Source organism: Prunus persica, chromosome G4 (assembly GCF_000346465.2).
Source record: "Prunus persica cultivar Lovell chromosome G4, Prunus_persica_NCBIv2, whole genome shotgun sequence".
Lineage (NCBI taxonomy): Eukaryota > Viridiplantae > Streptophyta > Magnoliopsida > Rosales > Rosaceae > Prunus > Prunus persica.
Window position 1 is genome coordinate 12,394,427 of NC_034012.1, and position 61,819 is coordinate 12,456,245.

General features: G+C 35.2%; 5 protein-coding genes and 1 pseudogene across 7 annotated transcripts; 4 read left to right on the plus strand and 2 right to left on the minus strand.

The window, feature by feature from the left end:
- LOC109948417 overlaps window positions 1–2,438 on the minus strand; it is a 4,093-nt pseudogene extending 1,655 nt beyond the window's left edge.
- On the plus strand, window positions 21,954–25,546 carry LOC109948960 ((-)-alpha-pinene synthase-like). Of its 2 annotated transcripts, none has more exons than XM_020562966.1 (7): window positions 21,954–22,127; window positions 22,228–22,507; window positions 22,605–22,980; window positions 23,061–23,294; window positions 24,121–24,259; window positions 24,351–24,599; window positions 25,063–25,546. In XM_020562966.1, the coding sequence occupies exons 1-7, from the start codon at window positions 21,999–22,001 to the stop codon at window positions 25,357–25,359; spliced, it is 1,704 nt and encodes a 567-aa protein (XP_020418555.1). In that variant the 5' UTR covers window positions 21,954–21,998; the 3' UTR covers window positions 25,360–25,546. The 2 variants fall into 2 exon arrangements, with proteins under 2 accessions (XP_020418555.1, XP_020418556.1); XM_020562967.1 differs by having other exon boundaries at window positions 23,061–23,279.
- Window positions 34,391–37,040, plus strand: LOC18779209 ((-)-alpha-pinene synthase). Its single transcript, XM_020562543.1, has 7 exons — window positions 34,391–34,547; window positions 34,650–34,929; window positions 35,027–35,402; window positions 35,489–35,710; window positions 35,786–35,924; window positions 36,012–36,260; window positions 36,583–37,040. The coding sequence occupies exons 1-7, from the start codon at window positions 34,419–34,421 to the stop codon at window positions 36,877–36,879; spliced, it is 1,692 nt and encodes a 563-aa protein (XP_020418132.1). The 5' UTR covers window positions 34,391–34,418; the 3' UTR covers window positions 36,880–37,040.
- LOC18779966 (scarecrow-like protein 21) lies at window positions 37,658–41,553 on the minus strand. 2 transcript variants are annotated; one of them, XM_007214609.2, is made up of 2 exons: window positions 41,069–41,553; window positions 37,658–39,957 (listed from the first exon to the last, which is right to left on the minus strand). In XM_007214609.2, exon 2 carries the CDS (start codon window positions 39,790–39,792, stop codon window positions 38,035–38,037), a length of 1,758 nt encoding a protein of 585 aa, XP_007214671.1. In that variant the 5' UTR covers window positions 39,793–39,957; window positions 41,069–41,553; the 3' UTR covers window positions 37,658–38,034. The 2 variants fall into 2 exon arrangements, with proteins under 2 accessions (XP_007214671.1, XP_020417510.1); XM_020561921.1 differs by lacking the exon at window positions 41,069–41,553 and adding an exon at window positions 40,707–41,058.
- LOC18781398 (calcium/calmodulin-regulated receptor-like kinase 1) lies at window positions 51,954–56,753 on the plus strand. Its single transcript, XM_007213759.2, has 8 exons — window positions 51,954–52,215; window positions 53,087–53,451; window positions 54,147–54,300; window positions 54,537–54,663; window positions 54,968–55,053; window positions 55,197–55,268; window positions 55,500–55,703; window positions 56,153–56,753. The coding sequence occupies exons 2-8, from the start codon at window positions 53,138–53,140 to the stop codon at window positions 56,483–56,485; spliced, it is 1,290 nt and encodes a 429-aa protein (XP_007213821.1). The 5' UTR covers window positions 51,954–52,215; window positions 53,087–53,137; the 3' UTR covers window positions 56,486–56,753.
- Window positions 57,198–60,078, plus strand: LOC18780557 (50S ribosomal protein L24, chloroplastic). Its single transcript, XM_007213782.2, has 4 exons — window positions 57,198–57,451; window positions 58,735–58,773; window positions 59,354–59,584; window positions 59,691–60,078. The coding sequence occupies exons 1-4, from the start codon at window positions 57,347–57,349 to the stop codon at window positions 59,892–59,894; spliced, it is 579 nt and encodes a 192-aa protein (XP_007213844.1). The 5' UTR covers window positions 57,198–57,346; the 3' UTR covers window positions 59,895–60,078.

Genomic DNA, 61,819 nt, shown 5'->3' on the forward strand with positions numbered 1-61,819 from the left:
AAATTAGTTACGTTATGGCAAATTTTTTTTTTAGTATTTTTATATTAGATTATGTGAGGGCTTAAGTTTCGCACAGGGCTCTCAAAATCTCAAGACCACCCCTGGATATAGTGATGACTTAATCAGTATTTAGAGGAGGATAAATGACTAATCTAAGAGCATACACAATGGGCTCCCTAAACCACCTCCTTAGACAAATTTTAGGGAGGAATTGTAAAAATACAACTCTAACCATGCTCCTTATTCACCTCCTAAAATAGGAAGACCTCTAGGAGCTCCTCTATCTGAAAAGAGAGAAATGACTCATAGTGGCTCCCTATAATTTAATGCTGCTTTATTTAATGAGTATTTCAAACCTTTATTTAGTACAAATTTTTTTTATTTTATTTTATAATAGAGATGGACCAATAAGAAAAAAGTTATAGCATTTATGACTCCCTAAACTAGAGAGCATGATTGAAGTTTAAATTTTATAGAGAGCTCCTAAAATAACTTTTATATGTTTTTAGCTAAAATTTAACTAAAAAATAGAGAGCATGATTGTGGATGCTCTAAACAACTTATAAATTAATTGGGTTTCTATTTCAATAAACCTTTCAACAGCTTCAGTAAAGAGCTCTAGCTCCTCTTGTGTGCCATACACATCATAAATGTCATCAATAGCGGTTATCACAGCAATGACTTTGCTTAATGATGTCCTAGCAAAGCAATATTGGGGCTCAAAGTAGGTTCCCAGAGCCCAAAAGTAGCACTCAACTACTCTGTCTCTTGCAAAAGGAAGCTTGTTTACAAAGTCCAAATCCTTCCACCACCTGAATTTATCATTTAATTACATAATAATAACGTAATTAGTATATTGATGAACACTTAATTAGTATATATATATATATATATGTATGTATGTATATTAATTAACCTTGAAATTTCACTTAGTTCTTTCTGATGGACTTGCTGCACTAGGTTGAAATCCAACTTTGCCAAAGTTAGGAGAGTTTCGTTTGCCGGATGAGGTTCCTCCTCAAAGATAGCCAAGTAACGCCTTGCTTCTGGCCTTTGGCAGCCCTTCCAGAATGGTTGATACAAGGCATGGGTTACTTGTTTTGCAAGCAAGGGGCTTAAACGGTGCGCTTCCACTGACTCAAGATGAGTTGTGGTGAAGGTGAGGGCCTCATCCAGTAAATCCTCTCCATGCATCCTAAGATGCGTGGATTCGTACAAGCTCAACTGTCCTACTACATCATCCACAAGTTTCCTTAAATTTCCCGTCCTTGTCCTTGAACTTGTTGAACATGTCTGCTAGCCGCATGAAACAAAACATATAAGAGAGAGAGAGAGAGAGAGAGAGAGAGAGAGAGAGAGAGAGAGAGGACTGACCGCATGAAACCTTGTAACCTTGCTGTCTAAGCAACCGGAAACGGAGAGCAGTTGTGAAAAGGTCAAAATCATTTTCTTCATCACCGCCGTAAGAGTTCTTGTGAATTTGCTGCAAAACTTCCTCAACTTCATTTTCGAAATGGCGGGAAACACCAAACCGCTGAATCTCATCGATTAACTCCAATTTTTTTGATGGATTTTTAAGCATTGGAGCCATTATCATCCCCTTCACTTTTTCCTTCAGTTCTTGGACATCTTGCTCTGCTTTGATATCTGTTTCCTACACGAACAAATTGAAAAGGATATTAAGAAAAGTATGACCTTCATTCATTGTGCATGGAAGTTAGAACTATTAATCAAAATTAATTTATAATAATAAAATATTCAAAATACGCGACGCAGCTATAGACATGATAAGTATTATTAGCCCATAAATAATTGTTAGGATTAATTCATTTCCTACCACAGAAGCATATGATAGAAAATAATCGCTCCAAATGCTGGAAGAGAAATTAACTGAACGTCGCTTAACATGATCAGGAGTCGCATTCGGGCTTTGAGCTTGGAATGCAGCTAAAACTTGAGCAGACATTTTATTCCTAAGTGCGAGGAAATGATCAATGTGCTCTCAATTGAATGTATCAAGGGCTGCTATGAGTTGAAGAGGTGTTGTATTGTGCTATTTCTAGTGGAACATCTCTATAATGAATTGACCAAAAAAAAAAGGTTCTGTTTTTTTTATTTTTTATTTTTCTTTTGATTTTCTCGCAAATTTCCTTCATCTCCATAAATTATTGCATTAAATAATGCGTCGGGCAAGTATTTTCAGCAATTATTGACTGAGAGGGGGGAGAGGGAGGGTTATGAGGTGGAAATGTCGTTGGTGGTTTTGGAAGTTTTCTACTGCATATAGGGGACATATGTAAATTAATTTAAAAAAGTGAAATTTAAATTAAGCTGTACATGTGTTAATTAATTAATCATAGTTGGGTGCAATGATGCTCTTCCTTCATCATCTCCTCCTCAATTTCATTGAAAACATTCAAAACCGCATGGTAGAATATTTGCATGTAGTCACTGGCGGACTCAGAAATTTTTTAGCGGAGGTGCAATATTGATTAAGTATGAAAAATGATTTTTCGGAATAATCATTTTCTCAAAATAATTTTTGGTGGCTTTTATTCCTTACACATCAAATAAGAAAACTTGATTTTATGGGATTTTAGTATGAAGTATATATTGACTTAATGAGCCATCATTTTTAGCCTAAATCGTATTTTGCACTAAAACCGATTTTTCATATTTTGATTTGGTGGGAATTTGATTTTCTAGTATTTTTATTTTAATCCAAATGGAGGGTACTTCCTTATTTACATTGTAAACTTAAGTAAATAGAGTAATATAAAAATAAATGAAAGTAAAAGGACAAAGACATTTACTTAAATGTTGAAAATGGAAATAAGGCAATCTGTACACCAGTTGAGCAAAGGGGTAGTTTGAAGCACCTACAATGGTTTTTCCGGCGAAGAGAGGTGCAGCTGCACCTTCTTGCGCCTTAATAGGTCCGCCACTGCTCGCAGGTGATATTGAATCGTGGTTCGAATTAACAACCGGCACCAATGCCAAATGGGTATGGAATTGTGACATTACCACATTTGGGTTTGCAGCCAGGCCGGGCCATAGCTGTTTCATCTTCTTCTCCTCCTTGTCTTGCGCTTGCTCTTGTTGTTGCTACAACACTTGTAGCTGCTGGTACAAGTACTGCTAGCAACATTATTGAAAGTCGCAGAAGCATTCCATATTGAAAGGCCATATGTGTATACGCATGCACTGTATGTTATGTGTTAATTGTTTCCCTAAGGAAACTGAGGCAAAGCCTGGCCTATTATATAGATGGGAAATGCCTTTACTAACCTATAATTATTATTTTTTGTCTGTTAACACTCATCTGTCCGTTTTATTTATTTTAATTAACGAGTGAGAAAAGATTCCAACTTGAAACCCTTTTTCGATAATATGAAAGTACGTGAAAATATTTGGTTGGCCTCAGTGGCGGACCTAGAAATTTTTTAGCGGAGGTGCAAAATTGATTAAGTATGAAAAATGGTTTTTCGGAATAATCATTTTCTCAAGATAATTTTTGGCTGCTTTTATTCCTTACACATCAAATAAGAAAACTTGATTTTATGGGATTTTAGTATGAAGTATATATTGACTTAATGAGCCATCATTTTTAGCCTAAATCGTATTTTGCACTAAAACCGATTTTTCATATTTTGATTTGGTAGGATTTGATTTTCTAGTATTTTTATTTGAATCCAAATGGGGGGTACTTCCTTATTTACATTGTAAACTTAAGTAAATGGAGTAATATAAAAATAAATTAAAGTAAAAGGACAAAGACATTTAACATACATTGAATTTGGAAATATCTTCAAATGATTATAATGGATGTAGGAATTAATTTAGAAACTTATTTGAAATTAAATATTAAATTCAACATTAATGTGTTAGTAACATTTTAGTTTATTTAATAAATTTTTGCTGTTGTTTTCCTTCTCTAAATTATACTACTAGTAATCTATTTTATTATAGTTTTAATGAATAACAGTGTACATTCTAATTATGTTGTAAAATATTTTGATAATCTATTTATTTTTTGTTTTATAAAAAGCATTTTTTTAAAATGAACCTATTTTTTCTCTAAATAATGTACCTATTTTTTTCTCTAAATAATGTTCCTATTGTTATAAAATGACCTGGAATATGTGCGAATATTGAGCTGCACGTAAAGTAGATGAGACACAGTATTTAACGAGGTTCGGCTATGCCTACGTCCCCGAAGAGCAGCAGTAGTAACTTTTCCACTATGTAAAATAATAGGGCTACAACTTTAGTGTTTACAATATATGTGGCTCACTGAATTTTCTCTCTAGGAGAATTTCTCTCTGCTCTCTCTTTCCTCTTTCTTCCTTCTCTTCCTCTTGTCTCTTTCCTTTTCTCTCTTTCCTCTTTTCTCTTTCCCCTTCTTTCTTTCCTCTTCTCTTTCCTCTTCTCTCTTCTCTCTTTCTTTCCTCTTCTTTGTTTCTTTCCTCTTCTTTTTCCGTTTCTCCCTTTCTCTTCTTTTTTTCTCATTCTTTTCACTTTGTAGGTTGCCTATTTATAGGCATTGATAAATGGCACCCGTGATTCATCTTCACTATTCACTATTCACCCGTGAATAAACTCATGCACCAAAGTCTACAAACAAATAGTAAGTGGGCTCCACTACTTTATATTTTACAACACTCCCCCTTGGAGACCACAAATAATATGTCAGTTGCTTCATCAGACTTTGCTTGGAGAAAACCTAGTAAGGTAGAGAACTGATGGAAGGAAGAAAGAAGAGTACAACAATCTGTATATCATACTTCTGGATGCTCCCCCTGATTAATATCTCCCCCTGATGTCTTCATAACTATCTTTTGGAGTGAGAATCTTTCGGAGTGAGTGAATGATGTAGCCATTAACAATTCTCATAGTTGAGTAAGTAAATATATTTCCAGTGAGCTATCTCTATGTAAATCATAGAAATTTTCAGAGTCCGCATATCTAATAACGCTTGGGCTATTTATAAGTTCACTTGAAAGAATATGCCCATACATGGTGTTATGCGGAAATAGCATCAAATATACCTCACATCATCCCAAAATGATGGTGATGGAGTTGAGCCTTATCTGGAAAATATGATGTCCGGTCCAATATACTTCCGGAAAATCCTTAAAGTGCCCAACGGATAATCCTAATAAAAATGCTTCAATACTTTCTTAGTATAAGCAAGAATCTCGTTGGCATAATGCTCGATCTTTAAGTCGAGACAAATATTTCGTGAATTCTGCAGAAGTTTTAATGTGTTGCAATCACATTATAATCAATGTACTCACTGAGGTAATTTATGCATATTAATATTGAGTACAAATTTTGTGCTTCAGGCACATGTCATTCAGGGACTTGCTTCATGCAATTTTAATCCTTTCAAGGATTTTGTTTAAAGGGATTAAACTTTATGACACATTATATAACTTTAACCCAACTATTTATACATCTTTAGGGAATCACTTCAGGTGATATGCTCTGTGCATTTAATAACCCTTAAAGATAACATGTTGGTCTCCGTAAATGTGCAATAAAGGGGCACAATTGAATCTATAAATATGGAGAAAACCCAACATTCCTTGTTTCTGCCAGAAAACAGTGTGTCATACAAAGTAGGTATATTCCCTTTTATTCCGAACACCCAAGTATAAATTTCAGTATTAACAAATTTTGGGGTTCGTATTGCGGGTTTGTTCTTTCACGTTCATTCTCATTTATAATGGAATTACCTCGTTCCATTTTGGCCAATAATATTGTCGACATTTAATAATTGAACGTGGTTCCAATCAACACAGCCCATTGATGATTTGAGTAGCTACTCCAAAACCAAAAATTGTCATTCATCAATTCATGATCTCACCATTCTCATTTGCATGCTCATACATCAATTATAAGCATTTCTTTACTTTTGGGTACCCAAGCCACTTCAGAGGGCTTTTATTATGTGAGAATGTGGATTATAACCTCCAATGGAGCGTTATTTTATAGTAGGGCGTGGATAATCTCCATTTAGGAAGTTGGAACATTTAGAACCCATATATCTGTCATGCTGCAGGTATGCCACAGATTAATACATACATGTCAATTAATTTATGGGACTTTAACCCATATTATGGGACTTTAACCCATATAATTTGCTACGCATTAGGCGTGCATAATATCAATATTGACATGTCAAAGGATTGTCCTTTCGGGACTTCAATCCATATCATTTGCTACGCAACAGGCGTGCACCCATATTGATCACTGCTATACCCATATTCTGTTCTTATGGTACATTAATCTGTGCAGTGTATTATCAATGTATCCAACTTGCAATCTGTAAAATTTGCATTAATAATTCATGGATACATACAAGCCATTCTTTTGGAACGGACTTATCTTCCCATTTGGTTACCTTTCAAGATAAAATATCAAATAGGTATATAAGCATAAAATAACACAAGTATTGCTTACATCCTTAGGTGGGAGAAACTTTTCTCAAGTATCATTCAAGCTCGTATCGGCCCAGTAAATATAAAGTATCGCTTGATGATCTTGTTATATCCTGCAAGAGCAAAAATCACAATTCTTTTCTCTGTCAAAAACAAATAACTCTCAGAGTTAGGATCACTGCATGGATTCATTCTTCAGATGTTCATTCTAAAGAAATAAAATCTCTTATGAACAGAGAGTTATAAAAAGAGAAAAAATGCAAAAAGATTGTGATATTGATTGCAAGGTAAGGTAAGCAATCAAGGAAGGAAGCTGGTGGGAGCAAACAACAAGCTCTCATTTCTCCTAGTCTAGAAGGACCTCAGGAGATTGGAGCATAAGGTCACCTTCACAGTTCCCTAATGCAGCGGAAACGTGATCAGGGATAGTCTCGCTTCCTGAATGGATGATCAGAGATAGTCTTGCTTCTCGGGCATATTTAGTGCTCACTGATGAGAAAAACAAGTAGATATCGCATCACTAGGTATGGAGAAAACTAGATGTCTTCTGCAAAGAAAATTTCGTTAGTAACACATTTATACACAAATACAATGAATAGGTAGAACCGGTGAATTTCAAATTAACCATAGGAAAATTGCGAGATCCTCGGGATGCTTTTGAAAAAGTAGCTCCGTGAAATCCGTAAAGCAAGATCTGCTTTGAAAATAATACTTGAAAACGCCGAAAGTGCCGACAGGCATTATTAGAGGCCACGTGAAATTTTGGACTCTAGGAAAGAAAAAGATAATATGGGGATTCGAGAAGATATTGGGGTCCTGAAAAACAGTAGCCATATTTCCTCCTATAGATATGGCCTTTGCAAAACTTGATTGGAGCAACTGCGTTTCAACTCAAATTTCTTCATTTTCTGAAACTTTAGTTTTCCTAAGACTTTCTTCGAAACCTTCTTAAAAATGGCTTCCTCTTCTTCCTGCCCAAATTATTTCAATTTAAATGATGCTCCCACAACTACCAATGATGCCCAAGTTTGGCGTCCATCCTTTGTATCCCAAAATCGTCATCTCACAGTTAATGATTCTGTGATGATGAATGATGCTACTGCTGTCATAGTAGCTAGGAATTTCATTACTCCAATGGATGAAATGCTGTTAACAGGGAGGTCTGAGGAAGAGGCTATTGATGACTCAATGGCTTTTAGCATTCAGAGTGCTACTTCTGTTTCTAACATGGCTGATCGTTTGCGTGCTAGAGCAAACGAGGTTGAGAAGCTGACAACTGAAAATTCGTCTCTTCAAAGAATGCTTCATGAGTCTCAACAGGAGGTTGAGAAACTTAAAGGAGAGAATAATTCCTTGTTAAAACTGGTGAGTTCGTACTCCGTTGATACACTGAGAAGGCTAGACATGCTGCAGGTCTCCAATGAAAGAATTTTGGGAGACCACGAGAAGCTCATGGCCAAGCTTAAGAGGCGCCGTACTCTTCCTTCAGAGGCTTCCAGAACATAATGTAATTTTATAGATTTTACAGGGCCTGCACCTTCATTGCAGGTGGAAAAAATCTATCTGTTGTATGTTCCTGTAATAATAATTGCGCACATTCTTAAACTTGCACCTGTGGTTTTTACGTCTTTTCAAAATGACGGTTTGGAACCTTGTGCCTTATAGGTTCAAATAACCACATTGTCTCTCCCAAATTGCATGGTAGCCCGGAACTTTTGGCCTGGGCACAAACTCATAATTTATTTGCCTTTTCAAATGGACATGAAATGTGAATTGAGTAAAAGCCATGATAATATCGCAATATAGTAGTGAAGAGCATTAACTACTATATACCCACAACTTCAAGTTCAGGATCTCTCATATATTTGGATCCATGGGCTTCCGGCCCAGATATAACAAAATATGTGGGGAGCCTCAATTCATTATTTGAGGTTTATATTGATATTATCCATTTCGTGGTGTATTCTTAACAACCGGAATTCACAAAATATATTTCTTCCTTGAGGTGTCGATTATAACAAAATCGAACTTTAAATTCATCATCTTCTTATGCCAAAGAAATATGTGGCATACCACAATTTGCAATAATACCTCAAGGGTTGTCCATTTAATTGTTGGAACTTCAGGTTCTCAACACTGTTAAATTTTGAACTTCAGGCCAAAGCCACATATTCTCATGGTATGGACATTTTTACAATTTTCTGTACATATTTCGGGACTTCAAGCCCTTACATAATTGTCCATATTTTGAGGAACTTCTGGCATCTCATTTAATTGCTCATCCATGAGTTTAAGGAACTGCAGGTTCCCTTTTGTATATAGTGACGGTCTACCCAAAATAGTTCATATTTATGCATACGTCACTATTCATGTGAATAGTACTATTCATCAAGTCATGAATACGTATCTATTCATCTGCCAGTACAGTTATCATCAATGTGTACGGCACCATGAAACTGCAGGTTCCCTTTTGTATATAGTGACGGTTTACCCAAAATGGTTCATATTTATGCATACGTCACTATTCATGTGAATAGTACTATTCATCAAGTCATGAATACGTATCTATTCATCTGCCAGTACAGTTATTATCAATGTGTACGGCACTATGAACCAATACGGTACTGTTACATCATTAAGGAACTCTAGGTCCTTATTTACATGTCAGGGATCAAGGACCCTTAATTTCGATCACATGTTTACAAATACAGTACCGGAGAGACTGCCAACTCTCATATTAATATCATCATCAAGGATCTTCAAGTCCTGATGTAATTGTATGATGAGGATCAAGGAACTTCTGGTCCTGATCTGCATACTATAAAAAACTCATCATACAGCACAATTAATCCATAAAATAAATTGCTGGTAAATAAATTACTAGTATGGACGATAAACCCGCACCATACATTTAAATAAAAGTAAAGGCGTGGACGATAAACCCGCACCACCCTTTTAAATAAATGTAAATGTGCAGTAAATTAAATTCATAAATTAAATTGCTTGCTGTATGGACGTTAATCCCGCACCATACCTTAAATAAATTAAATAGCTTGCTGTATAGACGTTAATCCCACACCATACCTTAAATAAAATTAAATGTGCGGTAAAGTAAACGTGCTTGTATGGGCACTAATTTTGCTCCATACATTTAAATAAAAGCAAAGGCATGGGCGATAAACCCGCACCACCCTTTTAAATAAATACTGTTGTATAGGTAATAAACCTACACCATACAGTAAATAAAATAAATATGGGGTTAAAACCACCACCGAATAAAATAAGAAAAATGTTAGTATTAGTAACGGTCTCCCACTGATAATATGTTTAGTATTACCAAGGGTCCATTTTTGTTAGTGGTTAGGAATAGGAAAGCAGTTAAATATAGTATATTATATTACCATCAACTTTTCATATATAATATATATATATATATATATTATACTGATATATTAGTGGAAAGCTAGATGCGTTGGCTTTTCTTCTTTACATCAACATAATGGTTAGTAGTATAAATAATAGTGCAGCACAAAAATTATACCTGAGAGCTTCTCGTGCTGATAACGTGTTATAAAATGACCTGGAATATGTGCGAATATTGAGCTGCACGTAAAGTAGATGAGACACAGTATTTAACGAGGTTCGGCTATGCCTACGTCCCCGGAGAGCAGCAGTAGTAACTTTTCCACTATGTAAAATAATAGGGCTACAACTTTAGTGTTTACAATATGTGTGGCTCACTGAATTTTCTCTCTAGGAGAATTTCTCTCTGCTCTCTCTTTCCTCTTTCTTCCTTCTCTTCCTCTTCTCTCTTTCCTCTTTTCTCTTTCCCCTTCTTTCTTTCCTCTTCTCTCTTTCCTCTTCTCTTTCCTCTTCTCTCTTCTCTCTTTCTTTCCTCTTCTTTTTCCGTTTCTCCCTTTCTCTTCTTTTTTTCTCATTCTTTTCACTTTGCAGGTTGCCTATTTATAGGCATTGATAAATGGCACCCGTGATTCATCTTCACTATTCACTATTCACCCGTGAATAAACTCATGCACCAAAGTCTACAAACAAATAGTAAGTGGGCTCCACTACTTTATATTTTACAACACCTATTTTTTTCTCTAAATAATGTACCCTTTTTTCTCTGAATAAAGTATCTATTATTTGTTTTATGTAAACCTAATTTCTCTCTCCAAATAATGTACCTATTTTTTGCCCCTAATAATGTACCTAGTAAAACAATGTACATATTTTTTTAAACGAACCTATTTTTCCTCTCCAAATATTGTACCTATACACATTTATAGGTATATTGTAAAATAATTTACTTATGGGTAAATAATGTATCTATATTTTCTATAAATTATTAACCTATTTTCAATTTATGAAAAATGAAAAATGTAAAATGTGTACCTGTCTTTGATTTGATCACTGAAAGAAAAAATGTAATATTTCCAGATATGTGAGTACGTGAAAATATTTGGTTGTTGCTAAAATTAATGAAAATATTATGGTGATTGGACCTACATGATAAAGTGGCGTGGCTTGACCAAGACTTCAGATAAGGGATGAAGACTCGAGTCACAATCATGGGCCAAGGCGGCTCACTACTAAAAAGTGAGGAAATAATGCAGGCACTGTGCTTTTTCATATTTGGATAATGTGTAATAGTATTTTATGTATTTTTTTATTTTATTTTATAAGTAATTTATAATTTTATTTGTTTATTTTTGTATTTAATTCATAAGTAGTTTTTTAATTTATGTTCTTAATTTATAGGTAATACGATTTATCATTAAGTTTTTTTCATTGCTAATAATAACACTATTATTTACTTATATGTCAGGCACATAATTTCATGTGGATACTTGTCTGATTGATTGGTATAATATGTAGGTCTTTATTTTTGACTGATTAAATTGTATTTTATCCATATATTAGGTAAATATTATCAAGGAAAGAATTCAAAATTTAAATTATGAAATTCAATTATAAGGAAATAATGCATTAAATTTAAATTTTCAATATCTTTTCTTTATTTACTTGAAAGGAGAAAATTTATACAACAAAAAAATAATAAATATCAAATGACCTATATCTAAAATCAAAAATAAATTGATACCAAACAACAAAAATGAACTATTTACTTCAGAATCTAATATGATGTACCAAACTAGCCCAAAGAATATAGTAAAATGTAATTGTGTACCTTTCTTTGATTTGATCACTGAAAGACAAAATGTAATATTTCCAAATATGTTAGTACGTGAAAATATTTGGTTGTTGCTAAAATTGATGACAATATTATGGTGATTGGACCTACATGATAGTGGCGTGGCTTGACCAAGACTTAAGATAAGTGATGAAGACTCGAGTCACAATCATGGCCCAAGGCTGCTCACTACTAAAAAAAGGCCACATTATCCGATGATGCTATGGAATATGTCATAGGTTGTAAAACGGCAAGGGATGCTTGGTTAATTGACAGATATGCCTCAGTTTCTAGAGCACGAGTTAATCAACCCAGAAATTTTTTAGCTGAGGTGCAAAATTGATTAAGTATAAAAATTAGTTTTTTGGAATAATCATTTTCTCAAGATAATTTTTGGCGGCTTTTATTTCTTACACATCAAATAAGAAAACTTGATTTTATGGGATTTTAGTATGAAGTATATATTGACTTAATGAGCCATTATTTTTAGCCTAAATCGTATTTTGCACTAAAACCGATTTTTCATATTTTGATTTGGTAAGAATTTGATTTTCTAGTTTTTATTTGAATCCAAATGGGGGGTACTTCCTTATTTACATTTTCAACATTTAAGTAAATGTCTTTGTCCTTTTACTTTAATTTATTTTTATATTACTCCATTTACTTAAGTTTACAATGACTTCTTTTGAATGTCGGTAGTGAACATGGGTGTCGTGGAATATTTTTAACAACACGGTTTATTTTTTGGGACCGTCGTGGAAGACAAAAATAATAAGGGCATTTTTGTCCATTTTGGTTTCTTTTAAAAATATTTCTCTCTCCTTTGGCCTTTTCCAAAATCTCTCATTTATAGACTTCTCGGGTTTTCTGGAAGCGATAATGACTTTGTGTAATTTTTGACAGGCCTCTTTGATACTACTACTAGTGATAATGAACTAATCATGAAAAGATTTGAAAATATGACTTTGTGTTATTAGATAAGTTTATCTTGTTTTCCTTTAATTTTGTTGCTTCAGGTTGACGTCCCAAAATAGCATTTTTTTTTGCTCCGCCGTTATTCACCTATACCTCCATTTCCTCCTTTTTAACATATTTGAATTTAGTGAATTATCCAATTTAATTTGACACAACACAAAAGCACGGGTAATGGGAATTTGAACGATAACCCTAAATGGGCAATGCCAAAATTCACTACAGATCTGGAATCCCCTAGACAATAGAGAAAAGTCTCTGAATTTTAAAAATAATATAAAAACTGACAAATATAATGCTATGAATTGGCTTAAATAGAAAATATCTTGACGCAACACAAAAGCATGAGTAAAGGGAAATTGAACAATAATCCTAAAGTGATAATGCCGAAATCCACTACAATCGACTCATATCTCATATGTCCTACATCACAACATATGAAGAAGGTAAAAGAAAGAAGTTACATATATTCCTATGATTGGCCTAAGATGGATTAAGTACTAACCTACGTTTGGTGTTGCGTCAAACTAAGAAGCTGGATTGTAAAAATAGTGAAGACCTATGTTTAGTGCTGTGTCGGACTAAAAAAATAATTCTTATAATATTTAAATTTAATTGAGATTTTTGACCTAAAAGATAAATAAATGCTACAAAGAAACCCAATTCAAAGATTTATAACAATATACGGCCAAAAAAAAAAATAAACAATAATATAAAAAAAACAAATAAATTTCTGTTTTTTTATTTTTTTATTTTATGAAGAATAAAATTATGATATTTGTTTTTTTGGCTTCTCAAGATTAATCTTAGTTGGTCGAAACATTGTTAAAAGAGTTAAGCTCACTCTATATAATTTTAGATTTTTAGGGACCAAGTAAAACAATAATTAAAAAAAATTATACATATATATATATATATACACACATGTATAATTTTTGTATATTTCACTTTTGACTTCAAACTGAAAAATATAATTTGACAAGGTAAAAGTTGCTTGCGATAAAGAAAGCATCATATCATGAATTATTAAACTTGTTTTGACAAAAAAAAAATGAATTATTAAACTTGTTTTGACAAAAAAAAAAATGAATTATTAAACTTGTTTTGACAAAAAAAATATCAAACATTTGTAAATTACTATAGTTTGATTTTCCAAATGCAATATCATTGTAATATTTAAATTTAATTAAGGATTTTTATCTATAAAAAATAAATGCTGCCAAAAAAAAAAACCCTATTCAAAGATCTAAAACAATAATTAAAAGAAAACAAATAAAATTATGATATTTTTTAAAGAGAGGCGTCGGACTCACGTGTTCTATTTAGCAAACCACTTTTTAGGCTCACTGTATTAGACGAGCAAGTGAGGCCTTTTTTTCACTAGTAGACTATACAGTCTCATTTAAGTTAGTCATGTCTCTTACCAAACAAGGATTTTAAGTGCTATTTAACCTAGTCCAGTCCAGTAAGGCATACCAAACATGGTTATACTTAGTTTTTGTTGGAGAATTGGATTTAAAAATGACTTATTTCTTTATTTTCTCCATTTTTAGTTTCTCGGAGCAGTTAATTGATTTTCAACGAAAATGCAACTTTTTCGTAGAGTTTTTGTCCAAGGGCAGTTGGAGATTGAAGCTAAAACCCTGAAGATGATGGTGGAGATTGAAGCTTAGACCTTGAATAAGAACAGTCCTTGAAGTCTATAATGTTGATGCGATCCTCATTTTTGCAGGGTTCAGCAATGGCCCAGAAATACATTCAGACTTGAGCAAAGGCCAATGGAATGCCTAAGTGTGACATGTTTCTGAAAGTCCAAGGCCTTGGTGAGTATATCTGCGAGCTGTTTCTCAGAGGGAACAAATTTCAAAGATAAAATTTTGTCTTCCACAAGATCTCTAATACATTGGTGCCTAACGTCTATATGCTTAGTCCTAGAGTGTTGAACAGGATTTTTAGAAATATCTATGGCACTCATGTTGTCACAATAGATTAGAAAGCATGATTGAGAAAGACCATAGTCTTTCAATATTTGTCTCATCCAAAGGAGTTAAGTGCATCAACTCCTAGCCACAACTTACTCTGCTTCAGCAGTGGATAAGGAGACAGAGTTCTGTTTTTTGCTATGCCAAGCAACTAGGTTGTTGCCTACATAAAAGATCCCCCAGAAGTGCTTTTCCTATCATCACTACAACCTGCCATGTAACCAAACTAAATACACCCAAAATTAAAAAACCTAGCCCTTATTCCAATAGAAACCAAACATTTCTGAGTTGAAAACTAAAATGCATAGTTTAATGAAAAACAGTAAAATGCAGCAATGCAATTTATTACAATCTCATGTGTTTCTTTTTTTAAATTCAGACAAAAAGCTATTTGCGCGACAAATTATTATCCGTCACGCGATGCAATTTTGCGCGACCAAGAAACCCTCGTTGCGCAAAGTGTGCGCGACCTAGAACAGTCGTCGCGTAAAGGTAAAACATTGCGCGACAAATTCTTATCCGTCGCGCGATGGAATTTTGCGCGACGAACAATGTAACTCGTCGCGCAAATATATATTCTTTTATAATATATGTTATATACACATATGTATTCGAAATTGACGATCGAGTTGGTTCATTGTATTCATATAGGGTCATGGAGTGTAGCTGTAAAAAAATCATCAAAATCGGAGTTAAAATAACCGTTAAATCATGACTTTTTATTTATAACCGTTCAAAAGTTTTGTCCCGATACTTGATCTCTGAATGTTTTTTTTTTCTGATTTTTGGGGCCTAAGATCTCGAAGTATAAACAAACACGTTTGACGGCTGGATTATTGAAACTACTTTCGTAGAATGCGTATGCCATCAAAACCATATATTCACCAACAATGAATAGTTTACTTATACTTTCGTTAAGTATAACATAAGATTATGTGGTATCACCCTAGTGTAAACTTCTTAAATTGAAGATCAAATTCAGTAATTGTATTCATATAGGGTCAAGAAAAGTAGCTGTAAAAAATTATCAAAATTGGAGTTAAAATAACCGTTAAATCATGACTTTTCATTTAGAACCGTCGAAAAGTTTTGTACCGTTACTTGATTTCCTAACGTTTGTTTTGTCAGATTTTCGGCGTATACGATCTCGAAATATAAAAAAACAAGTTTGCCTGTTGGATCATTAAAACTAGTTTCGGGTTTATGGTTTCCGCGGTTTAGGGTTTAGGGTTTAGGGTTTAGAGTTTGCACGACGAACAGGTTTCGTTGGTCGCACAAAGCTTGCAAACAACAGTCTTGCGCGACAAAACTCAACTCTTCGTCACGCAATCTCAGCCACCCCCTTTCTCCTCGGACACTTAGCCAAAAAATTTTGAGAGTTTACAGAAACAGGATTTGCGCGACGAAACTAGTGTTCTTCGTCGCGCAATCTCAGCCACCCCCTTCTCCTCGGACACTTAGCCAAAAAAATTTGAGAGTTTACAGAAACAGGATTTGCGCGAGGAAACTAGTTTTCTTCGTCGTGCAATCTCAGCCACCCCTTTTCTCCTCGGACACTTAGCCAAAAAATTTTGAGAGTTTACAGAAACAGGATTTGCACGACGAAACAAGTGTTCTTCGTCGCGCAAAGTTTTCAATCTCTCCCGCTAAACCCTAAGTCCCAAAATTTTGGCGGATTGACAACATTGCGCGACGAAAAAAGGGAAGCGTCGCGCAAAGTTTTCAATCTCTCCCGCTTAACCCTAAGTCCCAAAATTTTGGCGGATTAACAACATTGCGCGACAAATATATTATACTGTGCGTCGCGCAAAACCCACCGTGATACCTAAATTTGGGATTTACAATATTGCGCGACAGAGGGTATAATTATGTCGTCGCGCAAGTGTCAATTAAAATATTTTGCGCGACGCTTTTGGTTCTTCGTCGCGCAAACTCGAATAAAATTGCAGAAATGACGCGATAGCCTCCTTCTTCCCCAGCTTCAGTTTTCTGCCTAACTCTCTCTCTCTCTCTCTCCGCCGTCAGCTCAGCCCCTACCCCAGTGCATTTTGGACGGCGCCGCCACAACGCTGGTACCCCGGAGGTTCCCCGCCGTCACCGTCGAGCCAGCCGCCGTTATTTCCTCGGTTTTCACCGAATCTCCGCCGCCGTCGTTCTCTCTCCTCCGGCGACCAAATCCGACAATTGAGGTATGGTTTCTGTCCTCTTTTACATGCTTTAGCTGATGGTTGGGTAGGATTTATGTAATTGTTGCAATAGGTCAGTCGATTTCAAAACCCTAAGTTTCGGCCGGTTTTTGAATTTAAATTCTGACCACTTCTGGCCATTTTTTGGGGTAGGTCCGAGAACAAAAGTGGCTCCAATTGATGTTTTGAACCTAGGGTAGGAACCCTGGCCCTTAGTTTTTAGAAATTTCCGGCGATTGGTATCGCTTTGGACACCCACGCGCTGCCGGTGCGTGTGGTGGCGCGTGGGGTACTTTAGCACCACTGCATTGGGTCCCAGTGCAATCCCCTATTTGTCACGAGCGCGTAGGTGTTTTCGGATTGGAATTTGGTTACCGTTTGAGTCTCGAACGGATTTTGCCTATTGTGCGATTTTCGGGTTTGTTATGTTCGGACCGTTGGATCGAACTCAAACTCACGTATGGTGTACCCTGTATTTCTAGGATCGTCTAGGATTCGACGGATCGTGGATCGGAGTCTCGGATACTCTGAACTCGCAAACCCTAGGTCAAGAATTTTAATAAAATTGTATGTGCTTTCAAATATTCGTATATTTTATTAATTTGTACGTGTATTAATGAAATTGTGCAGATGTCATACCTGATTAGACGTCGTAGGACAGTGACGACTACGCAGAGTTCGGAGCCCCCGGCTCACCCGACATCTGCTGCCACTGCGCCAGCACTGATGGACCACTTGGAATTGGTCCCGCGGGGTCCCAGGCACCTGCTTCATCAGCTTCATCAGTGGCACAGCCTGTTAGCGCCAGACGGCGTCATCGGCCGGCCAGCACCACCGACACCACATCCACTGATGCGTCAGGGTCACAGCCAGGTATAGATATCCTTAAACTCCAGTTATTTATATTTTTGTTTTTATTTTTGTTTTTGTTTTTATTTGTGTGTGTGTATTTTATAGTTAAATTTGTTATTTATTTAACATTAATGTCATCTTTCTTTGCAGCCAAGAAGAACACCCGAGGGCCGTGTCGGCAGTTGAAGTTGGAGACTGGGTATTTTTGAAATTATCACCGTGGAAAGGTGTAGTGCGATTTGGGAAGCGGGGGAAACTAAGTCCTCGCTATATCGGACCCTATGAGATTATAGAGCGTGTGGGTCCAGTAGCTTACAGGCTTGCTTTGCCTTCAAATCTAGCTCGATTGCATGATGTTTTCCATATCTCCATGCTCCGAAAGTATATTTCCGACCCTTCCCATGTGTTAGAGGAACAACCAGTGGAGTTGGAGGCTGATTTCACTTATGTGGAGCAACCAGTTCAGATTTTGGATTGGAAGACGCAAGTGTTACGATCGAGAGAGATTCCACTTGTGAAAGTCTTATGGAGGAGTCATACTGTAGAAGAGGCTACATGGGAACCCGAAGACCAAATGCGGGAACAGTACCTTCACCTCTTCGAGTAATAGATACGTAAATTTCGAGGACGAAATTTGTATAAGGGGGGTAGGTTGTAATGACCCAAACCTAAAATTCATATTTAATTAGTAATTTATTATGTGGAAAGACAATTTTGCCCTTGGAATAAATTATGAACTCAAAGTTGACTTTTTGACCGAAAAGAAATTTGACAATTCCACATACACCGTTGCGTAGAGCACGACGACACGAGTTCATAGACACGAAGTGAGCTTGAATCGGAGTTTTAACGAAGAAAATACGATTAAAATATCACGAGGGGCAAAATAGTAAATTGGAAAATCAGATTTTTATAAAAACCTCATCTCTCTCTTTCTCTCTCTCTCTCTTTCTCTCTCCCCGCGCCCTCCTCCCTCTCTGTTTTCGTTCTCTCCCTCCCGTCGCCCTCCAAATTGCAGCGCCGCCACTACCGGCCACCGCAAGCCCCAACACCGGTACCAACCTGACCGGCCCGACCCCGCCGTCACGTCGCAGCTCACTCCCGCCACGAGCCGCTCGCCAGTCGCCGGAAACGGCAGGAATTCCGCCGGTTTTGTCAAAACTTCCAACCGTTCGTTCTCCTTCAATTCTCCTCCAAATTTGTCAAGTAAGGTATGGATTTCTACCTATTTTCCATGCTCTAGCTGATGGTTGGGTAGGTTTGCATCGAATTGGACCGTAGCTAGCTCAGTTTTCAAATTGGAATTCGGCCGACTTTCGGCCTCCGTGTTCGGCCACTTCCGGTCAGTTTTTGGGGCTGGTCCAAGAACAAAAGTGGTTCCAAATATGGTTTTATACCTAGGATAGGAGTTTGGAGCCTTGGTTTTGAGATTTTCCGGCGATGCGTAATCGCTTTGGACACCCATCGCTGCCGGCGCGTGCGGCGGCGCGTGAGCGAGTGTAGTGCAGTGACACTGTGTTCTGATGCGATCCTTAGGTCGTCACGAGCGCGTAGGAATTCGTGGATCTCAATTTGGATACCGTTTGAGCCTCGAACAGATTTTCTATATTGTGCGATTATCGGGTTCAATACTGTTGAGCTGTTGGATCGTAATCAATTTTAGATATGTTATTCTAGATAATTTTAGAAACGTGTAGGATTCGACGGATCGTGAATCGGAGTCCCGGATACTCCGAAATCGCGAACCCTAGGGCTAGGGTTTAGAAATTATGCGATTACACGATCGTGATTAAGCCGACCGTCCGATCAACACCAATACACTCGGGACATGTGTCCTACATATATTGGACCTTCTAGCGGCATCCGAATCATATTGTGAGGTCATGGACCTGTGGGGTTCCGGATTGACTTTTTGGACTTTAGCGCTTTTTCAGTTCCAAGATATCGCTAAACTATCCCACGTGGAAGGAAAGCTGTTATGGGCATAGGGATCACTTTAAATTGATGCACGTACTTTTAGGAGCCGGGGGTAGGGTTTTTAATTTAATACTATATTGTATTAATAGAATATTATGGTCATTTAATCAAGCACCCGGGCACCAGTTGACCCGCCGGAGGGACCTTCAAGAGGTCCAGCGAGCTCAGACTATCAGTGAGTGGACTCTTTGTTTTAATAAATAAATTTAAGCAGTTCAGTTTCAGTTATCAGCTGTTTTATTCTGTTAAATATTTTATGTTGCATGCTGCCGAGTGAAATTTCTTGTAAAGAATATAGGAAGAGATATTCTTGTTCATTATCAGATAAATGGCAGCAGAATTTTAAAGGTTACAAAAAGTTACTTATTCATAAGATTTTCTTCAGAAACTTTATATTTTCTTAAACCACCTTGTACCCAGTTATTAAATGTTGCCTTCGATTTAGTCAGCATGCTTGACAGTTGCCCCACGAGTTCCTTGGTACTCGAACTCGTGTGGAGCGAGTAATGCGGATAAAGGTGGACTATGGTTCCCTGAATCCTGCGAGTTGCGGCTCAGACGGACCTCGTGTCACTGAGACCTGCGAGTATGCGTCACCCATGGTGATGCAAGGAATTGACGGATACCAGGAATTGACGGAAATAGGGTACACCTCGGTGATAGTTTTAAACTGTTTTCAAATGTATAGTTATATACCTGCAGTGATTTCAGACATAAAGAAAATAAGCTAGTTTGTATAACTATTTTTACAGTGGGGTTAGTATGTTCATATGGTATTTTCTAAACTTTGTTTTTGGGTCCACTCACCCTTCTTGTTGTTTTGCGCCCCCAGGCAGTAGACGTGCACAGGAATCCACCACCGGGCCACTTCCCATCTTCCGCGCCTTTCTTCTGATATAGGATTTTTTTTTTGTAAAAAGATTCACTCTTTTGTACATTTAGTAGTCGCTTTGATGTTTTGCCCTAGACTGATATTTGAATTGTTGGAATGTATATATACATATGCTGGCAGTTGGTCGTATATATGTATACTTGTTTGGCAGGTGAAAATGTTTTGGTATTGAGTCAGTTACAAGGGAAACTCTGCCGGTTTTTCGGCAGAAGTCAACCTTGTTATTTTATCGTGTTTTGTATAGAAGGGCAAATAGGTCATTTGTGCCCCACATTTGCCAGATGTCGGACACGCATAGGGTCTGACTCGGATTCCAAAGCGGAATTTGGATCGGGTCCTGTCAATACGTCTATCTGACTCCGTCTTTGTGAAGATAAATTTTCATTTTTGAATTTTCTTATAAATTTTCTTTTCTCTTAATTCATTTATGTTCATCATGGTAGATCTTAGCTGGCATTGTTGGTGTAAAATAGGCCTATTATATATATATATATATATATATATACACACACACACATATGATCAATTCCATAAGCCTAAAATCTAACAGTTCAATAACGTAAATCTAGCATACCCCATTTTAAAATCCTGGGAGCGTTCCTGAATACCATTGGATTGATTTGGCATTTCACCTTTAGTGTTTGCATTTTAATTAAAATCCAGTCATCTTGATGTGAGCATACTATATATATATATATATATATATATATTTTAAATTTATTTATTTATTTTAAAATTATCAAAGAGAATTTGAAAGAACCAATTAATATCACTAACATCAACAAAGCATAGCCAAGAAGAATGCCTGCAAATCCACAATTTCCGAAGACCTTAGGTCTGGCTCGGAAGAATTTTTGTCATAATGCGACACTGTAAATTAGGGTGGTGTAGTATACTATAAAACATACGCTCGTATATGGTTGTTTTTCTTTTTCTTGTCCTTTTTTGTTTCTGTTTTTTTGTTCTCTAGCATATTCCCATTACATCCAATCAATCAATCTTATAACTCTTTAAAAATAATATAAGGAAAAAAAAAATTCCAAAACCCCCAACGACATTTCCACCTCATAACCCTCCCTCTCGTGAGCGTATATGATGTGACACTTACACCCTTGGAGATGCTCACCAACAACAATAATCATCAGTATATGTGACATGAGCTTGCCCGATGAATAATTTAATGCAATAATTTATGTGTTATAAGATTGATTGATCGGATATAATGGAAATTTACCAGAAAATCAAAAGAAAAAAAAAACAAAATCTGATAAATGACAGGGATAAGGGTATCTCCTTCTGATTGATGTGTATCTCCGTCTGATTGGCAGGGATAAAGGTAATAATGACGAAAATCTGATAAATGGTCTGAGCCCACTTGAGATTACAAAAGATATCCCACTCAAAAAGTTGACATCCCTTGCCTATATAACATGAATACATAAACAATCCTTTTCATACTTGCAGAGCAAAGATCTGAAAAAATTTACACCGGTACAAATCATGTCGCTAGAAGCTGGTTCAGCAGCTCAATCACAATGTTCTAAGCCTGATCAAATTGTTCGACATACGGCAAATTTCCACCCGAGCATTTGGGGGGATCAGTTTATGGATTATGGTTCAGAAGACATTGTAATTTATATATCATGCAATTAAATAAATAAATCCATGTTGTTTTTTGTTTCAAAAGAAATTTGACATGTATTTTGCTCATTTAATGTTATGGGTGCAGATAGCTTATTCCCATAAGCAACAAGAAGTTGAAGACCTGAAACAAGTAGTGAGGAGGGAAGTATTCACAACTGGTGCAGGTGATTTTTCATATCAGATGAAGCTAATTGATGCAATCCAGCGCCTCGGTGTGGCATACCACTTTGAAAAGGAAATAGAAGAAGCACTGGAACATATATATGCTGCAAATCGTTTCCATGATGATGATGATGATGGTGACCTATACGATGTTTCCCTTGGTTTTCGGCTACTAAGACAACATGGACATTATGTTTCATGCAGTAAGTTATTAGAGAAATTAATGTAACGAGATTGAATTTGGCCAAAATTATTTCTTAATATTTATGTGTTATGTGTCCATTTGCTGCAATCGAGCAGGAATATTCAACAAGTTCAAAGATCGTAAAAATGGAGGCTTCAAGGAAAGCTTAATCTCTGATGTGCCGGGAATGCTAAGCTTTTATGAAGCAACGCATCTGAGGGTGCATGGAGAAGATATACTAGAAGAGGCTCTTGTTTTCACGACAAAACATCTGGAGTCGGCAACAACCCATGTAAGCTATCAACTGGCTGAACAAATAGCTCAAGCCCTAGAGAGACCGCTCCGAAAGAGTCTCGAGAGGGTATGCGCCCGTCGGTTCATGTCCATCTACCAAGATGAAGCTTCACATAATGAAGCTCTATTAAAACTTGCCAAGTCAGATTTCAATCTTGTTCAGTCTTTGCACAAACAGGAGCTCAGTGAGTTTATTAGGTAGGTTATTTTTTAATTATGTGAGATTAGCACATGTAATTAAGTTAGTAATTCATTAACTAATATTAGCAATGAATTAGGTGGTGGAAAGAAGTAGACTTCAAAAGGAAGCTGCCTTTTGCAAGAGATAGAATTGTGGAGTTATACTTCTGGGTTGTGGGGGTCTATTTTGAGCCTCAATACCTCGTTGGAAGAAACATTCTCACAAAATGGATTGCCCTGTTAACAGCAATGGATGATATGTACGATGCTTTCGGTACATTTGAAGAACTCGAGATCTTTACGGAAGCAGTTCAAAGGTTGGATGAATTTTTGTAAGTAAATAAAATAGAAAAGTTTATTTACATCTAAATTTCTATTGAGGAGTAGGGTTTAATCTTTGGAATTTTTGGTGACTTTGATCCAAGTCCTTTGATTTTTGTGCCACATAAGATTACATTCCTTTTTAAATATTTTCTAGTGTAATCTTTTTATTTTTAAAATTATTTTTTATTCCAATGTTGCTCCTTATGACTTGAATCGGGTTGCCTATTGCATAGGTATACCGTATATATATATGTTTTTTCATATTTTCGACAATGTGTAATAGTATTTTATGTATCTTTTTTTTTTATAGGTATACAATTTTATTTGTCTATTTTTTGTATCTAACTTATAGATAGTCTTCTAATTTATGTTCCTAACTTATAGGTAACACGATTTATAACTAAGTTTTTTTCATTGCTAATGATAACATTATTTACATGTATGTTATGTACCTAATTTAATGTGTGTGCTTGTCTGATCGATTGGTATAATATGTGGGTCTTTACTTTTTATTGATTAAATTGTATTTTATCCATATATTAGGAATATTATCAAGGAAAGAGTTCAAAATTTAAATTTTGGAATTCAATTACAATGAAATAATTCATTAAATTTAGATTTTCAATGTGTTTTCCTTATTTACCTCAAAAGGTAAAATCGACACAACAAAAAAAGTAATAAATGTCAAAAGACCTACGTCTACAACCAAAAACTTGTGGACTAAACCCAATGGCGGCTAATCCTTTTGGACATAGATCTAAAACCAAACCAAACCAAATTTTAATTTTGCTTTGTAGATATGCTTCAGATGAATATGGTGTGTGCAATTTACAGATGGGATGTCAATTGCATGGATGAACTGCCAGAGTACATGCAAATATTCTACCGTACGCTTTTGAATGTTTTCAATGAAATTGAGGAGGAGATGGTGAAGGAAGGAAGAGCATACGGAGCTTACTATGCAAAAGAAGCAGTATGTAATAATTAACTAATTAAACACACAGCTTAATTTACTTTTCACTATTTTAATTAATTTACATAATATTTATGTCCCACATATGCAGTGGAAAACTAATGCCAAAGCTTACTTTGATGAGGCCAAATGGTTCCACGAAGGATACATCCCCAGCATGGAGGAATATATGCGTGTTGCTACAGCATCTGCTGGTAACACCACGCTTACAACTATATCTTTACTTGGCATGGGAGACATTGTAACCAAGGAGTCCTTTGAGTGGTCGTTGAATGACCCTAAAATTCTCAGAGCTTCCAATACCATTATTAGGCTCATGGATGACATTGTTTCAAGCAAGGTACAAAGCAGCTATTGTAGTTCACTATTACATGATTCTCACTTTGGTCTCTCAACAGTTACTAAATTTTATAGTCCTCACATATTCAGTAATGTATCTGCTTTGGTCCTTCCGTAAAATTTTGTAAGTTTTTTCTGTACTTTTTACCGCCAAAAATGTTTGCTCACACCAAATATTTTTCCCCTGCTTCTCATTGTCCACTTTTCGGTTCTTATATTTCATCCTCATTTGAAGTTTGAAGTTGGAACTTCAATTCTACATGAAAAATGTCATTAGAAATGAATTATGAGAAGAAAAATGTCATTAGAACTTCAATTCTACTTGAAAAGTTAGAAGTTGGAACTTCAATTCAATTTAGTAAAGACTACTCTTACAATTATGGATGCGCTATGTATAACCAACTAAATAATTAATTATATTTTAGATTCTTATTGTTATTGGATTTTGGATTATATTTTTGCAGTTTGAGAAAGAGAGGGGGCATGTTGCTTCTGCCATTGATTGTTACAGGAAGCAATATGAGGTGTCAGATGAGCAGGAAATAATTGATGCCTTCAACAAACAGATTGTGGATTCGTGGAAAGATATCAACGAGGAGTTCCTCAGACCAACCTCTGTGCCAATGCCTATCCTTGTACTTGTTCTTAATTTAACAAGAGTGGTGGATCTCCTCTACAAAAAAGATGATGGCTTCACACATGTTGGAAAAGTCATGAAAGATAGTGTTGCTTCTTATTTCATTGATCCGGCACCACCATGAGCCTATGAGTCTGGATTGTATGTATGAGAAAGAAGAAAGAACTAGAGCTTGCTTTGCTTCTTATGGGAGGGCCTTATTGGGTTTGATAAGTCCATGTTTCAAAATTCAAATAATGAGCGTGTACTGTTGATTTCTAAGACATGTTTGGGCTTTACTTAATAAAGATGAGTGCTGCTATTTCCACCCACCTTATCTTCTCACTCACCATGTAAATTTGAAAATACACAATCATATCTTTCCACCCATCATTATCCTTAAAATACCTTTTAATTATCACTTCTTCTTTTTTTTAGTATAAGCGATGGTCTAAACTCACACACTCAACTAAGATGCTGTGAGGGTTCGAACCTGAGACCTCTAATCTGCAAATCAATGTCATTTTCCACTAAGTTATACCTCGTTGGCGTGTATGTTAAACTTAAGTGAAAAGGATATATGTATGTTAAACTTGTGTATGGATTCTAATTACTCTTTTCATGACATCATCTAATTGTTTCCATATCATTTGTGAGTTATAAAGAGAGTTTGAGTCTTCCATTTTCTCTATCAGCTTGGTGGTATGGGATCCTTTTCTCTATCAACTTACAAAATGTCAGCCTTTCTAAGTATTAACAATAACCAAAACAATGTCATTGAAAATATAAAATGGCTGATACCATAGCGCTCATCACTGAACTAAAGCAAAGGGATGTGTGTTCCCATCATGAATCTATCAAGGAAAGGGAAAAAGAGAACCGAAGTGGTTATTTCTACTGCTACCTCTGTATTTTTAGTTTATATATACTCAATGCCAGGCAGAAGCTGATATCAAGTTCCTGTCCTTCCATCCCAACATCATAGCCCCGTACCTGTCCACCAGCATGTAATGTTACGGGGGAATGCCAGCAACCTTCTTTCTAATTCTCTTCTCCTTTGGACCTTCTCTTTTTTTTGCTTGACATGTGTCATTCTCTTTACACTTAAAACAATATCATTAATATATTATACAAGTTAACTTTTGCTTTCCAAGGTTACCCTTATTAAATGTATTCAATTTATCCAAAAAAAAATTCACAACTTTCTTACCATCTTATTAATTCTTTTTAAACATCAATTATTTTTTTAAAGAAAATGTCTACTTTTTTCAAAAAAGAGGAAATGTCTTTTTTTTTTTTAACACAAAAGGACTTTTTTTTCTATCTAACCCCTTGTGTCTAAAAAAAAAAAGAATACATTTCCTCTTAAAAGCACATATTTTCTTTTTTAAAAAAATTGAAGTTAGAAAAAATAATAATAAGATGGTAAGAAAGTTGTGAAATTTTTTTGGATAAATTGAATACATTTAATAAGGGTAAACTTGGAAAGCAAAAGTTAGCTTGTATAATATATTAATGACATTGTTTTAAGTGTAAGGAGAGTGACACATGTCAAGCAAAAAAAGGAAAAAGGTCCAAAAAGCTCCTTATGACAGAGTTGAGATATGAGCTCAATGGGTATTTCTGAAACCCTGCCATTGTCAACCTGGACTTCCACTTCCCAAAGAGCTCACGGCGTTCCACTCTTTCTGAAATTACCTGTAGGATGACTAAAAATGCCTAGAGGGAGGGTGAATGGGCCATTTTAAGATTATAATCAATAAACTTCGGTAGTAGAATTGATATGGCTTATCAATCCTAAAATGTGTTGAACATAAAATAAAGGAACACACAGAAAATTAGTAAAACCCAATCTTTAGGGAAAATCCACGGGACTTCTCAGTCCAACACAAATCCACTATAAAACGATAATTACAAGAAGTACTCACACACTTATCCTAGACACATTCTAGATAATGTATACTGACTTCTTCGTAACTCAACTTCTATCACGGGATGATCTTTGACACTCCTTATGTTGAACGCAATAGTAGTCATGATTGCTTCAAGCTTGCCTGAGGAAAACTGCCACCACGGTCTTGGTGCCCTCAACCATATGAGTCACCGAACAATGCAATACGAATGATTAAAGTGTTTGATAAATCACTAAGTAAACATGGAACACTTGATGATTTATCTCAAATATATGCCCAGCAGCTTTTCTTAGGAATTTTAGATGCTCAAACAAAATATCGGAAAGCTGTGATTTCCAAAAAAGATGCACACAATGTTTTATACATAACTCATTCTCCCCTTTGCAAGAGAAGTGCAAAAAGCCACGAATCAATATCTTGCCATTGATTAGTTTTGATACTCTTAGAATCCTAATTGATTTCGTCAACTCTGTGACTTTCACTATAACCAATTGTTTATAGAAGAAACAATATTGATCATGGAAACCAATTTGGTATTAATAAAAAGTTCTCTCCAAGTCAAAGATGATGAAAACATAATATTTTAATTTAAATTAAAATAGGGTCCAACTACGAAAGAATCTCAAGTAAATAAAGTCAAATAACTTGTTTTAAGCAATTTTTGGCAATCACAGAATTATAGCAATTTTTGGCAATCACAGAATCACTGGTAGCCTTGCTAAATAAAAAAGGCCTGCTACATTTCGTGGGCTTGGTTTTCTTTCTTTTATTATTTTTTGGGTATGAGGTTTTCGTTCTTATTTAAACAAGAATGCTGTGTTTTTCTTCTTCTTGAGCACACTTTTTTTATCTTCTTGACCGAAGCCAATTCGTTTCCTTGTTTTCTTTCCTTTTTGTGTAATCTGTTTTTTTTTTTTCCTTTCAGATTTGGCTCTTATGATTAGTATTCAATAGCAAACTCGAGAAGGAAGAGGCTACGTGACGCACAACTCGAGGTATGATCAATTATGCTTTGTTTATTTAATTGATAATTTGATATTGATTTTCATTAGATTAATTGATATTGATTTTCATTAGATTAATTGATATTGATTTTCATTAAATTAATTGATGATTTGATATTAATTTCCATTTTAATTGATATATATATATATAAACTATAGTCAATTAGTCATAGACCTAAAACCCCTTATGTGTTTTACTTATACAGTTATGGAATGTTACTTTAAGAGAAAATGTCTAAATCCTCTTTCGAATAATTTGGGTAGTTCAATTTTTTATATAAGAATATTAGGTTGTCAATCTTTTTTTATAAAGCTTTTAGCCCTTCAAAATTGCACCCCCGCTAAAAAATTCCTGCATCCACCAGTGGTTGTGGATGCTATACTTGGTTTTTCCAAACATTTGTTTGTGACAGACTGTCTTTTGTCCTATGTGTGTATGAGTTTGATGTTGCCGATGGATCCTTTTGTGTTATTTGTAATACATTTCTGGGTAGTTGTAGTGGCCATTGTGGCTATTGTATTTGTATTTCTCTCGTGATGGCGTAATTTATGAATGCAATCTCTCTACCTAGTGGCGGAGGGAGCTAAAGGCCCAGGGTGGGCATGTGCCCCTTCTCAAATTTTATTTTAGGCTATTGTATTATTAATATAATCATACCTTTCTAACCAAAATTTGAATTGCCCACGTATTTCTTTCTTTGTATTTTTCTAATTTTCCTTTTCTCACTATCATTGCTACCATTTGAAATCTCTTATATTGTCGTACTTCGACTATAAATTTTGTAGTGATAAATTACCGTTCAAATTTTCTTAGTGTGTATTTTTAATAAATTACATTTCATTTTCATTTTCCCTAGGATCCATGATGAGTAGATAGTTAATATAATATGTACAATAATGGAGTAAAAAATTAGTTTCATTTGTCACCCTAAAGAAAAATATATTTCACTATATGAGGTCTCCTTCAATGAAAATTTTCTGGCTACGCCACTATCCCTACCATTTGACTTTAAAAACAAAAAAACAAAAGCCTGCTGATTTCATTTTCTACATTTTAATATGGAAATTGGGCAAATAGAATAGTTGTAGGCACTACTATAGGAGTTTTTTACTCTTTCGTTCTATAAAAGTTGTACAGATCCTCATATAAAAGTCAAATAAATTGATCAAGTCAGTCAATTGTACAGATGCTGAAGCGATTTTCTTCTTTTTACACTCGCTCAAGTTATTCAATAGCACTAGATATTGATCACAAAATAAATAAATAAATAAAGTCGCACTCGCTCAAGTTATCTTGTGCAAACTGTAATCCAAAGACTTGTTAATTCTTCAAGTTCACGGTCAACCCAAAAAAGAAGTTAAGTTGTTATCAAAGTCGCTATTAAATTGACTGATGTTGATCAAGAATCTTCAATTTAGAGTAGATGCAACCAAAAGCTTGACTTGGAAAAGTCTTCAATTTAGAGTAGATGAATCTATGATGATAAATCTACAATCATTGAGATTTCAGCATGATTTGTAATTACATGATTTTTCTTATGATTTTAATAGATTGTAATTACAAGATTTTACTTATGATTTAATTCATGTAGGACTTTCTTGTATTCTCCAAAGTAGATTTCACCAAAGTGTGGATTGGATTCAGGTAAGCCATCTTTCATCCATTAGTTAAAGGATGCCAAGCCTTTAAAGAAGCAGAAAGAAGCAGAAAGTTGAAGTTACACCAATCTTAGCTCAAGTTATCATTACTATCTGTCATGTATGGCTTTCTTCAAATCATCTTGTTCTAGAGCTAAAACCATAGCGGTCCCAAAATTCAAACATAATTGTCATTAAACTAAAACCATACAGCTATTAAGTTTTGGATATAGAACTAGGTCTGGAACTGAGAATTGACATAGGAACAAGCTACAACAAGGAAAAATCTTGAATTAATTGAATTTATAAATATTACAACAGACAAGTTAATTGAATCAATTCAAATAAGAAACTGGACAGCTGAAAACAAGTCAAAATGCTCCAGCTATGACATGATACTAGTACAGAACAGTTGTCACTCAAATTGATTCCACAAATTGACTAAAGAAAGACAAATAAATCAAAGGAAATAAACGAGCTGAAAATCTATTGAGAAAAATGCACGCATATTGCATAATATGAACAACTATTGAAAGTAACGTATATGAAATTATTGTTTAAATATCTGAAGGTAGCCATCTGAGTCTCTCTTTTTTTATTGGGTAAAGAGATTCTATAAGATGAAAGCAAACAAACAGTATAGACATGAAGCCAAAAGTATGGCGGGAGAAAAAGAAAACAAGATAGACTAGAGAAAGCAAAGAAAACAAAGACAGCTATGTGAGTCTATCCACTAAATACAGAAGGATCAAGTCTGGTTAAACCAAGGCTTTGTAAAGCCATGAGTACCTTGTTTATCTTCATTTGTTCATCTTCCCCAAAAACAAAAAACGTGAGAATCAGGCATAGGAGGGTGGAATTTTTTTGGGGGTTTGGTATTTATATCACCCACTCAAAAGTCTCACATAATACACCATTTAACAAAATACCTCAAACTCAGTAAGTTTTTGAATACCACCTTACTTTTTCTTATCTTTTAAAAGTCCTAATTGAATACCACAAGACTTGAATTGATTATTTAAAAATATTAATTGAATACCACCAGATTTTTATAATTACTTAAAAATCCTAATTGGATACCACTGGACTTTTAAGCTTCAAAACAATCTATTAAAATCTCAATTAAATACACCCCCTTAATGAATTATGTTGAAATGATAATTTTCATTAAATCAATCAATCAATTTTGCTTTTGATTAATTTATAAACAAATTCATCTACCACTTTCTTATTCTTATTTATATCACTGCTTCTGATCATCACTTTTTTTTCTTTCTTCCTATGTCTGCAACCACCATCATCAAACAATGAATACGGAATATTTTTTTCTTTTGATATGGGAAAGAGGAGGGATTATGATTACAGAGGTTTTGGGGAAAAGAAATCTCAGTGAGAGGTAAGATTTTTGGGGAAAGAAGAGGAAAAAATAAGAGAAGAAAGACAGAACGTGATGCAGGAAGAAGGAGAAGATTAAAAAAGACTAGGAACGCTAACTTTCCCGTTAGTTGGATTAGAGAATTTTTTTTCTTTTTTAATTAGGAGTAAATGAGTTTTTTTAATTTTAAGATAATGTGTCAACTTTTAAGTCCCTTAGATTAAATTTTAATGAGGTCAGAGGTAGCATGTGGAGAACAAAAGTCAAACAAATCATAGCAAAGGATCTAGATCCTTTCTGAAGTGGGCTTTGGACTTGTTGGCTTTATTTAAATTAAATATATATTTTTATATATCTAAGTTTTTGAATTTCAGATAATTTCAGTTAGTTTGAAATTCAAAGTTCAGACATATATGTTCTTTGTTTAAACAGATATGTCTAAGGGGTGTCTTAGGCTAATTTAAGTAGCCATAATGTAGTTCGCTAGATACCAAAATTCAAGTGGTAGAATTTTGATTTTGATAGTTGTATCCTAGTGGACAGTCATCTGCAATGGCGGATCCACATAGGGGCAAGGGGGGTCAATTGACCCCCGCAAGCCCGGAGTCCACCATAGGAGCCAAGAACTTGACCCCTACAAATGCCTAGAAGGTGTTTGATGAAATGCCCCAAAGAGGGAGCAGCCATAGGCAAGAGCAAGCAAGAAGCTTGCTATGCAGCGCCCATCGCTTCTCGTTCCACTTAAGTTTTTTTTTTTTTTTTTTTATAAACCTGGCCAAAATGAGGTCGTTTTGACTCAGGTTTTTTATTTATAAAAAAATATAAAAAATAAAAAGCCCCACAGGCAGCACAGCAGCTCGATAGAAGAAAGTACAATCAATTGCAAACACACACACGTATATATAAGCAAACTGATTGTTGTCTGTCTAAGAATACTATATGGTGAAATCAAACACATGTGCCTTAGATATCTTTTGGATATAATATGGCGACATGTTAATGAGTTCCACTTTATTATTAAATTACAAGCCAAACATATATTTTACCTATTACACAACCTTGATTGCTGAAGGCTTGAAGCTTCCTTTTACAAGTTCAAGGCTTGGATCGGTTCTAATTAATGGGGGTGAAATTGATCATCAACAAAATAATGGTGAGAATCACTTTCAGAAGAACCATGTCCGAATTTACCATAACTCTCGTTCGCATCATTGTTGTCATCATGCTTAGCCTCGTTGTTGTTATTGTTTGTGGTTGGAGGCTGAGATTGATCCTTTGTGTCACTATCAACAGCCTCACCAGTGCTTCGACCCTGCAGATTTGGATCATTTTTCTGCTGAGCCAGGTGACGTTCATGCAAATTATATCTTTTAGCATCAGCTTGCAAAGAAGCCAAGATCATCATTTTTCTGCTTGGTTCTGTCCTCTCCATTGTTTCATATGCATCATCCATGGTGGCCATGACACTGTAGCACAACCATTAAGTATGGCTTTTATGGTGGATCCATAATTTCTTATCTGCTTTGCAAACAATTTAAGTAAACCTTACCTGACTTGTATATGTTGACCTCTTAGAATCGAACCCTGGAGTTCGATGAGTTTAATAGAAAAAGCTAAAGAGGGAAAAAAAAAATTCCTGAATTAATCTATAAAATCAAGTTGTGTTTATCCTAGGCCAAATCATTTGTTTTGTCGAACATTTTCCCACGAGTCGAATTCCCACGAGTCGAAGGACCTATTACAATTTACAAATATTTTGCTTGGTAATATATTTTCTGGAAACAAGCCCTCTATCAAAGCAGCTAAAAGAATTATAAACGAAAGTCGCTATCATCAATATCGTCACTATCATCAACAAGAAAACATACCGTACATAATCTGTAATATACAAGGAGAGAAATACATATAGTACTTTCTTATATTGAAAATTTGACATAAAATACAAAAGTGGTACACTTATATAGAATTTTTTTACCTTTTAGACGTTGACCCCTACAAGGGAAATTCCTGGATCCACCACTGGTCATCTGCAGAACCACAAGCACAGGGGTGGGGGCGAAATACTGTCTAAGGAAATAGCAAATCTAATAGCCTCTATCATCTCTGCAAGTTAGTATTTTTGTTTAATACAAATTCTTGTATCTGTATTTTATGTTGTTATATACTGATTCATTTAAAAGCCTTATATATATATATATATATTGGTAAAATATAAAGATAATTGATATATTTACGGAATTTCGAAAATAAAACTTCACTATAAATTTGAAATAAATACAATAAAATAACGACAAGGAAAATGTTAAGAATACTTTATAGATGATCGAGTCTAGAACTTAGTTCTATATCTTTAAGACGAAATTGCCTTCTCACAGGTGCTTTTAGGATTTTCTTGGCAAACGGCTCTCAGGATACAACGATCGACTTCTTCTTGAAGTAGCACTATAGTCCCCAAGAAAAGCAAACTCAAACTTGTGTATGAATTATCTCTTACTAACTCACTATATTTCTGAAAATATAATGCTATGAATGCTCTAAAAACTACTATTGTTGGATGAAAATTGGATGAATGAAATGTTGTAGGACCTTCTCTATTTATAGGCAACAAGGCCTCTGTTCAGAAAAGATGTGACTAAAAAATATCAACAAATGTGTCTTTTCATGTTGCAACCATAAACCAAGAAGTACAATGTTTCAATTATTATGAAACAATGCAACTTAAGCCAAGAAGTGCAATATTTAAATTTCTATGAAATAATTCAACTTTTCACGAAATAGTGCAACTTAATTCAAGAAGTGTAATGTTTCAATTTCTATGAAATAATGCAACTTTTCACATAAAGTATTATTATTTTATTCACAAACAAAATAAATAATATTTTAGTTTTCCTCGATTAAGAACATGTTCCAATGGTACATACCAATTCATAAAAGTTATGTACTTAAAGTCATGGGTTCTACAATTTAATTTTTATATTAATTATTAAAAAATTAAATATAAATATTATAATTTTCTAACAATATATTCTATTGTATTATACAACATTCTGATTGTTTCCAACAAATGATCGGTCGAGTGTCACTTGAGATTACAAAAGATGTCCCACAAGAGCAAGCGCACATAAAGACCGTATCTTCCTAATTGGCCGGGCCCGCGGATAAGAGATAACGGACAACCTTAAACATACGATCCCTTCCCTATAAATAGTACATAAGCAATCTTTCCATACTTGCAAAGCAAAATATCCGAAATTCTTTTACACCAGTACAAATCATGTCGAAAGAAGCTGGTTCAGCATCTCAATCAAAAAATCCTAAGCCTGATCAAATTGTTCGACGGACAGCAAACTACCAACCGAGCATTTGGGGGGATCAGTTTATCAATTATGATTCTGAAGACATTGTAATTTATATATCCGACATATTGTTTCAATAACTAAATGCATGTTTTTTTTTTTTGGTTCCAAAAGAAATTTGACATGTATTTTGCTCATTTAACGTACAGATAAATTATGCCCATAAGCAAGAAGAAGTTGATGAACTGAAACTAGTAGTGAGGAGGGAAGTGTTCACAACCAGTGGAGATGATTTTTCGAATCAGATGAAGCTAATTGATGCAATCCAGCGGCTCGGCGTGGCGTACCGCTTTGAAAAGGAAATAGAAGAAGCACTGGAACATATATATGCTGCAAATCATTTCCATGATGATGATGGTGATGGTGACCTATACGATGTTTCCCTTGGTTTTCGGCTACTAAGACAACATGGACATTATGTTTCATGCAGTAAGTTATTAGAGAAATTAATGTAACGAGATTGAGTTTGGCCAAAATTATTTCTTAATATTTATGTGTTATGTGTCCATTTGCTGCAATCGAGCAGGAATATTCAACAAGTTCAAAGATAGTAAAAATGGAGGCTTCAAGGAAAGCTTAATCGCTGATGTGCCAGGAATGCTAAGCTTTTATGAAGCAACGCATCTGAGGGTGCATGGAGAAGATATACTAGAAGAGGCTATTGTTTTCACCACAAAACATCTGGAGTCAGCAACAACCCATGTAAGCTATGAACTGGCAGAACAAATAGCTCAAGCCCTAGAGAGACCGCTCCGAAAGAGTCTCGAGAGGTTATGTGCCCGTCAGTTCATGTCCATCTACCAAGATGAAGCTTCACATAATGAAGCTCTATTAAAACTTGCCAAGTCAGATTTCAATCTTGTTCAGTCTTTGCACAAACAGGAGCTCAGTGAGATTATTAGGTAGGTTATCTTTTAATTATGTGAGATTAATTACGAGCACCAACTGTAATTAAGTTAGTAACTCACTAATTAATGCCGTCAATTAGGTGGTGGAAACAACTAGACTTTGGAAGGAAGCTGCCTTTTGCAAGAAACAGAATTGTGGAGTTATACTGCTGGGTTTTGGGGGTCTATTTTGAGCCCCAATACCTTTTTGGAAGAAAATTTCTCACAAAAATTATTGCCCTGCTTTGTGTAATGGATGATATCTATGACGCATTCGGTACATTTGAAGAACTTGAGATCTTTACCGAAGCAATTCATCAAAGGTTTGAAATTATTTATTTAAAAAAAAATTGTTTTGTTAATATGCTTCAGATGAATATGGTGTATGCAATTTACAGATGGCATGCCAATTGCATGGATGGACTGCGAGACTACATGCAAATATTCTTCCATGCACTTTTGAATGTTTTCAATGAAATTGAGGAGGAGATGGTGAAGGAAGGAAGAGCATACCGAGCTCACTATGCAAAAGAAGCTGTATGTTAATTAATTAAAGAAACACACCGCTTATTAATTTTCACTATTTTAATTAATTTATATAATATTTATGTCCCACATATGCAGTGGAAAACTAATGCCAAAGCTTACTTTGATGAGGCCAAATGGTTCCACGAAGGATGCATCCCCAGCATGGAGGAATATATGCGTGTTGCTACAGCATCTGCTGGGCACACCACACTTACAACTATGTCTTTACTTGGCATGGGAGACATTGTAACCAAGGAGTCCTTTGAGTGGTTGTTGAATGACCCTAAAATTCTTAGAGCTTCCAATATCATTGGTAGGCTCATGGATGACATTGTTTCGAGCAAGGTACAAAAAGTAGCTATTGTAGTTCACTATTACATGATTCTCACTTTAATTAGTCTCTGAATTCAATTCTTAAATTTTACAGTCCTCACACGCATTCAGTAATGCGTCCACTTTGGTCGTTCCGTCAAATTTTATTAATTTTTCTATATTTCTTTATTGTCAAAAATATTTGCTCACACCATATATTTTTACCCTGCTTCTGACACTACTACAAAATTGGTCATAGGACAATTCTCAAATCCAAAACCGCTTTGTTTCTCCGACCAAAACCACGGTAGAGTTTAGAATTACAATTCACAAATTTTGGATTATATTTTTGCAGTTTGAGAAAGAGAGAGGGCATGTTGCTTCTGCCATTGATTGTTACAGGAAGCAATATGAGGTGTCAGATGAGCAGGAAATAATTGATGCCTTCAACAAACAGATTGTGGATTCGTGGAAAGATATCAACGAGGAGTTCCTCAGACCAACCTCTGTGCCAATGCCTATCCTTGTACGTGTTCTTAATTTAACAAGAGTGGCGGATCTCATCTACAAAAAAGATGATGGCCTCACACATGTTGGAAAAGTCATGAAAGATAGTGTTGCTTCTTATTTCATTGATCCGGCACCACCATGATAGGAGTCTGGATTGTACGTATGAGAAAGAAGAAAGAACTAGAGCTTGCTTTGCTTCTTATGGGAGGGCCTTACTGGGTTTGATAAGTCCATGTTTCAAAATTCAAATAATGAGTGTGTATTGTTGATTTCTAAGATATGTTTGGGCTTTACTTAATAAAGATATTCAAATTATCCATTTCTTTTGACTTACGTATGTGATAGAGAAAACTACTATAATGTTTGGAAAATTTAACTGAAAAGATTAAATTATTCTTTTTTTATAGAAATGGTACTTCTTTTAATACATGACCTTTTAATGGATTCTAATTTTTCATCAACAATAGGTTGTGTATGTTAAACTTTTTTGTTTTATTTTTAGTACAAGCGATGGTCTAAACTCACACACACATATCATTTGTATGTTAAACTTGTTTCCATATCATCTAATTGTTTCCATATCATTTGTGAGTTATAAAGAGAGTTTGAGTCTTCCATTTGTTGGACAGAATTCAACACAAACATTAGTTCATCAGGACCTTATGATTTAGACTCTTATTATCGAGTGAATTTTCGAATATAACAATTACACCCTATTTTGTTTCAACACGGCTGCAATAGATAACCGCCACAATTTCCCGACAGGGACAGAGATCATGGACCTCACGGGCTTACCAGAGTATGAGGACTCGACAAGAAATGGGCTGAGGCTCTGATTGTGGAATGAGTTTTCATCAATTATCATGAGCTATGGAAGTTAAAAATGGATCACAAGTACACATATATACAACTCGGACAAAGAAACAAAAAATAAAATAAAAATTCATTGTGACAAGAAGAACAGAAACAAAAAGCCCCGCATCACAAGGACACATATATACAACTCTGACAAAGAAACAAAAGAACAGATAAACAGAATATGTATAAAGAACAGCCGTAACAAGCTTGGTGGTATGGGATCCTTTTCTCTATCAGCTTACAAAATGTCAGCCTTTCTAAGAATTAACAATAACCAAAACAACGTCATTGAAAATATAAAATGGCTGATACCATAGCGCTCATCAGTGAACTAAAGCAAAGGGATGTGTGTTCCCACCATGAATCTATCAAGGAAAGGGAAAAAAAAGAACCGAAGTGGTTATTTCTACTGCTACCTCTGTATCTTTATTTTATATACTCAATGCCAGGCAGAAGCTGATATCAAGTTCCTGTCCTTCCATCCCAACAGCATAGCCCCGTCCCTCTCCACCAGCGTGTAATGCTCTGAATAACACCTCAGCAGACTCCTTATGACAGAGTTGACATATGAGCTCAATGGGTATTGCTGAAACCCTGCCATTGTCAACCTGGACTTCCACTTGCCAAAGAGCTCATGGCGTTCCACCCTTTCCTTTCCCTCGCAAGCAATGACGTTCACCATATCTCTTGCCAGACAATGCTGCTCCACGTTGATCCTCTCCTTGTTGTTCCTCGGCAGGGTCACGTCAATGGACTCAAACATTGCCAAGTAGTATTCTAGAGTTTCCACAAACCTATTGAAGAAAGGGGTTGTGTTTGTGTTTGACTCTTGCTCCACCAAAGTGGTCACTTTTGGAGATAGTGACTTTACCATTCTCAACAGCCCATCCCTCGGATTGTTCTCATCAACACTCTCATCTGGTGTGTGATGAAGCTGCAGGGGAAAGTTCACAGCAAGAGCCTCTCCAGGCCTGACATCAAGCATGTCCTGTGTGACATCAGGTGCAAAAACTGGCACTCCATGAAATTCAACTGGGATGTTAAATTTCTCAGAGATAGCTTTCAGCCGTCTCCCAACTGCCTCCAATCCATCACCACGGGCGTATTGAGAAAGAGGATCATCAATACCTGTAATCCGTACATGGGGTGCCCCACCGGGTCTTGCTGCAAGTGCTTGAAGGAGAGTCACCCACTGGGTTCCCTGAGCAATCTGGAAGTCTATAATGTGGATGCGGTCCTCATTTCTGCAGGCTTCAGCGATGGCCCCGTTGGCTGCCATGTAACCAAACTTTAAATAGGGGCAGATCTCATACAGAATCTGCATGTATGAGAGCAAGTCATCGCTTTCAGGCTCTCTACACCTCAGGGCACGGTAAATATTGGCACCCGATGCCTCCTTCCTTGCTACCAGCCCTTCTACCAAGTAAGCTCCAAGTCGCTGGATTGGTTCTCCACTGATAGACACAGCCCCTCTAGCCTTTTCAATCAACTTATCAAAACTATCAATGTTGTTGTCAGAGAGAGCTCCAGCACATGCAATCAGCAATTCCTTCAGATTACCTGCTGGTAAACCCTTGAGAGACCCTTCATCTATTACTTTGGGACGTTTCTCAATCTGAAATTCACACAACTGCCTTTGCCTAGAGACAAAAGATATCTGACGTTGAACTACAGGTGAACCCTGGTGCTCCTGGATCCATGAAGTGGACCTCTGTGTCTGCCGCTTGCTACTTTCTCCAAAAGAAGTGTTCGGTGTGGTGACTTCTTCTTCTTCATTGTCAGGCCCCATTAAAGTACTCTCCAATTCCTGCAAAGCGTGTTTTATATTCTGGCTAGAATTTGCATCCTGTAATACAGAAGTCCTGCCAGAATAGAGCTGCAGACTGTCTCGACGACAATCCACAGAAGGACTGAAGCTTAATTGATGAATGTAACTGTTTGTTTCAAATGAAGAGTTACAGGAAGGGCTAGCTCCTAAGAGATTCTCCGTGGAGCTGTGCTGCTCCCGACCGTCACTCAGTGTAGTAAGGGTATCAGAATCAAAGTGAGTAGAAAAGGGTGAATTTGGTGAATTCCCTATATCAAATTTCAGTGACCCCAGTAACCTTGTAGGTAAAGATGGAACAGTGGAATGTGGAGCTGTATATGAAAATCCTGCACCAGCCACACCAAATCCAAAATGTTGGTGCGAGTCCATGCTATGAGATTGGCATCAGCTATTCCATGCGACAAGAAATCTGATGGTATAATTATCAACTATAATAGGATCAGCCTCGCTGCTTTTCCCAGAAACAACTGTTGGAAGCTTTGCAATCTTCTAATAGGAATCAAAGTTCTGAACTTGCAAGATAACAAAATCAACCTGCAATATTGACACAGAAAAAATCCCATTAACAAGAGATTCTGAGGGGAAAACTTTCATATACCCAAACCTTGTGAAGCAGAAATTATCACCAAATCACAAACTCTCTTGTCTAAATGTTTTCTCAAGTAAATAAACATACAAAACAGAGATACATTTTTAACTCTTTAAGTGATTATTATTACGCCAAAAATCATACCTGGAATGTCTTTTATGGCACTAAGAATTCCCGGCTTTCCTAATTCCCGACACTTTTTCAAAACACATGGCAACATGACCACCTACCCCTTGACAAAAAATCCCTCAAAGAAGCAGGGAAAGGCCTCTTGTTTTCCAAAAGCACCACTAGTCCTTCTATGGATTGGTTAGTTTACCTACAGTGGAATTTTTTCTTCTTTTTTATTTTTTTTCTTTGGAAAGAGATAACGGATAGATAAAGGATAGGTATCAATAGATTGAGATTGAACCCTAGGGCCAGACACTGAATCAACCTCATAAATCGATCAAATATAAGAACAGTATGACCCCCAGTACAAAAGAAAGCAACAAAAAGCAAACAAGAAAACAGTATGGCATTAAAATGGAGAACACAGTTCCAGAAATGACAAAAGTATGTGAATCTAGACAATTTATATGGTAATCCACACAAATGAATTAGAAAGATGAAAAAGAAACCAAAGAATTAACTTCCGAGTGGATAAATTAGAAGGTTTTTTTTTTCCATTTGGAACCAAAACCTTAAACCTTACCCAGTTGAACTGATTGTGCAAAACCAATACTTCGAATCACAAAACGGTCCAAAGTCACTCACGCTCTGTTTTTGCTTTCTGAGAAGGAGATAGAAAACAGATGAAAACACAAAAAACCCAAGATTTTCCTCACTCAGTCAAGCCCAATACCAGCTACCCGCTCTGATTTTTCCATTTCCCAAAACCCCAAATACACAAACAACACAAAAGCTCATAAGAATTCAGTTTCCACTCAACTTTCCTTTCACCTCAACTTTCTCAGCTACCAAACAAATCATGCTGCAAAACCAATCAATTCAAACACACACCAACATATATATATATATATATGATATGAACAACTAATTTATATGAATAAATACCTTTTTCTTCTCTTTCTTTCTTCTGGGTATCTTTGGTCTTTGGCTTGGACTTCAAGTTCTGGTTGTGGGTAAGCTCCGGTTGGGTCCAAGACTCTGTCTTTTCAAGTTGTGGCAGCTCTGAATTTGCTGAGTTTTCGAAAGAAGAAAGGCAGGCTAGGCTTGGAAGGCATATATAGGAAAGAGAAAGAAAGAGGGTTTTGCAAGGAAGTAACAGTAAAAATGCAACTTTGCACGTTTGGATATGATCAGACTGAGAGGGTTTATATTTTTATATTTTAAGTTATAGGGAGACCTGTTGCGCCGACCACAAGCTCCAGTATTCGAACAACACAGAACATTCCTTGCTCTTTCTCTTTGTTTTTCTCCTTCGCTTGGGTTTTTGAGTTATCTTTCTCTTCTCTTTCTCCTTCGCTTTAGATTTTTGGGTTTGGCTTTTGGGTTTGTTGAAAGTCATGGTGGAGATACCTTTACGCGCTTGTAATCAGGAAGTGAGACACTGTTGTACAAAATTTATTTATTTTTATTTTTCTTGGACTTAGGCTGGCCTTCTGTCACATCGTCTTCTAGTGTGAGAAGGAAAGTTTAAGATTTAATTAGGATCGTAAGAGTTAAAACATGTCTAATTAAATTTAAATTATTATTATTATTTCTTCTAGCTTGGACCATGAGTTGGAACTTGGAACCAATCTTTGAGCTTGAATAAGTGGACCTGAGTTTGACTTCGAAATACTTTGTCAAACTTCTTGACTTTCCTCTCTTAATATATACGAACTTTTGTTGTTTTAAACTCTCTATTAACTCAAAATTCACATTTTATAACCGAGTGTTTGTCAAGTCAACATAAACGAGTTTATGAACTCTAATTTTTTATTTTTGTACAAATCAAAGAGATACTATATTTATAAATCACACCACAAAGGCAATATAAATACAATAGCTACAATGCATTCACAAAAGGTTACAATTAATATAGAGGGATTTAATACCAACATCAAACTCATACGGTATATCTCCACTCAAAGTCATATAAGATCAAAAGACAATTTGTCATAAATACCTGAAGATAGACCACAAACAAGCATAAAACTCAAATAGAGTTCATGCATAACTAAAGTTTGGTAGAAGGCTTACCCAAAATAAAAAAATCAACTCCCACCGTCATAGAGACAGGGACAACACTGCCGAAATTGCAACCACCTACCTAATTAGTATTAACGAAAATTCTAAATTTCATTTGAAACATTTATTAGATTAAAGTACTATTGATTTTGGGGCTCTTCTTATGGAGATACTGTGACGGTGAAAGCGAGTTTACCCAGCTTCTATTATCAAGTAGTGAGCATCCGATTTAGAAGTTACTTAATCTCAACCGTCGATTAGTACGCTATTTCTTAACATCCAAGTTGTTGGCACATGTGCAACTGTAAAATTCCAATCAACGACATGAATTCAACTGTGTTTGACCGATGACGATCACGTGACATAAAGCGTGATGATTTTAATTAAAACTTAAATTATTAAATAATTAATTAATGAAGTGTCAAACAAAGGAGGTCGAAAAGAGCCCACGCCAGCAGGGACAATAATGAAGCATACGCGCTACCACGAGGAATTTATAAGTTTCTTTATTCTTTACCTTTGACTCTTTGACCTGACGTGGCACCCACTTCTTTCCTTGTCATAAAGACCAAAAGGGAAGTCTTCTAGGTTCTCTTTTATCTCGCGTACCCCTTTGTCTCTTTTCTTACAAATGTATTAAGGGAAATTCACTAGTAAGGAAAACACACTAGAAGTCTATTTACAATATAATAAATAGGTTTTTAACTTTTTATAAATTACAAAATTATTATTGATTTCTTAAAATAAACTCAACTTCAAAACTTTATATAAAAAAACTTAAAATACTTAATAGGGCATCAAAGTAATTTAATAATCAAAATTAAATTCAATAGGACTATCTGTCATTTTTTGGATTTTTTTTGTTTGGTTTGTTTATAGAAATTAAATAGTGTAGGATTTATCTATATCATTAGTGTAAGAATAAGTATATGACTAAATATCTCATATATTAACTACTTTCATCAAAAGTGTTTATTTCCGAGGCCATCTTTCAAAGATTATTTATGAAGAAAAAAAATTTCAATTAAATTGAAAATTATTTAATCACTTTACCAGTTGTGTAATTATTCAGTTTTCAATAGAAACATGAGTTCGTTGGTTAAATATTTAAAAACTCAACAAATATTCTTTACTTAAATCGACTAAACCTGAAAATTAAAATAAACACACGCAATGCACATTTCACCTAACTCTAGAGTTCTAAACACTAGCATTCATTAAAAAAGAAGAAGAATATGAAAACACAGACCAAGAGGCTAGTAATAGTCGAACAAGGTAATTTTTGATGTGATTGATTTTTTACAAAGACGATGTTTAAAGCCGTGTATATGACCGAAAAATGCAAATATTCATATGAAAAGTGCATTAACCATGATTTATAAATGAAATCATATTCAATAATCAAATTACCTATGATAACGAATGTTGGGTAAGACATACAATGAACCTGAGGGGAAAAAGGCCACAATCATATCTGACAAAATCATAGTAGTCTTATTCTTGAAAATTTTGCAATCATATATTTTTGGAAGAAAAGCAGATACCTTTGTTTTGGCTTTATTCGCGAAATCAAATCTAATCTGATCTCACTTTCATTTTGGCCTTAATGATTTGCCTTTTTGCATCACCGACATTTAAATGGTTATAGAGGAATTGGAAGCAAAGATTGATAAGCTAAAACCTACATCTGGCACTATAGAAAAATTTATCTGTATTATCGAACCAATTTACATATGTGCATCATTGATTTAAAGATCATAATGCTTTTAATTAAGAATAAGTTATAAGATATATCATTAGTTAAGATGATTCGTAGAATCATTTTAGCGGCAGCCAAACCCTAAGGGGTAGTCACCAAGAAAGCTAAATCAATGACAAATTAAAGGATAAACTAGATTGATGTAAATACTTGTAAATTGGTCGGAGATGGATCAAATCACCCTATATCCGATCGGATCTGGTAATGAAAATTTTCAACTCCATCCGATCCGATAATCCAACGGATCATTCATAACTAGAACCATATCTGGTTGGTTGGATTATTGGATATCGAATCAAATAAGCCAATCACAATATTGTTACATGTACATCAAATCGGTGTATCCCAAACCCTAACCCTAAAGCAACCTTGGCTTTTTCTTCTACCACTTGTGTTGGGCAAATGTATCCACTCATATTGGACCTTATATCTCCCAGCCATGGATGACAGTAAGAGCCTGCAGGAAAAAATATCCGTTCACATTAAAAGTTAAAACCCACTTTTATTTGCTCCTTCCCAACTTGGATTCATTCCTTCACTCAAACAAGTCGTCCATGGTCTCAGATAATCTGACCCATTTTCATGTGCTTCCAAACTGCTCTTCAGTCGGCATATACTTATTGGAGCATTTGGTCTTTTCCAAATTCCACATAATAAATTATAAAATAATAATAATATGTGAAAAATTCACAGGCCGTTTCCAATTTCCATTTTGTTAGCATTGAGAATTTATGAATCACATGGGAAATGCAAAGGTGGTGAGAAAAGCCGCAGACAAAATTAGGGAGCAGAGAGTGCGTTCCCATTTCTTACCTGTGAGGATAACCCACACGTGATTAATTAGGAACAATCTAGCTAGCTCTAATTCTATTAGAATGCCACGTCACCAATGTATCAAGTTGGATAATGATGTGTGGCCCAGATGAATTCAGCTGGGATATGTGGTTTAGAGGTATAGCCACAGGATTTAATCAAAAGTCAAACCTTCGCTTTCGCTTTGACCTTTGACCAGGATTTGAAACATGATGCCTCATGTTGTTGACTTCTATTCTCTCGAATTAAAATATCCTATAATTAATTCATATTCCATATTGGGTCCTGGCTCCTAAGTTTATTATTATTATTTTTTAATTTTAATTATACAAAAATAAAATAGATTCCTAAAGTTTATGTGATTTTCTTCATTTTTGTGTGTGTATACTTTTCATTTTCCCACCTGAAAGTGTGCTTGAATATTTGCTTCGATTTTCAGAGTTGACCATATTCAAATTTTGTGTTCGTTGAGATCAAATGTCAATGGGAAATTTGATGTATGAGATGACCAAATGCATGTGTTCCACATGTGCATGGTATATGGATGGATGGATGAGTTGTGCAATTGCCTTTAGCTTTCCTCTTTTCTCTTTTTTATTTATTTATAAAAATTATAAATTTTTTGCATATACTTAGGGAACAGTTTTTTATTTATTTAATGTTTAGGGGAGACCCTTTTTTTTTTCGTTAGTTTAGGTTTTTTTTTTTTCTGGTCAAAGGCACATAATAAATTAGAACTTAGAAATAGTCCACAATGGCATGATTAAATTTCAAGTTTATTAAAATTGTATTTTCTTTTTTCTTAATCTCAACTTAAGATGCTTGAGTTTACTACCTAGCTTTTTTTCTTTGCCTATGAAAGTCGGTTATTGGGAAGCTTGAAATGAGCTGGAAAGAAGCCCAAGCAATTAAAAAAGGTTGATAATGGATCGTGTCGTGTCGGGTTTATGTCGTATCTGAATAATAAATATGTTAAGAATGTTCAACACGGGTTGTGTTAAACAAGTTATTAATAAGTAATATATTTCAAATTATTAAGAGGAGATGAAAAAAAAAGAGAGAATTAGAATGACAAGATTGACTTAGGCTAAGAGTTTTCTTTTGGGTGCACGGTGGAATGGAATAGAATATGTCAATATATGCATCCCACATATTTATTATTAATAATAAAAATAAAAAATTAAATAATAAACATGTCAACTAGGTCATTTCATGAGTTGGCATATTGACCCTCAATTCACTTATTTATTAGACATGTCACGACCGATTGAACTAAAATTAACCCGTAATTTTAATTGTACAGGTTGACCTGCTAATTCTAGTAATGAGAAGGGGGAACTTTTCTGACAGCGTATGCCATTGTGGAACAAAACAAAAGGGTTTTTATTTCAGCATAATGAAGAGCCTCCTCCACCACTTGAGCTTTGATTTCTGCCAAAAATTTGACGTGGACTTTAAGTCTCTTTCTGGCGATATAGACCGCTCGCTCTGTCAAGATTGTATGATGCGGCAAGGTCATGAAGTTGATATAAACCTACTCTCCACTCATCTTTTCTGAAGGTTGAGCAATTTGACTGAGAAAAGGATGCAAAAAGGCCAACAGGCACATCTGCTGAAACTCCAATCCAATCATCCCAGGGCCAAAGAAAAGGCTGACTTCCAAATACTATTTCACGGTGCCCCGAAACGTAGGCTTTTTGTCTCCACAATTGTAAGAGCGCCTCTAGAAGAGTCTCCAAATTCTAGCTAAAATAACTAGAAAGCTATTATAACAAACCACTTAAAAGGTGTTTCCTCCAACAATGTTCTTTATTTTGATTAATCTAAAATATTTTATTATTATTTTCTCTTTCTCTTTCTCCTTCGTTCTCTTGCAAATCCAATGTATTTTAAAAAAAATGAAACAAACTCAACCATTTATATAGAGCTTTTGATCCTTTGGCCAGGAAAGCAACTAGAGCTTTGGATAGTTTGAATTGAAAGTATGTTTAGATTCTCTTCATAAATGATAGCTTGTAATAGGCGATGTTACGTGCCTGATATAGAAGAATGAGATGGATCTTATTTCTAACGATAAAAAGGATTGTCAAAGCTCTCTCGCATTAGTAATTTTTGTTTTTTGGAAGGCGGTTAGTAACACAATGGTAAGCAAAGCACAAAAAATCAAAGGATTTTGGAGAGATCTAGACCTAGTAGTTTTTGGAAAGTCCAATAAAAATACATGGCCCATTTCTCCCAGTTACACTTGGCCAAGCCCATTTATTGCCACACAAATGGCCAAGAGCCCAAACAAAAACCAACACCAGTTAGTTCCCAACAACAAAAAGCCTTCTTGTCTTTCTCAAACCCTAGCAGCTTCTGAAAGTTTGCGAATTTGTTTGTTTGAATTGAAGCCGAGTAAGTATTGGCCCTCTTCTAGTTCTAGGTTTGTTTTTAGAGCTGGATATGGAATGAGATTATGGGAACGTGAAGAGAACAACATCACATGCCCCCACATGTGCTTCTCACATACCCCATGGACCCCTTCCCTGGCCAAGCGAAGAGACCAACACGACATCAATGCTTATGCTTGCTTGCTTGCTTCAACCTCAAGCCACAATAATCTATGTATCTTTGCCTCCAAGTTAAATGTGAGCAGAGTCAATGGTATATATATATATATATATATATATATATATATATATATATAGCGTTTTCATTAAAGGATATTTCAAATAAAATTTATTTGAGGAATACCTTTGTATTATAAGGCTCACTCTATATTGTATTTCACTAATTCAAACAGTCTATTTGGTGGATATTCATTCAACACTTGAATCTAATATCATTTGACCACTCAATTACATTATTGAAATTTAAGTACTTTCTTAAAACACCCTGTTCATTGATTTTGTTGGTCTCAATTAGATGTCTTAATAATTTTTAATTTGCGTAATTTTTTGCAAAGATGATCTCTGAATGAAGATGTGAAAAATAAATAATTTAGATCATTGAAAAAATAATTTGTAGAATACCCTAAACGATGTCCTTCAAATAAAATTATTTAAAAAATTCCTCAATAAAAAGTAATATATAACCAATATTCAATATATTATATACAATATTATGCATGATCTGCTTTGATGCTTATAATTATTGAGGAAGTGACACTTTATTTGTGCTCCACTCCTACACACCATATATAATACCCACCACACCACACCGTACGGAGACATTACGGATTTGCATTTATTATATTTTGGGAGAGCCCACGATTAATAAGAAAATCTTATTTGGTTTAAAATATAATTTGCTGCAAAAATACTTGCTAATTTTACACTACTCCAGTGTAGTTCAATGCTTCAACTCGACCCACGGATATGTGTTTCATTATAATAAATAAATTAATGGGTTCATATGGTTGTAATTTTTATTTTTTTGTGAATAACAAGGAAATTCTATGTTACATACTCAACTCTGTCATTAGGTTAAAGGCCTTATGAGGGTAAGTCTGGAATATATGTGTATCAAATATATTAAATTTTGTGCAAACATTCAACTCTTGCATAAGTAACTATTTTTTTCTTGAGTCTCGATAAAATCCCGACGATTAGTACCAGGACTTTAGGACATGAATATGTGAAATTATCTGTAAACTACATGTATTATGTTAGAAGAGATCTAAAGTTCGAATCTTAATTGATATAAAAAGAGAAAATTTATGAAGCAATATCAATAATTCTTAGGAAAAAAAGGTGGTCTTCGAAAATTTTCCTCTGGAAACTTTGCAGTTGTAGACTGGGCTGGGACAAGCACTAATTTGAAGCCTCTCTTTTTCGAACTTTGTCTGAGCTCACTTGACCATTTAGCTGAAAATTAATTTCCCACCTAGCTTTAGTTAATAAAGTGATGATGATGAAGGGTGGCGATCCAAGATTTGCTCATTTCAACAACATCATCATTGCAAACACTGTTCGGCCCCTCACCAGTCACCTCACACACTTACTAGTAATAAGATCTTAATTAACCTTTTGCTTCCTTTCATGTGCTTCTCTTTCGCTTAAATTCTTTTAAAAAAAATGCTTATTTTACGTATTTTGAGTCGAGAGTATTTTTGTTCATCACTTTAATTCATGGTATATTATCATCATTATTCTCGATACTTGACACGTGTTCATAAACATAATTATAATTTTATAAAGACATATCTTGAATTAAAGTGATGGTGAGTAAAAATATTTCCATTGTGCATCTGCTTTTGAAGCATTGCATTGATCTTCGGTATCATCGTCACAAAAACATTCTGCTATAATATCATTTGATCACCTTCATATGAATTTACTAAAGCAACCCCATGCCCATGTGTCTCATAAATATATGCAACAAGAAGTTGGCATTGCCGCATCAAAAAAAACAAGTTGGCATTGTTTTATTCTGTGTTGGTTGCATTTGTTTCTATCATATTAAGTACCCCGTCGTGACCTCCACACCACCGAATTTGGATAAATAAGAGTGGCCTAGTTGTTGTTGGTATAATCCACATTTTCAGATTATATTAAGGGGTAAGTATCCGTGATGTTACGTACGTGTATATTATATTTTCAAACTACATATTGTTTATCTCATATCTTACAGTATTTTATACAGATGTTTTTCACTTATGTACGTAACTCCCATCTTAACAAGAAAAATGATTAGTAAATAGTCTTTGAACACGTCTATTATTCTCGATCAGTAATGTTTATATATTTATTCTCAAGTTCGTACACTTTTTATTTACGTTTTATTGTGTTAATTTTTAGCTAATTATACGTAAAACACAATATTGTTTTTTGTTTTTTTTTAAAAAGTAAACTAAAATCATGTTCCTCTCATAATTTCATGGCTCGAGTTTAGACTTAAAACTTGTTTTAACAAAATAAACAGAAATTATTATACAATATATAAGCGTGATCACGTGATATATAACTCGTGGATGTGCATCTCTCCAAGAGGATTTTCACGACTGCATCCTAATTAATGTCCAAAGCTACGACAGCTAGCCAGTGGAGTACCTCCAAAACCCCTGTTTCTATCAGTATATAATTTCTAAAATCCTAAAAATCATGACTCATGAGTTGAAGAAATTGAATGATGTGACAGAAAATATATACAGACACTTACCCACAGGGGCAACATCAGACCAATGGGAACAGTCTAATATGATATTATTGCTGTACTTAATTTCTTAAACTAACTTAAATTCAAATATTAATCATGACATTAATCTAAGGCAGTCATTCTCATTGAGGTCATTTGTGGGGTTAACTTGTGATCACCTTAAATATGTTCTTTGCTTTGATTATTATTATTTATTCGTTTTCATCTTCCATTAGGTGTGTTTGGTTGACAGTTGCTCACTACCAATCTCAGTTTTTCATACCCATTAACTGCTAAGGTCAACAAGAACAACTCCCCCCCACATTTTCTGACCACATCTATCGAAATTTCATAACCCCAAGCTCCTATTTCACTGATTCTATCGATAGTAATTAGTCCAAATTGCATATTCATCATCCTCTACTCAAATTGCAGCAAGAATTAGTCCATGATAGTGATATTTTGATTCATTTCCAAGTTTATGATCTCCATCATATTTCTAACACATGGCGTGGGTTAGAAATTAGAAAAGCATGACAATTACATTACCCCATTTTTAACGTACATACCACCTTGATTCTAGCATGTCATTTTCTACATAATTTTTACAACATATTATCATATCAACTTCATCGTATTTTCTAACTTATCGTGTGCGTATGATCTATTATTATTAAAAGAAAATTCTGAATCAACTCAAAAAGATTTAAACAACTCTATTAACTAAAGAGGATTACACTTTTTTAACGACTATTGTGGCCAAAACTTGAAAGAGAATAAGTATCAAATTCCTCTTTGCTTGCGTTGCATAATAGTCTTCTTTTTGTTTTAAGAGAGAGAGAGAGAGAGAAGAGAGATGTATTTTCTTTTGCTTTTTATGAAGAAAAGTTTAGGGGAATGGGAGGCTACTCTATCCCAGTATCACGGCATACTAAGGCCTCTTTGAGAATTTACAGAGAGGATCATGCCTCTTTTTTAATTTTTACAAATTACCCACTAAAAAAAATTATCGGTAACAAAACTCGAATCTAAACCTTGATAGCAAAGAAAACGAACTTATTTTCTTTTTAGTTAAACCGTTGAATGACCTTTTTAGCTGATGCAATCATGCAATGTATTCATGGGAATTATTATTAATTACGAACACCTCGTGCGTGGATTGCTATTTAGTATATCGTAGTTTTCGCAGCAGAAAATTCATCGTTTGACTTTCTTATATACCAAGTCATTAGCCAACAATTTCTCACAGATTATCTGGTCCCATTATTTACATGCCCTTTTTTTTTTGTTTATTTAATTTGACCCAGGATTTACATGCCGAATGACATTGAAACCTTGAATTTTGTTGCCAAATCCACCAATATTCCTGATTAATGAAATCAAATTTAAACTCATACCAAGTGCAAGGCCAACATGAAAATAAATACTATTTAAGTCAACGTCACCTATCCATAAACTCAATCTAATCTCTTATTAGACAACCAAATGCAACCTATTGCTCGTTCAAGGTGACAAAGTCAGACCCACAAATTTATGTGTAACTCTTGGACCATTCCTGCATTCCATGAAAATTGATCAAAATTGGTGCACCCACCAATTTTCATATATTGAAATCAATAGTCTCTCAACTAGTGCACCAACCAAGTGTCCAAGACCCACCCTTCCCAATTTATTTAGTAATGTAATACATATTTATTGTTAATAAAGTTCTCTTGTCACACATCATAATTTTGACACCTCGTTACGATTTGTTACTGTATTACATATTTAAACAAAATTCACCACGTTACGATTTGGGTTGACAACCTCATTAACAAAATCCACCTCCTGCACGATTCTGATTGACACCCTAATCAACAATATCTACTTTGTTTACGATTTGAATTAACATATTGACAGCCTAACAACATAATATCTAAAGTTGGATTACCATTTACTTTCTTATTTTGAAAAATCACAAATCCCAAGAATTTGGGCATATTGGTCCATTCACACACAAACGAGGCCAATTTTAGGGGCAATAGTGAGGCGCGTTTCATTTCATTATGTCAGCGGCGACTCACGGCATTTAAGAAGCCAGCCAAAAACATACCATTATATTTATACATATACCATTAATTATTCACTGTTTCTTTCTGTATTTCCTTCATTACTTTCTCACACCAACTTTCTTTTTCATTTTCTCTGTTTCCCTTCAAATATTTTCATCTCCTACATCATAATCATATTCTCTTTTTTCATCCTTGGAATCTCTCTCTCTCTTTCCCAAGTCTCGACACTTTCACTTGTTCTTTTCCTTACTCCAGCAAATCATGTAACAGTTTCTCAGCATATACAGGTAATATCCAAAGCGTGTTAGTAAAACCACTAAAGCTGCACGTCAATGTTTTGGTTTGATTTATTCTTTTTGTTTTGATTTTGCTTCTTTTTGCTGTTCAATTTCTGGTGTTTTTGTTTTCCTGGCCATGATCTGTTGCGGGGTTTTTCTTGAATCTCTGTTTGGTTGCCGAGAAAAGAAAAGTTGAGTTGAATGAAAGGAAAGAAAAGTGAAACTGACTTTAAGTAGGTCCATTATAACTTGCATTAGGCTAAATGGTTTTTATTTTAATTTCTCTTTATGATTATGCTGTACTTTCTTTTCCTGGTTTTATGAGCAACCAAACAGAGCATTGTTGGATTTGTGTTTGACCCATTTCTTAGATTTTCGATTATATCCATGAATTTGATTTGGTATGAGAGATCTCTGTTCAGTTTGATTTGGCAAATGGGAAGCAGATCAAGTAATTTTCCGTCACTATACATTTGATATCTTACTTAGTGCTGTTGATTTTTGCTTTTCCCACATTAATTAAGTTTTTATTTATTAAAAAAAAAAAAAACTGTTCGGGTTTTTACTCCCCTCCCCCCCGGCCCCCAGAAAAGAGAAAATATTAATCGTGTAACTGTTTTTTTTGTCTTAGTACTGTCACAAGGCTTTTAATGTGAATTGACGAGGTTGTGCTTGTCCAACGTTAATTTCATGTTCAAACTTGGAACTGGGAGCTAAAATTGCATTATTTAAGATATATTGTTTTCCTTGAAGACTAGATTTTTTTGTATACATAATTTGGAGTTTGTTATTTTATTTTGACTTCTTTGATGGCTATGCATATCAAACAAATTGTTCAAAATTGACCTCACAACTTTCAAGTCCATTGGTCATTTTGCAGGTTTTTCAATGGCTTTGATCATTGAATAGGCACTAAAGTACATTTGAGGAGATGAAAGGCGAGCCGGCTGGGCTGATAATCGGGGTATCTATAGGAGTAGTGATTGGAGTGCTTTTGGCAATTTCTGGATTCTTCTGCATTAGGTACCATAGGAGGCGCTTGCAGATAGGGAACAGCAGTTCTCGGAGGACAGCCACTATTCCTATCCGTGCTAATGGTGCTGACTCTTGTACTATATTGTCAGACTCGACCGTTGGTCCAGATTCGCCTGTAAAATCCGGACGCAATGGTTCCTCCTTCTGGCTTGAGGGATTTAAGAAGAGTAATGTGGTCTCAATGTCTGGAATACCTCAGTATTCTTACAAGTAATGTTTCCAGAAAAATTATTCCTGTCATGCACCTTAGTTCTTGATTTAGATGATATGTTTTCTATCATATCATTGCTTGTCCCATATGGAAAGATATGAATCATGTTTAGTGGAATTATTTAGCATTCTATCTTTAGAGTCTTGGTGATAATGAGTTGACTAACTGGTAATGGCTGAATTCTGAGGCTGCATGCTTGATAGAAACCAACTGGAGTATATGGCGTAAACATTTGAACACCAGAGGATCAATCTATGTGAATACAGTAGATAGCTTGAATGCTTGTTAGAGTTTACCCCTCATTACTCTGTTACGATTGTCATAACTGAGTCCTTGAATTTCAGAGGAATGTGTCCCCCGATAGTGTACATTTATCTAAAACACGTAGACTCAACCAAACAAGCAAGAAATGTATAGACATTAACTATACTTTGCTTCAACTGTTATGTGAGATGCCTAATGCCATACATTTGTAACTGCAAAAAGACTAGATGTTTCGTCATGAAGTGACTGTATATTTCTTGCTTCTGAATCTGAAGTCTTCACCGCCTAGTAGTTTTTCTATTGAAATTTACAATGAATTTTTATATTTTATTATTCTTAAAGGAGAGGTAGTTTATTTTTGCATACCTAAGTTCTTGACCCCCTTTCGCATTTGGTATATTAGTTTAATTTGTTAATTGGATTCATACAGGGATCTGCAAAAAGCAACCTATAACTTTACAACATTGATAGGGCAAGGTGCGTTTGGTCCTGTGTACAAAGCTCAGATGTCAACGGGTGAGACTGTTGCAGTTAAAGTTCTTGCAACTGATTCTAAACAAGGGGAGAAAGAGTTCCAGACTGAGGTAATGTTCATTTAATATTTTACTATTTTTAGGGTCCCTACAAAGTAATTGTTTATACTCTTAACCAGTTCGCTTCTGTCTTTTAGAAAAATATTCGTATTTTGCTTTCTTAAATGGCATCAGGATGCTTTGATTAATGTCATGTAATGAATTTCATTTTTAAGTATAAAATCTATTCTGGATTGTTTCATCAATTATAGTCCCTCACCTTCTTCTTCTTAATCTTTTCCCTTCAGGTTAAGCTATTGGGAAGGTTGCATCACAGAAACCTTGTGAACTTAATTGGATATTGTGCAGAAAAGGGGCAACATATGCTTATATATGTCTACATGAGTAAAGGCAGCTTGGCCTCTCATTTATACAGTAAGATGACTATAGAACTTCAAATATGTTTCTTTTAATGGCATTTCTTAGGGTTATCACTCAAGTTTTTATGTTTGTTTTAATGGTCACTGTTCTGACATATTCTTATTCCACTTCTGTTCATGTAATGACTGCTGTGAATTGTTAACTTTGCAATTATTGTTGGAAAGGATGATGTTAACTACGTCTTAGTGCATTCAGTTTACATAGGAATAGAAAGAAGAACAAGATTGAAATTTGAAAGAAAATGCAGATTTGATATGCAAGATGTTTAATTGAGAATAACATGCTTTTCTTTGTGCAGGTGAAAAGCATGAGCCGTTGAGCTGGGATTTGAGGGTTCTTATAGCTTTAGATGTAGCAAGAGGCTTGGAGTATCTTCATGATGGAGTATGTCAATCTTACTGTGCTAAGACATAATGAATTGCTTTTGTGCCTGTGCATGTGTTTATGCTCAAAGGTGTTTATTTGTTGTTGTTGTTTCTGTGTATGCTCAAGGTGTTTATTTATTGAACTTTAATTTTCCACTCCAGGCAGTTCCTCCTGTAATACACCGCGATATTAAATCTTCCAATATTCTGTTGGATCAGTCCATGAGAGCCAGGGTATGTGTTTTAATTTTGTATAATCATTTTTCCAAAAGCAGATTCGTAAAGATATCACACTGTGTAAAGGGAGTATTTGATTTACTTTCCAAATATGGAAGAAATTTTTGCATTTTGGATTTTACATACTTGTTTAATATGTGCATATATTTATGAACTTAAAGTAATAAAACTTATAAAAGGTTAGGCTGCCAATTATGATATTATAGAGGGTTATTCTGGATCAAGCAGGTAGCTGATTTTGGACTTTCAAGAGAAGAAATGGTGGACAAACATGCAGCTAATATTAAGGGCACGTTTGGTTATCTTGATCCTGAGTACATATCTACAAGAAATTTCACCAAGAAAAGTGACGTTTACAGCTTTGGAGTTTTGCTCTTTGAACTCATAGCTGGAAGAAATCCTCAACAAGGTCTCATGGAATATGTTGAGCTTGTAAGATCTCTCTCTCTCTCTCTCTCTCCCCACCTTTTCACCGCACAAGGTCACACACAGGGGATAGGTGAAACAGGGAAGGGAATTTTAAGGTTGATTTGACCATGTGACAATATTGATAACCCAGGAACATAAAGAGATCATTAGACATTGTTATGGCAGCTTTTAATCTATTACACTTGCATAATGTTCTTTGATTCTTTTTCATTTTTTTGTCTGTCTGCTATACATAACTGTATTTTCGTGCGTGTGTGTATCTTTTTTTGCTCGCACTTTTGCTTGGCTAGGTTGTCTATATATATGAAGAAAATAGCTGCAATTGTCTAGTTTTAGAAGAACAATGAAGGGGAAGACTGTCGTGGACTTTTGTTGCAGAAGTACATATCCACTTAAAATCCAATTAATGCTATTTATTTGCTTATCTAATTAACTTTCTATGTGAAAAATAGGCTGCAATGAATACGGAGGGGAAAGTTGGGTGGGAAGAAATTGTGGATTCCCGTCTTAATGGGAACTTCCATATGCAAGAGCTCAACGAAGTGGCAGCTCTTGCATATAAATGTGTCAACCGTGCCCCAAAGAAACGGCCTTCCATGAGAGACATTGTACAAGTGCTATCACGGATGCTCAAAATGAGGCACAACAGGATGCACATGAAATCCTTGTCATCTGTAACAGATGAAGTCACAATTGACCTGAACCAACCGGAAACCAAAATCCAAATGGCTGAACATCGAAGAGAGGAGTCTGCGGACAGCATAGCTGATACCTATGAAGTATAGACGATAGTTTTCCCATTTGTTCATTTTTTTAAAATTTCTTGGTTTTTTGGCTTTGCTTTTTTGATACATGTGCAGTCTTTGATGGGCTAGAACTAGCAGATTTCAAGTAGTTCTGATTTCTGCTCGAGTGACACAGGATTTCTGTTCAGCATTTTTACTCTGTAACATATCTTTTTCTCTTTCCTCCTCCCTGTTTTGCTGAAATGACAGGTTTCTAATTTGTATACCGTTCTCAAGCAATGGAAATGAAGGAACTTATTTCCTTTTATTTGCAGTGTTATATAATTTATTATTTTAATGTTCTACAAAACGTTTCTACTTGTTCAACATGTTGGCTTTCCTATGTAATTTGAACCAAAAGGCAAACCTTTTCCACCCAAAAAATAAATGAAAATTGGGAACATCACCAAAATAACAAGGGTGATTCTATGAACACAAATACTGCAGACGTGGGTTAGGCCAGTTGGTCAGGGCAGTTAATTGCCCTCTTGCATTCAAGTTCCAGTCCCCTTCTCCACATATTATATTAATTTAGAGTAATTTAAACTATCGCTTGTATAAAAAATAAAAAATAAAACACAAATACCAGAGATAAGTTCCGGTTGTCCAACAATTCTTGGGTGTCCATAAAATCACCCTTACCCAAAAGTTGGGTTGGGATTTACCTCGTCTCTGCACTAAAATCTAATAAGGCCCAAATTACATATAGTCCCTTGCTCCCTCCAAACCCGTCTTTAAGTAAGAAACAGCTACGTCGTCGTTTTCGTCCCAATCCTATATTGCAACAAGTTTACACTCCTTTAAGCTCTGGTCTGTATTATCCATTTCTCAATCACAGCCAAGTACACGCAAGCAACGAAAATGGCAGCCATGGCTGCACTTCAGACCTCCATGACCTCTCTTTCTCTCTCCTCTAACTCCTTCCTGGGCCAACGACTCTTACCCCCTACTCTTTACCCAGTCCCGGTACGATTTCGGTTTCTCCTTCAATTCTTATATCAAATTTCTTTTATTTTGTTGCGTTCAATTTCAACTCATTGTGAAAAAGTTCTGCCAAAATAAAAATAACACTCACATTGTCAGGATGGAAGGTCAAACTTGTTGTTATTGCTGTATTTCCGTTATTTTTGCTTGTAACACTGAAATGGGTCTTGCTTAAAATTTGACTAGCTCCTTGTTCTAGTGGTTCGTGCAAATTGATGTGATTTTCCTTTACTCTGTGAAATTTGATTCCTTGATTAAGATGTCAAACTGGGATTTCTAAGAATTGGAGAGATGATAAGGAAATGGATAATGTTTTAATTGGTTATTTGTAAAATTTGAAGAAATTGTTCTTTTGGTTATGGTTCTGACATTGGTGGATTGTTTGTTCAAAATGTTCCAAGTTGGTATTGAAGATTTGTATTCTTTTGTTGGAAATTTGAATAGAAACCAGATGCCGGTTTGATTAAGAGGTTTTAATAGTGAAGGAAGATTACCGGTATACTATTTTTGAATTTGTTGTGTATAAGATTTAGTAGTAGGTGCTTTAAGTGTTTTATTTCTTAATGAAACTTTGACTACAATTACTGTATGCTATTCCCACTACCTAAGAATGAAAATGCGCTAACACCCTGCAGATTAGCTTCTCCCCTGGTATTTGTGGCAGGATTTAATGACATCTAGTAAAGGATTTTTTTTTTCCCAGGTTTGTAAGTAAAAATAGTTGCCCTATATTAGTGGATGAATAGTTTTTACTTCACTGACATGAAACTAATTGCATGAAATAATGCTTTAGCTGGATAAACCTTTAGCTTTTGGTTTAATGATGAGTTGGCTTCATTTTGTGATCTGGCATTCTGTTTACAAAGTCGTGAGCAGGCTTTTTGTAACCCACATACTGACTGTGACACCGATCAGTTCATTCTACTAGAATGGTTTTATTTCTTTTCATGGTTTTATGTAAATGTCTCAAAGACGGGATCTAATAAAGTTTTGAAACAAAATGTGTCATGTTATATTTTAATAATCTGTTTTAAGTATACTAGTAAATTTGTTAAAGTATATGCTTTGTTGTTGTTGTTTTTTTTTTTTTAATGAGCTCATATTTCTATATTGATTGTCATCTGAGAGAAACAAAATTGTTACATATCAAAGTGATGAGAATTTTTTTTTATTCCACTCACGCTGTAGCTTGAGTTTGAATCACTGATCACTGGGAGGATAAAAAAACCATTTCATAACAATTTGTCTACTTGTGTTGTGTGCAGGCTAATTTAACAGCGAAGCCTTGCCTCATTGTAGTGAAGGTTAGTATCATGAGTCCTATCTCTACCTATATTTGTTTTTTCTTTATCTTTGTCAATAACTTATTTTGTTGTACAGAACCAGAATATGATAACTGTATAAACGAAAATAAAAGATTTATGAATTTTGGATAAAAAAGTGAGTGAGAAAGACGGTAATGAAATTGCTGACTTACTAGTTTCCAAAAGTAGTGCTCTCCCCTTTCTTGGAAAAAAACAAAAAAAGTAGTGTGCTCCTTGTATTTTTTTTTGGAAGCAATCTTCTATTATGCAATTTCACATATAATTTTCTCCAAAATTTACCGCTAATTGGGATATTCCACTCTCCCAAGCCATCTGGTTTTAGAAGAGCCATACAGTGGGCATTTTGTTGCAACTTATCCATGAATGTGGTGGAGAGGTCTTTATCTTGATTTTGTTCTGGCTAAACCAAGATAAAACTTTGTTTCAATTCGCTTGGCATGGTTCACATAATTTAACATCCTTTTCTTTTGAAAAATCTATTTTGTAATATGGGTTCTCATGTAGCTTATTGGGCTGCTCATCCATTTTCCTGAAATGTTGCTTTTTTGTCCTCGCACAGCTCAAGCGATGGGAGCGGAAGGAATGCAAGCCAAACAGCCTTCCTGTTTTACACAAAATGCATGTTAAGGTTGGAGATACGGTGAAAGTTATATCTGGGCATGAAAAGGGTAAAACTGGAGAGATAACAAAGATCTATAAGCACAATAGTACTGTGATAGTTAAAGACATAAACTTAAAGACGAAGCATATGAAGAGCAGGGAAGAGGGTGAACCAGGACAGATTATTAAGGTTCTTTTTCTTTCTTAAAATGTGTACTCAACTTATTGGTTCTTATGTTTTCTCGTTTACTAGTTTCATTTAATTACGAAGAAACATTTTACATTTCATATTCCAGGTAGAAGGAGCTATCCACAGCTCGAATGTGATGCTTTACTCAAAAGAAAAGGATGTAGCAAGTCGAGTGGGTCATAAGATTCTGGAAAATGGACAACGAGTTCGCTACCTCATCAAAACTGGTGAAATAGTAGATAATGTAGAGAACTGGAAGAAACTGAAGGAAGAAAAAAGGAAAACTGAAGTAGCTGCCACTTCTGCATAAGGATCCAATTCTTGCCTGAACAATGTTGTAGTTTAGACACTAGATGTATTGATATCATTTTGTGGTTTGTATTGGTTCAATACCTTGGCATGCCCCTTGACTGATGCACATGCAACAGGGTAATATAAGTTTGTGTATTTGTGTTGGTTGAATGACAAATTAGAATGTTGATCTTTCTCCAAAACATGCCCCTTGTCTTGACATTCAGGATCTAGGAAAAGTGTTAGCATCAGTTGTGAGTAGACGTGTGACGCATTATTAACTCATCTCTAATGCGACACACGCTGACACTTAACTGACGCTAACACTCCTCAAGAATTTATTGTTGTTTTCTTGATCAAGATACGATGGGTCGTCTCTAAACACAAATGAAAGCATATCCTTCTGACTGTTGCACTTGTTCCAACTGTTGGGTTGGGACCCAACCGGAAGGATGGAATGTGACTTGTTAAAATTCAAATCTGAAACATGTCCTTGTGATCCGGATTTGATGTAACCTAAAGTATTAAATTGTACACTGTAGATGGTTCAAATCCATACATAGCGATTTGTCTATTTATTTTCACTCTTTTGGTGCTTGGGAGGACAGTGCACAAAGACTAATATATTATGGATGTAGACCATTTGGACACATAAAACCTCGAACAATACGAACAGTGACTTGAGTTGGTAGTTTAAAACCTGAAGCTTTTCCTTGAAAAATTAATATGAGATGTAATATTAAGGTAATGAGAGGTCTTTTATAATTGATGTATTCCTACTCACATGAGAGATCACCTTGCTAAAGTTTCCTAAATTAATATGCCATGTAAGAAATGAAAGAAAGAAGTGTGAATATAGACAATTCAGATCATTAAATCGCAATACAAAGTGGCTCAACAAAGATAACCTCAAATGTATTCATTTATAAAGTTAGTATGAGATTGTTAAAAAGTTCGTAAATGTATTGTTTAATTATTCTATTGCCCTAACTTTTACATTATTATTATTACTATTCAATTTACTCTATATTTAAATAACGAAATTGACCTTTTACTCCTTCTGGTTGACAACTCCAGCAAGTGTGAAGTGTCAATGTTGTCCTATTAAAGCACTTCCACCCATTTGTTATGATACAGGACAAGGGGAGGTAAGGGAAGTTATGTTCATGTGAATAGTGACTGCCTTAGCAATTTTTTTGATGCATTCCCACCAATTGTCATGGCAACCCAAGGTCAACTACTATTCACATGAGATATGAGGAGATGAATTTGTATGGAGTTTTGGTGTGGGAAGTAAAGATATGGCTAGATATTTATAGAAAAAAAATTCTGAATTTTTTCGTTTTTTTTGGTATTTAAATTGATTGTTGTTGTCACAATGACGTTAACGTGAGGTCAACTTACCCAGATAGCAATCCAGGCAAATCTTGACTTTGGGTTTGCCCAGACTAATGGAACCCAGTGCTTTCCCTACCAAGCTTTGGCTGTTGAAAACGGAATTGGGGGCCTAGCGGGCTGCCCCTCCCGCTCGAAATACGCTTAACATTAAACAACTGGTTTACCAAACTTTCTCCCACCCTCCTATCATAACTTAGTCGTATAGATAGATAACTAGTAGCAAGTAAGAAAAATCTCATGACAAGTGGCATCCTTAAATTATGATACATTTTCTTTACATTGGAAGGAAGGGATCGAACTCTTGGTGTATCTAATCCTAATCCATTTTCCCACTCTCCTTCAAGACTAACCCAAGAACTTGGCCTTCTCATACTTACTAATCACATACAAGGTTTGGCTTCCTGAAAGGAAAACCACGCCAGCGCTAACACCCCCAAGCTAAAGTAAAACTGAAGTACGTCCTCTTCGTTAATGAGAGCCCAGCTCACTTTGATTAAAACAAATAAAATACTTATTGATCATTGAGAGGGGAACTATATAATGTAA

Bases quoted from the DNA above. Each gene is read 5' to 3' on its own strand.
- LOC18780557 (XM_007213782.2), top strand. From the start codon at position 57,347: ATGGCAGCCATGGCTGCACTTCAGACCTCCATGACCTCTCTTTCTCTC. The intron at 58,774-59,353 runs GTTAGTATCATG...GTCCTCGCACAG, and splicing joins CTTGCCTCATTGTAGTGAAG to CTCAAGCGATGGGAGCGGAA. The intron at 59,585-59,690 runs GTTCTTTTTCTT...TTCATATTCCAG, and splicing joins AACCAGGACAGATTATTAAG to GTAGAAGGAGCTATCCACAG.
- LOC18781398 (XM_007213759.2), top strand. From the start codon at position 53,138: ATGAAAGGCGAGCCGGCTGGGCTGATAATCGGGGTATCTATAGGAGTA. The intron at 54,301-54,536 runs GTAATGTTCATT...TTTTCCCTTCAG, and splicing joins AGAAAGAGTTCCAGACTGAG to GTTAAGCTATTGGGAAGGTT. The intron at 54,664-54,967 runs GTAAGATGACTA...TTCTTTGTGCAG, and splicing joins CTTGGCCTCTCATTTATACA to GTGAAAAGCATGAGCCGTTG.
- LOC109948960 (XM_020562966.1), top strand. From the start codon at position 21,999: ATGTCGCTAGAAGCTGGTTCAGCAGCTCAATCACAATGTTCTAAGCCT. The intron at 22,508-22,604 runs GTAAGTTATTAG...GCAATCGAGCAG, and splicing joins TGGACATTATGTTTCATGCA to GAATATTCAACAAGTTCAAA. The intron at 24,260-24,350 runs GTATGTAATAAT...CCACATATGCAG, and splicing joins CTTACTATGCAAAAGAAGCA to TGGAAAACTAATGCCAAAGC.
- LOC18779209 (XM_020562543.1), top strand. From the start codon at position 34,419: ATGTCGAAAGAAGCTGGTTCAGCATCTCAATCAAAAAATCCTAAGCCT. The intron at 35,711-35,785 runs GTTTGAAATTAT...TGCAATTTACAG, and splicing joins ACCGAAGCAATTCATCAAAG to ATGGCATGCCAATTGCATGG. The intron at 35,925-36,011 runs GTATGTTAATTA...CCACATATGCAG, and splicing joins CTCACTATGCAAAAGAAGCT to TGGAAAACTAATGCCAAAGC.
- LOC18779966 (XM_007214609.2), bottom strand. From the start codon at position 39,792: ATGGACTCGCACCAACATTTTGGATTTGGTGTGGCTGGTGCAGGATTT.